At 36.0% G+C, this 72,089-nt stretch overlaps 2 protein-coding genes and 1 pseudogene across 3 annotated transcripts; 1 reads left to right on the forward strand and 2 right to left on the reverse strand.

The window, feature by feature from the left end:
- Window positions 1-21,767: 21,767 nt before the first annotated feature.
- On the forward strand, window positions 21,768-23,879 carry LOC143576877 (cytochrome P450 76T24-like). Its single transcript, XM_077060874.1, has 2 exons — window positions 21,768-22,704; window positions 23,111-23,879. The coding sequence occupies exons 1-2, from the start codon at window positions 21,802-21,804 to the stop codon at window positions 23,711-23,713; spliced, it is 1,506 nt and encodes a 501-aa protein (XP_076916989.1). The 5' UTR covers window positions 21,768-21,801; the 3' UTR covers window positions 23,714-23,879.
- A 31,080-nt stretch (window positions 23,880-54,959) lies between these two features.
- On the reverse strand, window positions 54,960-59,610 carry LOC143576878 (equilibrative nucleotide transporter 3-like). Its single transcript, XM_077060875.1, has 10 exons — window positions 59,541-59,610; window positions 58,809-58,904; window positions 58,541-58,645; window positions 58,271-58,426; window positions 58,035-58,178; window positions 57,847-57,952; window positions 57,581-57,762; window positions 57,342-57,502; window positions 57,005-57,263; window positions 54,960-55,129 (listed from the first exon to the last, which is right to left on the reverse strand). Exons 2-10 carry the CDS (start codon window positions 58,866-58,868, stop codon window positions 55,019-55,021), a joined length of 1,284 nt encoding a protein of 427 aa, XP_076916990.1. The 5' UTR covers window positions 58,869-58,904; window positions 59,541-59,610; the 3' UTR covers window positions 54,960-55,018.
- Window positions 59,611-63,791: 4,181 nt separating this feature from the next.
- Window positions 63,792-67,942, reverse strand: LOC143576879 (uncharacterized; annotated as a pseudogene). Its single transcript, XR_013143013.1, has 3 exons — window positions 67,875-67,942; window positions 65,212-65,559; window positions 63,792-64,673 (listed from the first exon to the last, which is right to left on the reverse strand). The product of XR_013143013.1 is annotated as an uncharacterized LOC143576879 (transcript).
- Window positions 67,943-72,089: the final 4,147 nt, after the last annotated feature.

The raw sequence follows: 72,089 nt of genomic DNA on the forward strand, positions 1-72,089 counted from the left end.
TGGTCAGATCTTTTGTCCATACCTCGTCAGGTACAGTACAAAAGATCCTCCAGTATCGTACGGACTGGCTCATTTGGGCGGGAGTTTTCCCGGCTTTGTGCGGGAGTGTTCCCGGCTTGCTCACTCCTTCTTCAGGTGACATTACTGAATTATTTGAGTTAAGTGCCTTGTGCGTGTAGCCTTGCTGCGCGGGTAGCCTTCCCTGATGGCTTGTATCCGCAGCTGCGGGAACAGGCGGGGTACTTCACCATTGGGAGGCTTTTCCTGCGGGAACAGCTTGCGTACTGCGCGTAAGGACGTCACGTCTCTGAGCATGGTGGGTCCTGCGGATCCAGTTGGTTTCTGCGCAGACGTCCCTTTTCAAGGTGAGTTCTGCGAGTTTAGCCTTTGCGCAGACGTCCCTGTTGAAGGTGAGTCTTGCGGGTTCAACTACGCATGCTTCCCTCTTTGAGGTGAGTCTTGCGGGTCCAACTGGGCTCTGCTGGGACCTACTTATTCAAATGGAATATAGTTATGTTTTACTTTTATATTCCTGATTGAGTTTATTGAAAACAAAACATATAGGCTATGTTATTGAATGAATATATTTACAGTATTGGCAATAATATCATATTGCAAGCTGTTCTTATAGTTCAAAATACATGAGATAATCCCCTAAAGCTTTTTTTGTGGTGGCAAATCCTTTCAGCTGTCTGTGAGCTTATGCAACGTTTTCATAAAAAAAACTTTTTTGTAGTGGCAAATCCTTCAGCTGTCTGTGAGCGTATGCAAAGTTTTCATAAAAAAACACATGTACTGTTAGATACAAAATGATTAGAAATTTGAAGGTTAATGCACATTCTACTGGGAATGAAATATTATAATTGTAAGTTTGTTGTTTTGGTATTTCATAAATTTTCTTTTTTTCAATTTATTATAAGTTGGCTTTTAGGTACATGCTTCACTCGTCAATAACTAAAGAATCTTAAGACTTTAGCCAACATGTTTTGAGAGCTCCACTGTACTCCAAACAGAAACAACCAAATCAGCAACTGTGGACGTCCTCTCAACTAGATGCATCTTTATGGAGAGCGAGTTTAGATTTCAATCGAAGCCACAAACATATGGAAGAAAGTAGATCAAAATCTTATAGGATGAAACACTACTTAATAAAAAATCTGGCACATTCAAGTACGATTTTACAACTAAGAGGGAATTCAAACCCTTGGGTGATATAATAGTTCTTAGTAGGTGATGTTGTACATCCATATTTTACTCTCAACTTCTCGCTAATTTGGAACTTTGTAATGGTTCGTTGGTTATGAAAGTTCGTTTTTGCTAGTAAAAAATTTATTATTTATATTTATGATAATTATCATTATTATTACTGTTACGATTATCACTATAATGAGCATTTTATATACATTCGTTGTCAATCAAAAACTAAGGATTCTTTCGTGGAATTCACTACCAGAAATGATGAGGCTTTGATCAGTCCTTACGCAAGTAATTTTAGGTTCGTGAAGATTGGTTTGAAAAAGAAAGACATTAAAGTTACCAAGGTTTGTTTTTTATTATTGCAATGTTGTGACGAGAGCAATGAGTTTTCTAAAATTCAAGGGGGTGAATGTGATGGTCAGCTCGTTCATGACATAGAAAGGGTAAAATAGTCATTCTGTATAATCATTCAGAGGTCCAACCAAACAGCACTTACTGGCTCAACACTTACCAATTCAGAGTCTCTTAACCATTCAGACATCTTACTGGTTCAGCACTTAATGGTTCAACACTTACCAAACAGCCCCTAACTTGATCTGTTTTGTGCAGATACGGTGGTTATTGCTGGTGCTGGAGGAGCAGATGGAGACGGAGGTGATGATCACAAGAGGTTCGTCAATGCACACAACATGGTCCTCCTCCGAACAAGGTCAGCATGTGGGTTGGCCCTTTCATGAAGTTGGTTTGGGTTGCCCTCTCGGCTTGGTTCCGGTTAAAATAAGCGAACTCGACTATTAGCCACTCGAGGTTGTCTTCCAGCTTCTCCATCCTTCGGTCCACATGATAATGCTCGAAACGTAGTGTTTCAACCTTATCGTGCAGCTCTTGGTTTCTTTGCTCCTCCGCCACGTTAATGCTCACCAACTCATCAACTCTCTCGCCTAAGCACATTAACTCCCAAACTACATCTATAGGCCCCTCTCCTTGTCTTCCATAACTTGGTCTCCATCATCTCCTCGCCATGGTAATCTCTTGGTGGAAATGTGTGAAAAGGGGCATGTCAAAAGAATGGGAAGTAATAGACATTTATAGACACATAGGAGGGCAAAACATGGCCATGGTGACATAAACACGGCCATGTTAGGTGAGTGTCATAAATGCAGTTCTGAATTTTGCATTTATTGAATAGATGATGAATTTTAACTGGGCACGACCCATGCTTAGGGAATACATGGTTGTGCCTTGGCATTTTTAACGATTTTTCATTTTTTCTCTCATATCTCAGTCGTGGTTCGGACGGTCGGTTTAATGTGTGCAAATCTTATCCCTAAAACATAATTAAACTTCATTCCATAAAAAATCCTAAGATTACATTACTTGTCCTAAAAATACATAAAATAACATCACATAGAAATAAAAATAAATAAAACAACAAATAATTGAATTAAGCCCAATAAATCCTAACAACTTGTTTTTTGCACAATCCCTTGAACCATTAACGAGCATATCAGAAAAGATTGGTGAAAGGGTCTCCAGATCTCCTACATAGAGGTTTCCGCCAAAACCACCATCTCCACTGAAAGGTGGTGGTGGTGGTAGCGGGGGAAAGAACCCCAACCAAATTATCTGAATTTGAATTTTTCTGTTAATATCACGAAGCTCGGCTATCATTTCCTTCATTGTTTTTGTTAAATCTAGAACTCATCGTTCATTGAGAATGAGCAGGTCGGTGAGCTCTTTTGCCATTTCCTAGAGTTGAAGGATCATCTCAAGGTTCATGTCCGTTTTCTTAGGTGGAGTGGTAGCAGGGTTTCTAGCATTAGGATGTTCCATATGCATCTTGGGAGGTTGTTTGGTTTAGAGAAGACTGACTAGAAGGTGTGCAAAATTCTTATGGAGGTGATGCAAATTTATAATCTGCCAGATTTTCTCAGCATGGCCGTGTGTCGTAAGGCACGGGCCATGTTGAAAAGTTTTCTTTGAAACTGGACAATTTGAGTCAGTAACAATGCCAGAAACTATCACTGCAAGAAAATTGTATCGGGCACAACCGTGTTTCGTGCCTGTCTAATTTATATTTTTTACTTAACCCTACAAAGTCATAAAATCTAACCTAAATATGCTAAAGTTTTTGTCGGAGTCGATAGCTTGACTCCCAATTTTGCCAATTTAGTTCACAGAACGGAGGTGAAGTACCACCATGGTGGTTTCTATAGGTTCCCTAAGTAAAGTTAAAGTCTATGACCGTTTACCTTAAAGCTATGCCCATCCTTTCAATGGCCCCATAATAAAAAACTTCCTTAACCATAAAATGACTAGACCATCTAGACTTTAACTTTCTAGGAAATAAGCGAAGGAGAGAGTTGTAAAGGAGTGCATGCTCGCCTGCTTAAAAATGTTTTTCACCTTTTAGTCATGCATCATGAAGTCTTTTCATCCTCCCTTTGGAAATCCGTGAGTTTTCGTTCGCTTGCATCCTTAATTCTTCTCGCTCGTGAAGCTCATTGGCTCAATATTCTCCTACGAATTTTAGATCAAGATTGATAGTTTTAAGTGCCCAGTATGCTTTATGCTCGATTTTGATAGGAAGATGAAACGTCTATTCGTACACCAATTTGAATGGGGTTGTGCGTGCCTATAGAAGTTTGGTATGCAGTACGGAAGGCCCACAGAGTGTCGTCCAACTTCTCCGACCAATCTCTTCGATTATAACTCATACTTTTCTCCAAGATTCGTTTGATACCCCGATTTGTAACTTCCACTTGACCACTTGTTTGTGGGTGGTAAGGTGTAGCGATTCGATGATAAACCCCGTATCTAGCCAGTATTTTCTCCGTTTGCGCATTACAGAAGTGTGCTCCTCGATCGTTTATAAGTGCTTTGGGTATACCAAAATGAGAGAATGGTTTTTTTTCAAAAACTTAACAACCATCCTAGCATCATTGGTGGGTACAGCTTGGGCTTTGACCCATTTTTATACGTAGTCTACTGTATCTAGGATGCGGTGATGACCAAATGATGTTGGAAATGGTCCCATAAAATCAATGCCCTAAACGTCAAATATTTCACCGACCTAAATTGGCCTTTGTAACATTTCATCTCGGGATGAGATGTTTCTGGCACGTTGGCATGCATCGCATGTGCAAACCATTTTGTTTGATTCTCGTTAGATTGTAGGCCAATAGAAGCCGGCGTCAAATACTTTCTTTACAGTTGCCGATGATCCATGATGGTCTCCTATTGGTCCTACATGACGTTGTTTCAGGATCTTGTGTGCTTCATCTCCATATACGCATCTTCAAATAATATTATCAGCTCCTATGAGGAATAAGTATGGTCTTCCCAAAAGTAATATTTGATATCCGAAAAGAATTTATTCATTTGTTGATACGTCATGGCATTGATAACAATTCCACTAGTTTTGTAGTTTGCGATGTCAGCGAACTAAGGATGTTTTCTTTCATGGGTCTCGATATGCATAAGAAATTCATGGGGAAAATTTTCGTTTATCTTGCTCCCCATTTTTTCTTGTGAAGCTGGGCATTCCAAACGAGACAAATGATCGGCTACAACATTTTCAACACCCTTCTTGGCCTTGATTTCGATGTTAAATTCTTGTAGAAGTAGAATCCATCAGATCAGAAGGGGTTTTAGCATCTTGTTTTGTGAACAAATACTTAATCACTGCATGATCAGTGTAAACGATGGTTTTTGAAATGACTATATAAGAACGGAATTTGTCGAAAGTAAAGACTACAACAAATGCTCCTTCTCGGTAGTTGTGTTGTTTTCTAGAGCATTATTGAGGATCTTTTTGGTGTAGTAGATCGGATGAAAATGATTATCCTTCATTTAACCTAAGACTGCTCCAACTACGAAATCACTTGCATTTCACATAAGTTCGAATAGTAGTGTCTAGTTTGGGGCTACCATGATTGGAGCCTCAACGAGCTTGTCCTTCAGAATTTGAAATGCATCAAAACATTCTTCGGAGAAAATGAATGGGGCATCTTTTTCAAGAAGTTGTGCCATTGGCCGGCTATCTTTGAAAATTCTTTGATGAAACGGCGATAGAAACCCGCATGGCCAAGGAAACTTCGAATGGCATTGACAGATATGGGTGGTGGAAGTTTAGAAATGGTTCCTCCTTTGGCTCTATCCACTTCTAATCTAGCTTGAGATATCTTGTGTCCGAGAACGATGCTTTCTTGAACCATAAAGTGACATTTTTCTCTATTTAACACAAGATTGGCTGCCTCACATCTTGTTAACGTCTTTTTCAGGTTTTCAAGAGATACATTGAAGGGGTCGCCAAAAAGGGGGAAATCTTTCATGAAGACTTCCATTGAATCTTCAATCATGTCATGAAAGATAGATACCATACAACGTTGAAAGGTAGCTAGAGCATTACACAGTCCGAAGGGCATTCTTTGGTATGCAAATGTGCCATACGTACATGTGAAGTTTTCTTCTCCTAATCTTCGGGAGATATTGGAATTTGAAAATAACTAGAGATTCCATCAAGAAAACAATAGTACATCTTTCCTGATAGACGCGCGAGCATCTGATCAATGAACTGTAGAGGAAAGTGACCTTTTTGGTGGCATCGTTGAGTTTGTAATAATTGATGCAAACTCACCATCCCGTAACGGTTCTCATAGAAATCAGCTCATTCTTGTCATTGGTGACTACCGTCATTCCTCCTTTCTTCAGGACTACCTGAATAGGACTTACCCAAGGATAATCGGATATGGGGTAAATCAATCCCACATCAAGTAGTTTGAGTACTTCCTTTTTGTATTTGGATTTAGTCATCTCTATTGTTTCGCTACGGATATGGGGTAAATCAATCCTACATCAAGTCTTCTTCCATCAGAATCTTGTGAGTTCAAAATGACGGGCTGGTGGCTTTGATGTCCATGATTTTCCAAATGATAGCTTTCTTGTGAGATTTAAGAACTTCTAGAATCTTTCTATCTCATTGCTTAAGAGATTGGAGGAAATGATAGTAGGCACTTGAGATGTGTTTTCGATGGAAGCATACTAAAGGTGTTTGGGTAATTCTTTAAGACCTAAAGTAGGTGGATCTTCAACAAAAGGTTTGGCTTTAGGTTCCAGATCTCTATCTACTTCTTCAAATGTTCCTTTTGAGTTGCTTACTTCTTCCTCCACAGCTTGATTTTTTGAATTGACAGCATGCGATTTCTCTATAATCAATTATGTGCTATGGATATTTCATAGATTTCCTAATACGAAGGTTACCTCCTCATCCTCTACTCTATGAATGATTTTGTCGGTGAAATAATCTATGAGTGCTCTAGCGGTAGCTAAGAATGAACTTCCTAAAATAAGGGGTATAGAAATGTCTTTTTTCATGTATAGAATAACGAAGTTGACTGGAAAGACAAATTTTTCAATTTTGACTAACATGTTTTCAAGTATGCCTCTTAGGTATTTCACCAATCTATCGGCTAGCTGAATGCTCATACGTAGTTGGTTCTCCTAGTCCTAACTTGGAGAAAACCATATAATACATGAGGTTGATGTTGGCTCCTAGGTCGGCTAAAGTATTATTGACAAACAAGTTTCCTATCAAGCAGGGGATAGTGAAACTTCGTGGTTCAGTCATCCTTTTTGGAAGCTTGTTTGGAGAATGGCAGAGCATTCTTCATTGAGTATCACGTGGGATAACTCTTCTAGCTTCATTTTGTTGGATAGAACTTCTTTTAAGAACTTTGCATAGTTTGGCATTTGTGAAATGGTTTCTATGAATGGAAAGTTAATATGCAATTGCTTAAAGGGTTCTAGGAATTTGCCATATTGTGCCTACATCTTTTTCTGCTTTAGGCAAGTTGGATAAGGAATTGGTGGGACATATGGTTTTACAGGTTCTTTGACTGGTTTAGGAATAGTTATTGGAATAGGCTGAGTGTTGAGTGTGTCTAGAACCTCAGTCTCACCTTCATATTGATTAGGTGTGACTGGTGAATTATTTATGGCAGTTCTGACACTTTTTAGGGTTATGGCATTGGCTTGAGAGTTGGATTGGTAATGGTGTTACTAGGGAGTCCTCCGGATGGTCGCTCAGACAGTAGCTGGGCTAACTGACCTACTTGGTTTTCGATGTTTTGCAAAGAAGCCTCCTGGTTCCTTGGCTCCACTTCACTCTTAAGGACTCGGTCTTCGGTCAATTTGTTTGAAACGTCAGTACTTGCTATGAGTTGTGTTAGCAGAGTCTCCACTTTAGATCCACTAATTAATTGTTGGCCGATATTTGTACCTTGCCTCTAGTATGGAGGTTTAGGTTGAGAGGACTGCTTTTGATTGAAGAGTCTTCTATCAAAGCCATATGGGGCTTTATTGTAAGCTCTGTCTCTCCCGCTGAAGTTCGGATGGTTTCTCCAACCAGGGTTGTAATTGTTGCCATAAGTGTTACTTTGTCGGCTTACAAAGTCACACTCTTCGATGGTCATACTTTGGGAGTATTTAACCTTGTGATCTCTCCCACACCTATCACATTTCACCTTTTCTTTGACCAGCTCAGACGGAAGTTGTTCAAGTTTCTTCGAGAACGACTCTAATTGTGTAGAGATAAAGGTGATATTATCGACATGGTGTACGCCTTTGTGTTATGGGGTTGATCGTGGTGGATTATAGGGAAAGCTTTTCTTGGCATATTTTTCAAAGATCTCGAATGCCTCATTCGGTGATTTGATTCCAAGATCTCCCCCTGCGACTTGATCGATTGTTTGTTTGTTTTGGCTGGTTTGAGCGTCAAATAAAGTTTATACTTGAAGCCATTTGTTCAATCCATGGTGTGGACATCATTGAAGAAAGTTCTTGTATCTCTCCCATGCTAGGTGTAGTGACTCGTCTTCATCTGTTCGGAATCCGGTGATGCTGGCGCGATACTTGGCAGTTTTATCGGGTAAAAGTATTTTAGAAGGAATTGCTCCACCATCTGTCCTCAATCAGTGATGGTGCAAATGGCAAGGATTTAAGCCATTCCAAGGCATTGCCTCATAGAGAAATGGAAAGAGTTTGAGCCTAACTTGATCTTTAGAGCAATATTGAATTTTTAAAGTTCAACATGTTCTAAGGAATCGAGAAATATGATACAAAGGATCTCCGTCGAGAAGTCCATGAAATTGGATAGAATTTTCAATCATATGAATAATACTAGATTTTTGATTTCAAAGTTTTGAAGTACTTCGTGTGGTGCAAAGCAATTGCCAAAGCCGTCGAGTGTTGCTTGCCATATTTGCTCATGTTTAGCTCGTTATTTAGTTCTGCCACCAAGGAGCTTCATGGTTCTCCTCAGTTGATGTACCATCCTCCGATTCGTCCTTAACTCCTTTGTTTGCTTTACACGTCTGAGTGCGTTATTTTTGTGAAAGTGGCATTCACAAAAATTAAACTAAGGTCGGGAGTAGATGTAGATGTGAAATGAGATCGAGAGTAGATGTAGAGGTCATAAACTAACAAAGAAAGTAAAGATCTAAAGGCACAACTAAAATTAAACTAGCGTAAGCAACTTATTAACTAGAAAGATAAAAATTAAAAAATAAAACTACACTAAAAATTCAAAATAAAGAAGATAGAAAAATATTGTTGGTCTTTTTGATAGGTTTAATATATACACTATAAACAAGGTTTAATAAATACTCGGATTGTTTGTAAAAATTCACTGTGTTTCCCCTGCAGTGACACCAAAAACTTGATGAGTGGTGGTAGTATGAAAATGTGTTAATTTTTTCAAAGGTTTGTTCACACAATGTAGAGTTTTAAGTATATAAAAATGATTATTATCTTAATTAAACCACACACAAATAAGCAAGTGTACATATCGTATATGTACTAAAGTATAGGTTAGAACCAAGTATCGATTTATGGACGCACTTATAGAGTTTTACTACTAAATCGTCATATTTATTTAACCGGAAGTGAAAATCATTTTGGTTTTGGTTTTGGTTTTGGTTTTGCTAAAAGAGTTTGAAGAAATATAAACTAAAAGACAATATTTTGGGTTTTTATATTGAGAAAAGTGAATACAGTGTTTTTAGGCGTGTAACCTTATACATAAAATCAGTCATAAGTACGTAGTTTTGATTAAAATACTCACTTATTTAATTAAATACCTTCCATTTTTATGAAAATCTCAATTTATTAATGAGTGTGGAACTTTATTTTAACTACCACTTTCACACAAATTCCACAACAAAACATAACCTAGTTAGCCTTTATCATGCTCGTACATAGTGGCTACTATCTTAACCTAGTTAGCCTTTATCATGCCCGTACATAGTGGCTACTATCTTAGTTTATTTCTTTATTTTCTTTAAAATTGTATTACATTCGCACTTCAGTGAAGTTATATATATAATACTTGAAAAGCCAAATTTTCCAATAAAATCACAAAACAAATCCAGTTTTGAAAAGCCTGTAATGCTTACGATTTATTTTACTATCTTTTTTTTTAATTTTTAGTTATGTATTAAACTTAACTAGCTGGTTTATCCGCGCTTCGAGGCATGGCCGTGTCTTGGGAAGGCATGGTCGTGTTTTGCTTCAGAATCTTCTATTTTGTCTTTTTTTCTTGCTCTTGATAACATGGGGTGTGTCTTGTTTAACATGGTCATGTCTTGACTTCCTGATTTTTTTATCTTTACTTCATATGCTCTAGGCATGGCCATGTCTTGATTCACCACAGGGTGTGTTGAGTCACTTGTCACCGTTTATCTCCGTTTTTCTTCATATTTCAGTTTGTTTTATTCTTTAGGACTATATTTTCATATAGATAGAAATTATAAACATTAGTGGTTATTTATTTTAATATAGTTTCCGAAACTACACTTATTCAGAGATATTTTAGTGTTGAAAAGATGTATAATTTCTTATACATAAACTTACGGGATGATTACTACTGATATTGTGGGGTTTTATATACAAGGTTTGCCTAATAGGTTATTACATGTTACTTATTTAACAAGTGTTAGCCAAGAAATAATATGACCACAGTCACAGATACGATCAAGTGACAAGGGCATTTTGGTAATTTGTAAGCAGGTAAATGTAAAAACATCTTAATGTTGTAACTGTAAAATGTGTCATTTATAAATGAATGTACTCGCCAGTATTTCTTGTTGATCAAATATTTTTAAACATGTTTCAAGTGACTTAGTAGAGACACGTGAATGATGTATGCGGGCTTTCACCTTAATTAAGTGGTTTGTCACCAGAATAAAGAATGTGTTTTGTAATTAAGGGTTTATCCCTATAAAACTTATGTTTGTATAAAAATGTGTTTTATTCCCAGTTTATGAAATAAGAATCATGATGAATTTTCGGCTGCTAAATATTTTTATAATAAACACCAATACCACTGCTCGATGTTCATGGCTCCCCTCATAGGATATAGGGTTTGGGCTGTGACAACTGGTACCGGTACGGTTCGATATGGTACCGATACCGGTATGGTTCAGTACGGTACCAGTATTTCTTGCGTTTTGCACGAAATACTGGTACCAAATGTTGCAGATTTTCGAAATCGGTACGTTATCATCCCGAGCTCATCCCTAAAGAGACCGACAATAGTTTCAACAAGAGAATGTTGTCGGAAGACAACAACTACTACTCGAGTCTGAGAACTAAGTAGGACCTCAACAAAGACACCGAACTAATAAGGCCATGCCGAAATGAAAAGAGGCCCATCTCGTCAACGTCGAGCAAAATGTATATGGCCGACCCTTGGCGAATACACAAGGAAATAATTGACATTTAGGCCGGTAGTTTGTCGAATTTAACAAAAAAAAAAGAGAACCAATGCGAGGCTACCATATCATTGTTGGAGTATCAAAAAAAGGCAGTGAGACAAATGATGTATGGCCAGTACTTGGAGACGTTTAATCGTACCCACAACAGTTTGATGGGTCAGATGTTGAAAGTAACTATAGACCGAAACATGAAATAGGGGAGAAATACGATTGGCTTTGTGATTTTAAACTTTTCATACGTGTTAGTATATTTTTTTTAACTTATCGTATTTTAATGTAGGGTAAAGTTAAAATACAAAGTGAGACAAAAATGAGAAGTGTGAGAAGAATTTGTGACCACACAAAAAACCCCTTAAATATAAATTCAAAAGCAATAATAAAAAAATCATAACTCAAAATATAAATAAAAAATTAAAAAATTAAAAACTAAAATGTTTTCGTCATCATTCCCGTTAAAAAAATGACGAAAAGACACAATGCCGAGATCTAAGACACAATGACGAAAATGAACAAAAGACACAATTATAACTAAAAAAGACACAATAGATCACAAAATATAACACAATGCCGAACAAAATACAGCGCAATGTTGAGTAATATTACACAACTAGCTTTAGAGCCTGTGTAACACACGGGATAATCTCAATAATTAAGTTGCAAATAAAGTAATGCATAATGTATATAGAAAAATGTATTACATCTATGCTTGCATCATTATACATAAATTGATTTTATTTATATCACTTAATGATTTTTTTCAAAAAAAAAAAACTTAATAAAAACAATAATGCACGTGCAAAAACATACCTTAGAACACTTCATCTATTGAAAATTTATTCTCGGCATCATATATGTATAACTGAAAGAAATTTGGGTATGAACCAATTTCGAAGAATATTTCTCATATAATAATAGTTTTGAGCTACACTATAAAAAGATTTTGATAAGTTTGAGGGGTTTCTCGACTTTGCCAATTGACAAAAAAATAGCAGGTTAACTCGTTTAATTTTGTGAATGTTTTGCTTCACTTGAGCATAATTTTGTATCACATGCTTTACATGCAACATTTAGATCACTGTTCAAGGAAAAGTCAATGCTGATCTGAAGGTGGCATGTTAGATGTGTTTGTCATTTTTTCTTAAATTTTAATAGTCATGCGAAAAATATTAAATGTGCAAAATCCAAAATCTTTTGACTATTTCCAAAAATGTCCTTAAATATATATTCGAAACCCAATCACATTTAAAATTCTAGCTTTCATTTGTTTTACATTTTCAAGTTAAAACTTTGAACCAGTATAAGTTTGACGATAAATCTATTTGCATTTTGAAAATTTTAAAATATTCAGATTACCCATTTTTTACCCCTGACAAATTTGAGGAAAATCTATTTAATTTGTACCAAACGATCTATTTACCAACGTTTAACCCGTATCAATCAAATTTAAGTTCCACAAAAAACCCGAAGCAATCATTGATTAAAAAGAGAACCCAAGAAACTAAATATGATAAACTGTATTATATTTAAAAGTGATTGGTATATACTATATCCTTAAAATTTAAAGCATATATGTATAGTTTACTAAATTAACCGAAAAATAAATAGACAGATTTAAATCATATATTTAAAAATTTATAAATTTATATGACAATGTACAAAAATAAAACAATAGATAAATGGATCTATTTTTAAAATTGGATCAACTTTTAATCACATATTTATGATTTAATGATTAAAAAAATTACTTCGTAAATTGAAAGCATATTAGAGTTTTATTTTGTTTTTTTTTATTTACAATCTTCAATAATATACATATTATAATATATTAATAATAGCATTTAAAATTATATTCTTTTCAATATTTAAAAAACACAGTTTATCGTTGATTTTTGGATTTCATCAAGTATGTTGTGAAATATATTTTAACAATTTATAGTAGTATAATATGTAAATAATTATATTTATAAAAGTATATACATATAATATAAATATAAATAGAGTTTAAATAAAAGTGAATAATTTAATCATGTTATAGATATAATAGCAATGTATTGTAAAAGTAAAGTGAATAATTATCGATCTATGCCATATATTAGTTTTAGAGGAAAAAATGTTGTCAGGATTAACCACAAACTGACATGTGTCTACAATTATTTTACTTTATTAGAATAGGTAGATATAAAGAAAAAAAAGACACAATATCAAGGAAAAAAGATACAATCAATGACGAAAATAAATGCAAAATACAATGATAAACAAAAAGACTTCTTTCACTTACGATTGTGTTTTTTATGAGAACGAGAAAGACGGTGGAAACATTTGTGTGTTTAAACTTTTTTGTTATTTTATTAAATTTTAAGTTATGATTTATTTATTTATTTACAATTTTTTAAAGATTTTTTTTATGTGATTACAAATCATTCTTATTCTTCTCATTTTTTTCCATATTTATATAGCAACTTGACATTTTAATATAATATTTATTTATATTTTAATTGAATAGCAACTATAGACCGAAAACGTACGTGAAATAGGGGAGAATACAGGCCCCTGTTACTCTCTTCCTTTATGGACCCACCCAAAGGAAAATAGTGATGCATGGGATTGTTTTTTTTAAGTACGCTACTTGTCTTTATCTAACAGCATAAACCAAAAGTGATGCTTAATAAAAGAATATATATATTCTACAACGGTTAAAGTAGCCTTAAAAGCTAAGAGATAAGTGACGCATAATCATACATACATTCAAGAACGTTAAATAGGTTTAAGGTTATAATCTTTTACTTCACTTTTCCCAAGCTAAATTATAAAATAGTAATAGATACAATGAATACAACTCCAATTGTTCTACTAAAATGCAGACCCTGAATATGACGAATATGATTCTTTTAATGTAGCAATTGGGTTTCGTTTAATGTATAATATAACTAGCTTTAAAACTCGTGTAATACACAAGAATTATCAAATGATAAAAGTTAATAAAGTCTATTATTTAAAATTAAGACACAAAATTAAAGCGAAAAAGAAATGAAACACGTATTACAAACAATAATAAGTCTAAAGTCTCAAATTTACAAATTAAGAAAATCTCTTTATATAGAACATTTATATGTGTAAACATGTTTCATTCCACATAAGCTTATATGGATTGTCACAAAACTTCACAAAAGTTTCATTCCAAACTAGTGAAGCTTTGGAAATTTGTAAGGTGATTCCCTCTTTAAGATATTTTTTTCAAGTCATTTCAAATATTGTTTCTCAATAGAAACTTGGATCTTAAAACCTTGTAAAAATTTAAAAATATCATAATCAAATCAAATATGATTCGGGTATGAAAAGTATATTATTATACATAACAAAAGTTTATGATTCATCTTTGTCCATAAGGCTATCAGGCAACGTGCAGTAGGTGAGCTATAAAATGGGACGACTTACTGATCTTTAATATCTTTAAGAAAAATACAAGAAAAGCTTCAATGATGTGCGTGACATGGGAATCTGTCATATATATGTTATATTTGATTTGATTCCATAACGTCCAGATGTCATAATAAACTTAAAGGACATATTTAGAAGAAATCGTAATAAGTATATATGAATGAATCTCTTTAAGACCATAGACCATAGAAGACATATTAGATACAAGTAAATAGCCTTTCAAATTATAAAAAAAAATTATGTCTGAATATTCCGTTTAAATAAGTTCCACGAATGTAAGTGAAATATAACTTCTGGTGGACCCATACTTATTTGTTAAGCCAAGTAATGTTTATAGTATCTAACACATGATTTGAAATCACTAAGAATGAGATTATATGAAAAATCACCCTCGTCAACCATATCATAATTTCTCATGAAATTTGGTTTTAATGGATGAATTTTATAGGTCTCATTTGTCTTTTGTTAAATTTTTATTTGCATGATAACAAAAGTTGTGAAATGGTATTATCTAGTTCTGTTTTATAAATGTTTCAATCCATATATTAATAACAAATAATATGAGATTTTAAGGTAAGAGTGACTTTATGTTTTCTGTGCAAACCTTATAACTATCATAATGTAGCTTAAGTATTGATAATAAATTCTAATTAATCTCCAGAATATTTAAGGTATCGTAAAGCGTAATTAAAAGACAATTTAACATGGTTCTAATTACCTTAACATTTAAATTTGTCACTAACACTCATGTTAGTTATTTGTTGATTTCGGGTAAACATATAGAACTAGACTCAACCAATCATATGTTAATGAAAATATTAGGATTAACAGACTTAAATATCATTAATATACAACTATCAATTTTTTCCCATTGTTCTTTTGAATTATGGATAGTCTTGTAATGCCTATGCCTAATCTAATGACATATTTTTGCATGAGACTTCTCCTTAAAGAACTTAAAACTGAAAATAATACTTGTATTTTGTCTATGAACCTTAGAATTATTCTCTTTTAGGTTTTAGTGGTAGTGAGTTGAATAACATCTTATTTCCAGTACCAGACATTTCTTTTCGTGTACATATGTTGCTGATCAACACACTCATTTTCCTTTGGTACTTCTAAGTGTTATAGTTGATTCGTAAGACACCAAATTGTACTATTGAAAATTTTAGTATGTGATGTACTATGAAATTGTGCTTATTTTCATGTGTGAACCCTTAATATTGTGGGTCATGGTATTGTACATATGATGTATTCAGGGATCCCATTTAACCTTATAGTTAAAATTTAGAAAGAATGCATGCATCTTAGGAGTTATTTTAATTAGTCTTAGGAAATACTAAATATAGAATAACTCTACTGATAGCATTTATTTAAATGAGTTTTTGGTTACCATAAGAAACATTATGTTTGACTTATCCATTTGTTATTCTCTAGTTGTCACTATAATGATTATTATTAGAAATAGCGGGAGGATTGTCATATCATGTCTTAAGGAATAATCAAAACAAGAAGTGTTAAATGTTACTGAAACTCTTTATGAGTCAAAACTCAATAGTGTTTTTAGATTAAAGTGGATGATTTGGTTGAGATAGTTATTTATAGAAGAAAGTTACAGTGAGTAATATTATGGGATATTATAATGCAGATTAAAATTTATGATCGTTAGATTAATGAGGGATCATTAACGTGGGGATTATTATATTTTATTGAAGATGTGATATATCTATTATTAACATCAAACTAATAGACTATAATTAAAAGTTCTACTTAAACAAAAAATAAATCACCTTTGAGTAGAATTAAAATTTATTTAAGTATGTGTGCAAAATATTGTAACACGTCACCTTTGGGCGGAAGTGAGACAATTATTTTAATTATGCACGGGCTAGTTTTGCTAGATAAAAATGTAACACATCACCTTTGGGCAGAAGTGAGACATTCGTATCATGATAGGCAAAAACTTGTAGTTAAGACTTGAATGATATGGTGAATGTAACACATCACCTTTGGGCAGAAGTGATACACCAAAATTCATTCAAGTTAAGCTATTTATGTTTTGTAAAACATTTATAAGATTTAAATGTTTACAAAACATTTAATTAGTTAATAGCAAAATGGGATTGAAATATGGAAAAAAAATAGTTTCCAAGATTTAGGAGGTTTTGCATATTAATATTACGGAATAGAATGCATGGCAACAATGAAACTTTTGTAAACTTATAGACAAAATAATTTTGCGTAAGGGATAATTAGGGGATAATAAACGATGAGTTGGTTTGACTAGCATCATAACTTATAAGTTTATTAAATCATAATCCACTTTAACCAAAACATCTAAAATTATCCATTCACAAACGAGCTACAAAAGTTATTATATATATATATATATATATATATATATATATATATTAGTCATGCACTTATTGTATGAGGTTTACGTAACATAACCCCCTAGTGATTATGATTTGTCTATAATACCGTGCTCATGTAAACTGTTACATTCATATAGAATACATTATGTATTTTAAATGCATCCAAGTATTTTATTCGTTTTTAGAAAATAAAATAAGTATTTTAAATAAAACTGGAGATAAAGATACACAATTTAAGGAAACATAATAAAATATTAGTATATCCCAAACTTTAAGGAAACATAATTAAAACATAATCAATCACTAAATTATGTGATTTTTTAATCAAAATTAGGATGGAAACTATGAACAATTTTATGAACACGAAGAACTTTGCTCATGATTAATATCATATTTCAGTCTAGAATCGAAACCTTGAACATGATTTTAACAGATTTCGAAAATATTAGGTTTTACTAAATATGGATCTTAACAATTTTAAACAGTTTCATATGTTATATTCTTAATATAACATGAAAAAAGAAACCGAAAAAATTAGGGTTTATCAAGTTTTAGTCCATGTCTTCTGATTCAACTCTGGATTTAATTTAGGGAAAATATGAATAACTGATTAATCAACATCACTCTGATATCACATGTTGATCAGTTTTTCATGTAAGCAATTGAAAACATGATAAATATTGAATATATGAACCTGTTATAACAGAGAGAGTAGTAATCGCAACAGAGTATGATGTAGTCGATATGTTTGTCATCTTGTTTAAGTTCCCCTTTAGGATATATAGTTAAGGACGGTGTTAGGGTTGTTGAGAGAAACACGGTTTTAGGAGAGAGGAGACACATGAATTTTTTATTTGTGTAAGATTAGGTTATGATGTTAATTTATTCTCTCTATATATACATTTAAGGGGAAACCCTTTATTAGCTAGTAATGGTAATATGACCTATCAACAATTACCAAGCTAATATATAATAAGGTATATTAACAATTTTGATATGTTATAATATAAATGATTATAATAACCATATATAAATATATATTACTATATATTTATTCTTACAGGGCTCATAAGACTCTCATTAAGCTATATTAGTTTAAGTAAAAATTATCCTTTTTCTCTACACAATAACAATTTAGATAATTAAAAAAAACATATGAAGAGTTATTACTAGTAGATTAGTTATTACCCGTATATTATTTTGCATCTTAGATTATCATTTTGTTGAAATATAGGAGAAAACATGTTCATATTAGTTACTAAAATGCTAGTTTTTTATAGCCAGATTAACACCATTGATCAACATGGATTGGTCCAAAACATCAAAGGAAATGGGATTTGGGCAATGATAGTTAAGTCAATCAGTAAACTCAACGATGAAAACAGAATTCCGATTTCGGTTATTAGAAAAAAAAGTTGGGAACGGGAATAATACTTTGTTTTGGAAAGATGTGTGAATTGGAAATAGTCCGTTGTGTTCTCAGTTCCCTAGATTATTCAATCTAGAGATAAACAAAGATTGCTTCCTTAATAAGAAGTTGGTTGACAAGGATTGGGTGTGGAATTGGAGAAGGCAATTGAGGGGTGGGGTGGAGGATGCTCAACGTATCGAGATGTTATCCATTCTCTCTTCTTTTTCCTTGTCTAATTATGATGATAAGTGGACGTGGAAGCTGGAATAAGAGGATATTTTCTCTGTAAAAGGAATTAGATCGTATCTTGATCGGTGGGAGCTCCGAGTGGTTATTCTTCAACGAGATGGAACAAGTGTACTCCTAGAAAGGTCAATATTTTGGTTTGGAGATTGCTTTTGGATCGTTTGCCAACGAGGTATAATTAAGCTTGAAAGGTTTAGATATCCCTTCTATTTATTGCCCGATGTGTTCGAATTCGGTGGAAGTGATGGATCATGTCTTTGGAGGTTGTGCTATAGCTTCTAAAATTTGGAATTCTATTGCTCGATGGTTGGATTTGGATTTTCCGATTAATAAAGGCCCCAAAAGTATTATTGATTGGTTAGATTCTAATACTTGGGTGAAAAGAAGTAAAGAGGTCATCGAGACGATTATTTTTACACCTAGGTGGATTATTTGGAGTGCCCGGAATGAAATGATTTTTGGTTCAAGTATCAAGTTTAGAGGAAGTCTCTTTGATTCCATTGTTTCAGTTTCTATTTTGTGGTTTTCGTCTCGTAATTTTAAACATCGTATAAACTGGGTGACGTGGTTGAAAAACCCGTTATTTAGTATGTAATTTTGTCTGTTTCTGGTTATTTAACCAGAGTGGTTTTTTATAAAAGTTTGCCTTTCAAAAAAAATAAATAAATAAATCGATACCATGAATGTATGATTTAATTAATACATACCTGGACAAAGGGGAAAAAATATGCGCAGTAGATACTAAAATCAACCGAAAACCTAGATTCAATCAATATAAGAAAGTGGATGACATCGATGAATTACATAATACGAATCGTTACCCAATGAATCACCAACCATTAAACGTGGTGTTGTACCACTGAATTTAATTATTTATAAGTTAAACTAGGATTTGTACACGGGCGTTGCGGCACGGGCTGATTATTGTACGCTTAAGGATATTCATTGCATAGTCTTTTGACTCTGTATGCATGTTAAAGCTCTAGAAGTGACACCCAAAGTCACTTGTACCAATAACCATAAACACTTGACGGGTAAAGTATCCAACAACAAAAGACAACAAAAAATCTTAGCCTACAACAAAGTTGAAATGCTAATTAATCAGTCGTGCTCCATTAAAACCTGGTAAAACTAAATTTATCTTCTTAATCTGCTTCCATAATATTTTGCAAACCAACACACGGCTGTTTAATTATCAATGAAACCTGCAAAAAAAAAATATTAATATCATCAATTAATAATAATTACCATCAAAGCCAACTTCATATTATAATCAAACTTCCACAACTGACAATCCTATATATCCAACAATTTTATTTATAAATAAAAGTAATAAACAGCTAACCTTTAATCACTAATTCTTTTTTTGTGATTTTGTTAAGCAATTTTAACTTTTTTTTTACTACACACATTATAACGCAGATCCCTTTAGACAGAATTGTACCGCTATTACTATCTGCCTCCTAAAAGCGTAAATAAACCAGAGTACTGTCCAGTGTTGTACATACTATGACTATACCGACTATGACAAAGACGAGAAGGACAAATCATCTAATAAGCATAAAGAGCGGATATATGACAGAGTGAAGTTGTCAATACCTGCTCTCAACTTAGCAACTCCAACTGAAAATAACAAAAGAAAATAACCACATAATACTGAATACTGATATCATCCAATCCAACTTTTATTTTCTCCAATTCCATAAACGACTGTTATTAAATTATCTGAAATACCACCGGCCAAAATAAAAGATTATAAATATTAGTGAGATCGTCAAAAGCAAGAAGACACACATACCACCGTCGATCGTTGCAAATACATGCTGGACGATTGAAATACTTCCCATTTCTTCCTTGTTGCCTTTGGTTGCACGGAGAAAAAGAAAGGTAGTAAATAACAGAAGAAAATAATGAAGGCACACGTGTTAAGTTACAAACAGATACGTGTCATTAATCTGCTGCAACAAAGACTTATACCATGTGCTGTAAAATTTGTCTGTCTAGCACAGTAGCCAAATGTGAGAGCAAAGAAAGTCAACAGTTAATATATATATATATATATATATATATATATATATATATAATATTTATAAAACCCAATACTATTGCATTTATTGTTCTTTTTTTTATTTTTGTGAACGGTGACTTTTCTAGTGGTTGAATAATCAGTCATAGTTTTTGGAGAGCCCCAACCGTCCCACTCGGACTAAAACTATGTTGTCTTAACCGGGCACACGCTTGGCATCCGAGTTTGGCTAAGCGTTCCAAGAGAAAATTTCAAGCCTCCTGCCACTTGACAGGAGTTGTCCACACACAAGAGCAAGCTCTCTAAGAAATGACACTCTAACAGAAAACTCGTGTTACCATCAAGATTCGAACTTGAGAGGTCAACCGGCATTAAGCTCTTACCCATCATTTGGCTAGCCACTTGAGCTAGCCCAAGTGATTAATTTATCGTTCTTTTAAGTGTGGTGTAGTGATAGGAAGTATAGGTTTTCAATGAATACCTAAGTTTAAACCTAACTTACAACACTAGGGGGATATTGATATGGGTGGTTCAATGAAGGAAGACTAAGATCTTTGTGATCTCCAGTTTGATCCTGAGAGCGTCTTGATTTTACCATCAGTCGACCTTCGGGCGGGTGGGCTTTCCCCAAAGCTGTAGATAACTTAGAGGTTCTTAAGGGTTTCGTACGACTAAGTTTGGCTAGATGGCGGTGGTCTTTTACCATTAGATCACCCTATATATACAAAGTAACTATGCATTCTATATATTTGTTGGCAGTTAAAAAAAAACTATTGCATCTTCTGTGGAAAACTCTTAAAATTTTAGTTGATTAAGTATACATAAAAACAAAACGTTACATCCAAATATTAATCAAGGTGTTACTCATCAAGTCATTGAAGTCTGTTTTATGATGAACGTTAGGTAAGACAAAATTTTCACTCAATTTAAATATATTTTATACGTCTGCCTCTACCTATATATATATATATTAATAAATAAAAATAATAATACTGATATGTCATAGCCACAGGGGTTCTTAGCTATACCTGTATTTTAATCTTCACTCTTCTTAGTTTATATTATCCTTCGGTTTTGGGTCTAATTTGTATGACACAAATTGTAACCAGATATATTATTGGTTTTTCTTTTTTTTTTTTTTTTTTTTCAACTTTAATATATTTTTATATAATTTACTATAAAACGATTACAATAAAGTGGCAGGCAAACGGGCAACAAGTTGCGCCGCAACCCCCTTTTGAAATATAACTAGTTAGGTCTTTAGGTATCTTGCCTTTCTCTAACACCATGCATGACCACATACACTTTAATTAATTACTCTTGACAACTAAAGAAATGGACTACACAACCATCTTCATCTTTCTCTCCATTGTTATATCTTTTTATACATTCATCACCAAATTCGGCCACCGAAAGTTAGCGGTCGCCACCGGATCCCCGCCCCCACCCGGCCCATACCCGTTCCCACTAATCGGAAACATCTTTGAACTCGGAGACCAACCACACCACTCGCTAGCGGCCCTAAGCAAAACTTATGGGCCGCTTATGTCCCTTAAGCTCGGTAGCACCACCATGACCGTTGTCTCGTCTCATATAACCGCTCAAGAATTATTTTCAAAGCATGACATGTCTTTCTCGAGTAGATCAGTCCCACAAGCAGCCACCACGCACAACCGTGATAATATCTCCATGATCTGGTTGCCAGTTGGTGATCAATGGCGACGGCTAAGAAGAATATCCAAAGAACACTTGTTTTCCATACGCCAACTTGATGCTAGCCAACACCTCCGCAAGAACAATGTTCAGGAGCTTCTTGATTACGTGCATGGGTGTTCCAAAACCCGCAAACCGGTCAACGTAGGTCAAACAGCAGCCACTACAACTCTCAACATTCTTTCAAACTTCATCTTCTCGATTGATCTAGCTCAGTATGATGCGGTTTCTTCACAAGATTTTAAGGATCTTGTTTGGCGTTTGATGGAGGTTGGTGGGACACCTAATCTAGCCGATTTCTTTCCGGTTCTTCGTTCGTTTGATCCACAAGGATTGCGGAAACGGTCTGGACTTTATGTGACGAAGCTAATGGCGATATTCGAGCAGCATATAAGTGCGCGAATTGAAGCAAGAAGAAGTGGTGGATGTTTATCATCAAGCAAGGATCTTACGGATTTGTTATTGGATATTAACCAAAATGAAGAATTATCACTTAGCATGGATGACATACGGCATTTGCTATTTGTAAGTAATAAATTTTTATCTGTTTAATAAATATTTTGGAACTAGGTTCTTTTGTTTTTTGTTTTTTGGGTAATCTTGGGAAAAAAAACTGCTTCTTTTGTTTTCTGAATAATCTTCATTTATAAAAAAAAAATTATTCTTGTTTTCTTTTATCTTTATTTATTTTTTTTGCAGTTTATTAGGTAAATCTCGAAAAAAAAACACTAGGACGTTATTAATTCAGAGGAAAGATAAAAAGAGACTTCTTTAAAAAAAATTGTTCTTGGGTAATCTTGAAAAAATAAAGACACTAGTTAATCGTACCATTTTTCCTAAACAAAATCGTTTGATGATGAATAGTTGGATTTCATATAACAATTAACAATACTGCAAACTGATTAAAAATTCCCACGTGATATTCGGACAGGATTTGTTTCTTGCCGGAACAGACACGACATCAAGCACATTGGAATGGGCAATGGCTGAGCTAATTCACAACCCCAAAAAAATGTCAAAAGCGCGATCTGAGCTCAAGGAAATAATAGGAAACGAAAACGAAAGTGTTGACGAATCAGACATCAAGGCTCCCTTACAAGCGGTTATTAAAGAAACCTTTCGTTTGCATCCTGTGGTTCCTTTTCTGGTCCCTCACAAAGCCATAACCGACATGGAGATCCAAGGCTACATGGTCCCAAAAGATTCACATGTCTTGTTTAACTTGTGGGTCATGGGGCAAGATCCTGACGTATGGTCGAACCCTCAACGATTCGAGCCAGAGAGGTTTCTTGAAAATGGAATCGACTATAAAGGTCAAGATTTTGAGCTGATTCCATTTGGTGCTGGAAGAAGGATGTGTCCAGGATTACCACTTGCTCATAGATTGTTGCATGTGATTTTGGGGTCTTTGATTTACAAGTTTGAATGGAAGATTGAAGGGGGACTAAGTCCACAAGATTTGGACATGACTGATAAGTTTGGTTTTACTTTACAAAAGAATTTTCCTCTCGTAGCAATCCCAGTCAAAGTTTGATATTTCAGTTTAGTTTAGAAAATAATGTGTCTGTATCATTCTGAAGTTGGATGAGTACTTTATACTTATATGATATTAAATGTGACCATGTGGAAGTTATAAATGAAGTGAAAGTCCCATGTGGGTTTGATAGATGTATTTAAAAATGCTTAATTGTATGATTGGTCCATGTGGTTTATGGTTGTTACTTGTTTGATTTTCAGAGTTAAGTAATTATAAAATTGATCCTAAAAGTTCAAAACTTATTACAAAGGTCTAGAGGTATGCATTTTGTAATTATACTGATCCTTACTAACTAGCACAACTAAAATTTTCAGTTAAGTCGGTGTAAATTAACCAAACTACCCTCACTATTGAAAAAACAAAATATATGATTAGTTATCATCATCTTAGTATGTTTTTATGCATGTATTTCGTTATCATCAAATCGATCAATTCAAATCTTGTGTGTACTAGTCAAATCAATCAAAAGTCCTCTTGTTGACGAACTTGTATAAGATAATAAAATCCCCAAAATAAATGGATTCTAACCTATGAACGCTTCTTGATTCGGACAATGGCGATTGACTGCGCGTTAAAGATCTAATATTTCAAGAGATAGAAAGCCATGCATTTATGTGAGAAGCTTATGGAATTGCAAAGATGTGAAATTTGAGGTGTGAATAATAACAATGAGATGCATTTGTTTGAAAGCTATGTTAATTAATGTCCTCTTTAGTTTCATCAGTGAAGATTAATGCTGCAACAGAGGCGGCATGGCTTATCTTAAGTGTTGATGAAACAGTGAAGAACCCAAAGGTAATACCATTTTTATTATTTGCATTTATATTTAAACATATAATATAATACGTTATTTTACTAATCCATGAAAATAACGTTAAAAGTGGCGAAAGGTTAATCAGGCATCATGTGGTGCCGTTGATAGCCGAAAGACAAGGGTAAATACACCAATCAGCCGGTGTCCCGATGGTTAAGTGTTATGTGTCTTATGTCCAAGGCTTGATGCAAAACTACTGTCGAGTTGGGGGTCTCACTGGAAGCAGCCTCTCTATTCCTATGGGTAGAGATAAGGTTGTCTACATCTTACCATCTTCAGACCCTACCATAGCTTTGCTATTGTTGGGATTTACTGAGTACGATGATGATAACGATGATGATTTAGTGCGATGATGAAAACGATGATGATTTAGTTCCTTTAGCCTTATGGTTAATTATGGTTGTTGAAGAAGATAATCATGGTGACTGTTGGTTTCCGGCGATGATTGCAGGGGATGGACATGGTGGTGGTTGTGTTACGACGGTGGTAGAAAGGGTGGTGATGAAGTGCGATGTGGTTGCGATTGTTGGTTGCAAAACGCATACCTCTAGGCCACCTTAGTAATAATTTTAAAACTTTAGGATCAAATTTGTAATTACTTAAGTTTGATAATCAAGCATGCAATATTCACAAACCAAAGGGGCTAACTATACAGTTAAGTCATTTAAAAAGGAAAATTATAACTTAAGTTTATTGAGTGATTAAAGTATGAAATTAGTTCTGTTAGAAAATAAAATAAATGAAATGCCAACCATGACATTACTACAACCGATTACAGCAAGGATATAGCCTTTGCTCTCCATCAATCAAGGATTCATATTCTTTTTATATTTTAGCCTTCTATTATTAAGCCAAGAGCCTCATATATTTATTATATTGTTCTTCCTTGTAACATAATACTCCTTCCGTCCCATTATAAGTGTCCCAAATTGACTTTTCAAGTCTTTCTTTTGCAACCTTGACCGTAAATAGTTTTGTTTGTGTCATATAATACTTGATGAAAATTATATCAATGTAAAATACATTTAAAACTCAATCCATTCATATATTTTACATCAAGTATTATTAAACACAAACAAAAATATTGTCGGTCAAAGTTAAGCAAGAGAGACTTGATGTCACACCCCGGTCGTAATTGGCGGAAAAACCGAGGCGTGGCGACGGGGTCGTGATTGATTGAGCACAATAGATTTAAATGTCTAAATGCATAAACTTAAAACATGTCAACATTTCAACAATTCAACAGGTAGCAAATTCATTCCATTACAACGGATAATGCTAACATCAATCCTAAATGTCTTCCATCTAAGGCCTCTATCAGCTATTTGCTACTTCCTGCTTCACTTCCTGAAAACATGTAACAAAAACGTCAACTACATAAAGTAGATGAGTGAATTCATAGGTTTAAGGAAAAAGGGATTATACACAAGCATACTAGACTAAGTTGTAGGGGTTTATGTATAGGGTGTACCATCGGCTAACCCACCACTCCTACAACTTATCCTACCATGCTTGGGTATAAAGCCCGGTTTTGAAAAGGTTTGTAAGACAAGACAAGCGTACCAGACTAGGTTGTAGGGGTTTATACATAGGGTGTACCATCGGCTAACCCTCCACTCCTACAACCTACTCTGCTAAGCTTATTTATATTTGTAAATCCAAGGTATAAGGATAGGTCAACTAATAATGTAGTGATAAGCCCTACACAAGCATACTAGGCTAAGTTGTAGGGGTTTATGTATAGGGTGTACCATCGGCTAACCCACCACTCCTACAACATATCCTACTATGCGTGGGTATGCTTATCAACTCAACCAAGACTGCAAGAGTTATGTATAATGATCCCATGTATTGTTCCCATGCATACAGGTGTAATGATATCAAGGATATATGTATAAAGATACCAAAGAATCATATGTAACCATGTCTTGATGATAATGATGATAATGCATAATGATCACACGAGACCTGACATCAACCCACACAAGACCAAACGATGCTACTTGATTTCCATGATGGTAACCCAAATCGATCACTTTGGATACCATGAGAGAATTCTAAAGCGTCCACTTTAGTATCTCTTGGATTCCTAATCGATCACTTAGGAAATCCTTCGGATTCTTAATCGAACACTTTAAGAACCCCATAGGTCACGTGTATTCTAAATCGAACACTTTAGAATCCCACATCTAGTGACGGCCTGTCTACCAATCGACCACTTGGAGACCAAACATATGCACTAGTGTGACCTATACTGCCTATGTTCACACGACCACTAGACTGTCCAATGAATGATGTGTTTTCATGATAATGTATAACGGGCATATGACTTCGATTTCCAAAGTCCAATGTTCCCTAAGCGACCAATGATTCCCATGTTTACTCCTGAATAACTGATTAGACATACACAACTTCCGAGAAAGTTAAGGTATGAGTAACCTACCATGATTACTTGTTTTCCCCAATATTCATTGTTTGCAAAAGATTTGCCAAGAATGTCTATGATAAAGAATGTTTGAATAAATGAGTTTTGTCAAAACGTGTACAGTTACCATGTTTCCATCCCCATTGATTTGAAAAGCTTAAAAGAAAAGGGGGCTATGAACTCACCTTGTTGGCTAAGTATGGTTGCTAGGGTGGTCGAGTGCTGCCAAACGTCGATCCTCTAAGTCTAGACAAGGACATAATAGGTTAACAACACGCTTTAAGTCTAAGAGTATAAGCCTACGCGACCTCAAGCAAAAACCAAGTTTTAAAGTTGAAAACAAGCTGATTCTGGCACATTCGGTCGAATAAGGGCAGGTTCGATCGAATCAGCTACTTGTTCGGTCGAATATGGTACTGGTTCGGTCAAAAGGGGCTGGGAAGAACACGTTTAGTCGATTGAGGACTCGTTCGGTCGAGTAGGATGTACATTCGGTCGAATACAATCGTATTCGGTCGAATGTATATTCTGATTCGGTAAGTCTGTTCGTTTGCCCACTGGTTCGACCGAATGGTCTCTTGTTCGACCGAATAGGAGATGGTTCGACCGAATGGTCAGGTTCGATTGGTCTATTCGACCGAATAGACCTATTCGACTCCTTCAAGCCGGATGACGGAGAAACCTACGGGATTTTGACGATTTTCATGATTTTTCGCCCAAAATCAATGTTTTATACATGGAAATGCTCGGAATCCATAGGGCTATTGATTCCTAACGTTTATAACAACAAAAGTATGCTTTTTGACACCAAAAATGATGATTTTTGACCAAGAACACACTTGAAACAAAAGTTGGGGTTTTTGCTCGATTCTGGGCCGGATTTGATGATAAAAACGTATGATTTTCAAGAAGATCTTACCAAAAACAACAATAAACAGATTGGTGAACTCGAATTTTGGATTGAATAACTTTCTCTCACTACTCTCTCTCTAGAATTGGGGTGCTTGGGTGTGGGTGTGGAAGAGATGAAAGAAAAATGGTGGAGTTTGTTCTTGTACTACGCTTATATACTTGGTTCTATCGGGTTCGGGTTTCGGTTACCTACGGGTCAAGGCTAGCTGAGTTCATAAGTTTTAACGAGCTAGAACTTTCCAGTAAAAATTTTATAAAAATCATTTTTCAAGTAATCGCTTGGAATCTTTTTAAATAAAAACCTTTTATTTTTCGAAAACACAAAATTAATATTTTTCAAACATAAAAGTTCTTTTTATGAAATAACATTTTTAGCTGAAATAAACAGATTTTCCAATGATATGGATTCCGAACTTATCGTCCAGAACCCAAAGTGTATAGTTTCCGATGATTTCTTGATTTTAGTTTACCAGCCAAATTCCAGGGCGTTACATCCTCCCCAACTTAGAGGAATTTCGCCCCGAAATTTAGATTTTTAGTATACTTGATGCAACGATGATTAAGATTACATGATCCCATGATGACCACTATGCGCCACTATTTCCAATATTCGTCTCAGATACCACCCAAATCAAGCTGAAGGGGCTTATATATAGGGTGTACCGGCGGCTAACCCACCACTCCTTCAACCTTACTTGAGTGTTTCCTTCGACAACTATTAGGTCAATGACACATAGGACGACACACTATTTTCCACTACAAGGCATCACCCTCAAGCTTTACATCAGACATATTCATTTCGGATTGAAGGGGTTTATATATATGGTGTACCAGCGGCTAACCCACCACTCCTTCAATCTTCTGTGAATAATTCCCTCAATAATTCTTGAATTTAATGTCTCACAGCTGCCACGCTAACTATAAGTCCCTAATTCCAAGTTTCGCTTCAGACATATTCAACTCGTGCTGAAGGGGTTTATATATAGGGTGTACCAGCGGCTAACCCACCACTCCTTCAACCTTTGTCGAATAATTCCCTACACGAACCTTGAGTTCACGACTCCTAGTTGCACAATAGTATATTGCTTATACACATATACACCTGTGACCTTGATGCAATTATATTCCGGACTATAATTACGAGCTCACCTTGTATCAATGTATAAACTCTATTGCGTGCGGCTAGAAAATTTGACACGACACCACACACATACACACAACCATGCTCCATGAATGCTAGAATGATGACAAATTTTGTCTTAAATGATGTATAAATTTCCCCAAGGTTTATATGATTGAGTAGATATGACTTGTGCTTTCCAGCATGAGCCCTGAGTAGCCAAAATTTGTGGATGCAAATAAAAGAATACTTATAGGCATAACAAGGCAACATGATATTCATTGAATAACACATTTATTTGATACATGCTGCAAATTTATATTGACTTCAAGACAATTAGATTACAAGAATATAGACTAAGAGAACAGATGAGGGTATTTCTCCTTCATCTGATCTTCGCGTTCCCATGTAAACTCGGGTCCGCGTTTGTTATTCCATCGAACTTTCACAAGCGGTATGCGGCTACGCTTGGTCTTCTTGACCTCGCGATCCATGATCTCGACGGGTTCTTCAACGAAAAGCAGATTGTCGCTAAATCGAACCTCGTCGACGGGAATGTGAAGGGCCTCGTCAACAAGACACTTCTTTAATTGCGAAACATGAAAAACGTTGTGAACTCTACTGAGTTCCGGTGGCAGCTCAAGACGATAGGCAACTGGTCCGATCCTTTCAAGGATTTTGAATGGTCCAACATACCTAGGAGCGAACTTTCCCTTCTTCCCGAAACGGACTATGCCCTTCCAGGGGGAAACTTTCAGCATGACACGGTCACCAACTTGAAACTCGAGTGGCTTGCGTCGTTTGTCGGCGTAGTACTTATGCCGGCAACGAGCGTCTTTGAGTCGCTGTTGAATGAAAGCAATTTGATCGGTTGTCTCCTGTATTAGTTCGGGGCCGATGATCTGTGAATCCCCGGTCTCGGACCAACACAAGGGAGAGCGACACTTGCGGCCGTAAAGAGCTTCAAACGGCGCGCATTTAATGGTAGCGTGGTAACTATTGTTGTAAGAAAATTCTGCCAGTGGCAGATGAGCTTCCCAACTACTACCGAAATCGAGGATACAAGCTCTCAACAAGTCTTCTAGGGTTTGTATGGTCTTCTCGCTCTGCCCATCAGTTTCTGGATGATAGGAAGAGCTAAGCTTCACACTTGTCCCAAAGGCCTTTTGCAAAGATTTCCAGAACCTGGAAGAAAAACTGCTGTCACGATCAGACGTGATGCCCTTAGGCACACCGTGACGGGAAACGATCTCACGAATGTAAACCCGCGCCAACTTTTCCGTAGTGTAGTCTTCACGAACCGGGATAAAGTGGGCGGATTTTGTTAGAATGTCCACAATAACCCAAATTGAGTCATGACCGCTAGGCGTCCGTGGTAGCTTGGTGATGAAATCCATAGCTAACTCTTCCCACTTCCACTGAGGAATAATAGGTTGTTGAAGTAGCCCAGACGGCCTTTGATGCTCTGTCTTGACTCGCGAACAAGTCAATCATCTCATCACGTACGAAGCGATATCTTTCTTCATCCCGGGCCACCAATAATGGGGTTTAAGATCTTGATACATCTTGTTGCTGCCTGGATGAATCGAGTATCTGGACTTGTGGGCTTCATTTAGAATAAGCGTCCGAAGAGGCTCAGAGTTCGGGATCCACGCTCGGTCAAGAAAATAGAGGATGCCGTCTGACTTGGTTTTGAATTTCTGCTCGGCTCCACAAGACAAAACGCCCTTGAGATCACCATTCACAAGCGCTTGATTCTGAGCTTCACGAATTAAGGAAGGAAGGTTGGATTGAATCCGAATAGAGTACAGCTGGGTCCTTTCTTTACGACTCAATGCGTCAGCCACCACATTAGCCTTTCCCGGGTGGTAGCGAATTTCACAATCGTAATCGCTGAGAAGTTCGACCCAGCGTCGCTGCCTCATGTTCAACTCTTTCTGATTGAGGATGTGTTGTAAGCTCTTGTGATCGGTAAAAATGATACACTTCGTACCGTACAGGTAATGTCTCCAGATTTTTAGGGCAAACACCACTGCACCCAGCTCCAGGTCATGTGTGGCGTAGTTCTTCTCGTGCACCTTGAGTTGTCGAGAAGCGTAAGCGATGACCTTCCCTCGTTGCATTAAAACGCAACCGAGGCCCTGATTCGAAGCATCGCAATAAACGGTAAAGTCATCGTCACCTTCCGGAAGTGATAGAATCGGTGCTTGGCAAAGCTTATTCTTCAGAGTTTGGAAAGCTTCCTCTTGATCTTGTCCCCACACGAAAGGTTCCCCTTTCTGGGTCAAAGTGGTTAAAGGCAAGGCAATCCTGGAGAAGTTTGAGATAAATCGGCGGTAGTAACCGGCCAGACCAAGAAATGAACGGATTTCGGTAGGTGTTTTAGGCGCTACCCAATTTCTGATGGCTTCTATCTTGGAAGGGTCGACGTGAATGCCGTCGACATTGATGACATGTCCCAAGAATTGAACTTCCCTTAGCCAAAATTCACACTTGGAGAACTTGGCATATAGTTGCTCTTTCCTGAGAAGCTCCAAAATAAGCCTGAGATGAAGCTCATGATCGGTCCTCGAACGAGAATAAATGAGAATATCGTCTATGAAAACAATGACAAACTGATCAAGATATTGACGGCAGACGCGATTCATCAGATCCATGAAGATGGCGGGAGCATTGGTCATTCCAAAAGGCATAACCATGAACTCGTAATGACCATAACGAGTTCGGAACGCAGTTTTTGGGATATCCTCTTCCAGAACACGCAACTGATGGTAACCAGAACGCAGATCAATCTTAGAGAAAAACGTAGCACCCTGGAGCTGATCAAAGAGATCATCAATTCTCGGTAACGGGTACCGATTTTTGATGGTGAGTTTATTAAGCTCCCGGTAGTCAATGCACATACGGAAAGTCCCGTCCTTCTTTTTGACGAAGAGTACTGGGGCTCCCCATGGAGACGAGCTAGGGCGAATGAATCCCTTGCTAAGAAGTTCTTGAAGCTGATTTGATAGTTCTAGAAGTTCCGACGGAGCTAGACGATACGGTGCCTTAGCAATAGGGAGAGCACCAGGAATAAGATCGATACGAAATTCCACCTGCCTGCTAGGAGGAAGTCCAGGCAGATCTTCGGGAAAAACATCAAAAAATTCACGCACAACAGGAATGTCCTGCAGTCTCTTGTCTTCGGATTCCTTGAGAGTAACATGAGCTAGAAATGCGGGATACTTCTTTCGAAGGTACCGACTGGCCTTTAAGCAAGAGACGATCCTTAGGCATCCACCCGATTTTTCACCTTGAATAGTTAGAATTTCGCCAGAAGGTAAAGGGATACGAATAAGTTTCTCGGCGCAGATTACTTCCGCGTGATTGCTGGACAGCCAGTCCATTCCCACAACTAGATCGAAGCTTCCAAGACGAAAAGGTATAAGGTCAATACAGAACGATGTGGTGACAAGAGTAAGGGTGCAATTTCGGATGACAGACTTCACTTGTTTGGACTCCCCACTAGCAAGTTCAACAGAAAAGGCAGGGTCCAACTCGGAAATTTTTAATTTCAGCAAAGGAACCAATTTGCAAGATACAAAGCTCCTATCAGCTCCTGTATCAAATAGGACAGACACCCAGTTGTTGTTAAGAATAAACGTACCAGTAATAACATCGGGGTTTTGGCGTGCTTCGGCAGCTCCAATGGTAAAAGCCCTCCCGCGAGCCGGAGGGATGTTGGTGACGCGGGGGCATCGATTTCTGTAATGGTCCATAGCGCCACACTCGAAGCAGCCTCGAGCAGGGTTAGGCTGAGGGTTAGCATTCCCAACAGCCAGCTGGTTGCCAGGACTCCTGCATCGCTCCACCAGGTGCCCGAATCGTCCACAATTCATGCACTTGCGGCACGACTCTCTAGTTGGGTGATGATAAGAACATAAGTTGCACTTGGGATGAGGCCCAGTATATTCCTTTCTTGGTCTTCCCTGAGCTGTTGTGGCTGGAGCGGGGGCTATGGAGTTGATAGGCGTAGCATCAGTGATTGCAGCTAAGTTGGTCGCCTTCCGCTTCCTATTGCTCCCCTTTTTCGCTTTCCCCTCGGAGGATTTGCCCTTAACCTGTTGCAGAGCACCAGACTTGAGCTGTTCCCTGGTCAGACGGGCAGTGAGATCGATCGCTGCCTTAAGTGTAGTGGGGTCAACTCCAACCGCAATGCCCCTCATGGAGTCCGGAAGACCGCTGATGTATTGCTCGACAGCGCGAGAAGCTGGGGTAACCATATCGGGCACCAATAAGGAGAGTTCATGAAATCTCTCCGTGTACTTCATGTGATCCGCGCCCTTCATCGCGTGCGCCCTAAACTCAGCCTCCAATTTCTGGATCTCGGTTCTCGGAACGAACTCCTGCGTGACTAGCTCAACAAACTCAGCCCAGGGCAGGGCTAGGGCCGCGTCTCGTCCCCTGGTTCTTATCTCGTTATTCCACCACGTGAGAGCCCGTTTGTGGAACATACTCGTTGCGAATTTTACCCTGAGTTCATCCGGGCAGGAGCACATGTTGAATGAAGCTTCGACTTTCTCGAACCACTGGAGAAGACCAGCGGCTCCCTCGGTTCCACTAAAACTTGTAGGCCTAGTGTTGGTAAAAGCCTTATAGAGCTTATCGGCCTGAAGAGTGGGATTCGGTTCTGGGGCTTGTGGTGCACCCGAGGTTCCTTCTTGCCTCATGTTGTTTACCAGACCCGGGAGAACTGCCGCAATTTGCTGCGCTATGAGGGCAGCGAGGTCAGCGGGGTCAACATTGACGGATGAGCGACGAGGAGGCATTCTATTAAAAGAATAAGAATGCGCATTAGTTAAAATTGAGAATAAAGAATAACTGGATAAGGAATTGCCAAAGAGTACATTGCTACTAGATTCACAGTTAATGATGCAACACATAAGCACATAGCAAGCATATAAGTGTGGGCATGTGATAGTGATGCATGAATTATCTAGAGTCAAGGGTCCTAGGTTATAGTCTAGGTCGGTTTCCTAATTCCCTATAACCATTGGCTCTGATACCAATCTGTCACACCCAGGTCGTAATTGGCGGAAAAACCGAGGCGTGGCGACGGGGTCGTGATTGATTGAGCACAATAGATTTAAATGTCTAAATGCATAAACTTAAAACATGTCAACATTTCAACAATTCAACAGGTAGCAAATTCATTCCATTACAACGGATAATGCTAACATCAATCCTAAATGTCTTCCATCTAAGGCCTCTATCAGCTATTTGCTACTTCCTGCTTCACTTCCTGAAAACATGTAACAAAAACGTCAACTACATAAAGTAGATGAGTGAATTCATAGGTTTAAGGAAAAAGGGATTATACACAAGCATACTAGACTAAGTTGTAGGGGTTTATGTATAGGGTGTACCATCGGCTAACCCACCACTCCTACAACTTATCCTACCATGCTTGGGTATAAAGCCCGGTTTTGAAAAGGTTTGTAAGACAAGACAAGCGTACCAGACTAGGTTGTAGGGGTTTATACATAGGGTGTACCATCGGCTAACCCTCCACTCCTACAACCTACTCTGCTAAGCTTATTTATATTTGTAAATCCAAGGTATAAGGATAGGTCAACTAATAATGTAGTGATAAGCCCTACACAAGCATACTAGGCTAAGTTGTAGGGGTTTATGTATAGGGTGTACCATCGGCTAACCCACCACTCCTACAACATATCCTACTATGCGTGGGTATGCTTATCAACTCAACCAAGACTGCAAGAGTTATGTATAATGATCCCATGTATTGTTCCCATGCATACAGGTGTAATGATATCAAGGATATATGTATAAAGATACCAAAGAATCATATGTAACCATGTCTTGATGATAATGATGATAATGCATAATGATCACACGAGACCTGACATCAACCCACACAAGACCAAACGATGCTACTTGATTTCCATGATGGTAACCCAAATCGATCACTTTGGATACCATGAGAGAATTCTAAAGCGTCCACTTTAGTATCTCTTGGATTCCTAATCGATCACTTAGGAAATCCTTCGGATTCTTAATCGAACACTTTAAGAACCCCATAGGTCACGTGTATTCTAAATCGAACACTTTAGAATCCCACATCTAGTGACGGCCAGTTTACCAATCGACCACTTGGAGACCAAACATATGCACTAGTGTGACCTATACTGCCTATGTTCACACGACCACTAGACTGTCCAATGAATGATGTGTTTTCATGATAATGTATAACGGGCATATGACTTCGATTTCCAAAGTCCAATGTTCCCTAAGCGACCAATGATTCCCATGTTTACTCCTGAATAACTGATTAGACATACACAACTTCCGAGAAAGTTAAGGTATGAGTAACCTACCATGATTACTTGTTTTCCCCAATATTCATTGTTTGCAAAAGATTTGCCAAGAATGTCTATGATAAAGAATGTTTGAATAAATGAGTTTTGTCAAAAACGTGTACAGTTACCATGTTTCCATCCCCATTGATTTGAAAAGCTTAAAAGAAAAGGGGGCTATGAACTCACCTTGTTGGCTAAGTATGGTTGCTAGGGTGGTCGAGTGCTGCCAAACGTCGATCCTCTAAGTCTAGACAAGGACATAATAGGTTAACAACACGCTTTAAGTCTAAGAGTATAAGCCTACGCGACCTCAAGCAAAAACCAAGTTTTAAAGTTGAAAACAAGCTGATTCTGGCACATTCGGTCGAATAAGGGCAGGTTCGATCGAATCAGCTACTTGTTCGGTCGAATATGGTACTGGTTCGGTCAAAAGGGGCTGGGAAGAACACGTTTAGTCGATTGAGGACTCGTTCGGTCGAGTAGGATGTACATTCGGTCGAATACAATCGTATTCGGTCGAATGTATATTCTGATTCGGTAAGTCTGTTCGTTTGCCCACTGGTTCGACCGAATGGTCTCTTGTTCGACCGAATAGGAGATGGTTCGACCGAATGGTCAGGTTCGATTGGTCTATTCGACCGAATAGACCTATTCGACTCCTTCAAGCCGGATGACGGAGAAACCTACGGGATTTTGACGATTTTCATGATTTTTCGCCCAAAATCAATGTTTTATACATGGAAATGCTCGGAATCCATAGGGCTATTGATTCCTAACGTTTATAACAACAAAAGTATGCTTTTTGACACCAAAAATGATGATTTTTGACCAAGAACACACTTGAAACAAAAGTTGGGGTTTTTGCTCGATTCTGGGCCGGATTTGATGATAAAAACGTATGATTTTCAAGAAGATCTTACCAAAAACAACAATAAACAGATTGGTGAACTCGAATTTTGGATTGAATAACTTTCTCTCACTACTCTCTCTCTAGAATTGGGGTGCTTGGGTGTGGGTGTGGAAGAGATGAAAGAAAAATGGTGGAGTTTGTTCTTGTACTACGCTTATATACTTGGTTCTATCGGGTTCGGGTTTCGGTTACCTACGGGTCAAGGCTAGCTGAGTTCATAAGTTTTAACGAGCTAGAACTTTCCAGTAAAAATTTTATAAAAATCATTTTTCAAGTAATCGCTTGGAATCTTTTTAAATAAAAACCTTTTATTTTTCGAAAACACAAAATTAATATTTTTCAAACATAAAAGTTCTTTTTATGAAATAACATTTTTAGCTGAAATAAACAGATTTTCCAATGATATGGATTCCGAACTTATCGTCCAGAACCCAAAGTGTATAGTTTCCGATGATTTCTTGATTTTAGTTTACCAGCCAAATTCCAGGGCGTTACACTTGAAAAATCAAACTAGGACACTTATAATGGGACAGAGGAAGTACAATACATCTCAATCAATACAAAACATGTTCTTAGAGCATCCACAACGGGCAACTCATCCCGAGGTCCGGATGATGTGGCCAAGCAGCGGACATGGGAAGCACGAACTTCACCATTGTGGCCATCAAGTCCGGTGAAGTAGTCCGGGACTGCAAACGGCTCTGCAGACGAAGATATGGGGCCCATGCTATATCCTATAAAAGAGGAAGGATGAATCGAACATGGCAGCAACATGAGGTGTTTACTGGTATAACCCAATTACGAACCCTATATTTTCTACCGGAAAGAACAAAATCTTTTGGGCAAATTGGAGAATGAAATTCGAAGGGATTCAATTAAGGACATTTGTTGCAAGAATTCAAAGATGGTGTTGGTGAGCTGCAAAAAATGGAGGAGATTTGATTGAAGAGATGATGAACAAAATGGATAAACATATGCCCTTTATCTAATTTTCTTTTTAAGTTTATTATATTATATTATACCTCTTCATTGTCGGCCAAGTAAAAATAAAGCCATTTCCATTTTTTTTTTGGTTTTTTAAGTTAAACTTCATTTAATCAAAATATAAAACCATTTTCATTAAACATAAATAATTACTTTGTAATATATATAATATTATAAAAGGTAATTTGTTTTATATAAATTAATTGGAGAGTTAGGTGATGATGTGGCGGTTTGTAAAGGTTTGTTGTTGTGGAATAAATGAAAGGTTTTTATAAAAATTTTGGAATCTGATGTGGAGCTGATGTGGCGGTTTTTAAGTGTTTATTGTTGTAGGTGCTCTTATTTTATTTTTCACAATACGTTAATTTCTATTTTACAATATGGTATCAGAGTAGTGAACGATCCTACAGTTTTGTTCATTGTTTGCGTTCCGCATCATCTATGGACATCCTACAGAAACCGAAACCTCCATCAGCAAACTGAAACCGCCATGTCTAACGACGGTGATTCAAGTGAAAATTATCATCTTCCGATCCAGGTTACAAATATTTTAAAAGGTGGGCTCAAACCAACTCAAAACCAAAAACAAACCTCATGCCATAAATTAATATCGCAGACTGTGGCCGCCGGATTTGTAGCAACTGACACAAAGTACAAAGCAAAGGCGGCAGCGGCTGTGGGTATATCGGAAGCCAACACTATCGTTGTTGAACCGAAAACGGTAATAAAAGATGGCGGAAAAAGCGAGATCGAAAAAGAAGACTATTACAAAGAAGAAGATGTAATCGCTTCAGGGATTGAATATGTCGATGAAGACGAAGCTGAACATCTTAATGGCATAGGTGAAACTGATCGCAAAGGGAATGGGATGACTGAAGAACCTGAAGAAGATTATGATTCAGCTAATGAAGACGTCGGCGAGAATGAACCCAACCGTGATGACGATCAATCTGAAGATCCGTTAACAGAGGCTGATTTCAATAATAGAGGTAATGGGTTTGAAGGTTTATCCTCAAAACCTTGTGTGTGCAATAATTATTTTATTGATCCTATAGTTCGAAAATTGCTAGATTTACCCCTTGAAGAAACTATTAATTTCACTAAAGAATATAAGAAACCTTTTAGTTTTATTAACCCTCTTAAAGAACCGACTAAATCAAATATAAACCCGGAAGAGTATTGTTCTTCCGATACGGGCCAAAAGTTTAAAAATTTTACCTCAAAAGTCCCTTAGGATTATGGTTTATATGAAAATAACCTAAATAAAAATATTGGAGAAATTAATATGGTGCCAAAACATGTGAAAATTTAAATAAATCATGAATTTTTTATTGTGGTGCTACCGACACCATGACAGTCGAATTATCCGACATAATTTCGAATTCTAAATCTAAAATTAACCACTCAAAGACCGCCAATGGGGGAATAGTTCCCGTAAGAGGAGGAGGAACTATTAAATATCGTCCACGTTAAAACTGTTAAATTGTCTTTATGTTCCTTCATTGTCACATAAACTATTATCCATTAGTCATGTGACAAAGGAATTAAACTGCACAGTTTTAATGCATCCGAATTTCTGTATCTTACAAAATATCAGGACATGATCGATTATTAGGTGTGGCACTGAACGCCAAGGGTTGTATTAAGTGGAAGAAGTGACTCATCATGGTACTGTGATGTTAGCCCATGGAACAATAAATAGGGAAGCTTGGTTGTGGCATAGGAGATTGGAACATCCAACTATCGGTTATTTGAATATTTTATTTCCAAAATTATTTCCTAGTAATGAAACATTAAGTTGTGAAACCTGTGTCATGGCGAAAAGTCATAGACATACCTTTAAACCAAACAACACAAAATTTGATTTACCTTTCTCACTTATTCTTTAAGATGTTTGGGGACCATCAAAAACTATTGGGGGGCAACACTTTCGTTTTTTTGTTTCATTTGTTGATGATTGCACTCGTAGGACATGGATATATTTACTAAAAAATAAATTTGAAGTATTTGATAAGTTTACTATGTTTTACACCATGATACAAACACAATTCAAAACTAATATCCAAGTTCTTCGATCCGATAATGGGGGGGGGGAGTTCGTTAATGATTCTATGAAACAATTTTTCCAAACAAAAGGAATCATTCACCAAACATCGTGCTCCCACACTCCCGAACAAAATGGCACCATTGAATGGAAAAGTCGTATTTTACTAGAAATAACCCGGGCTCTTCTGATTGAATCTCAAGTTCCAAAATATTTCTGGCCCGAAGCTCTTGCCACCGCTAAATATCTTATCAATAGACTACTAACAAAGGCCCTTGACCTAAAAACCCCTCTTCAAGCCCTTTCATAATTCACCAAATTACCCCCACCCCTTACACTTCAACCACGAATATTTGGATGTTCGGTTTTTGTTCACATACCCAAAATCAATCGAAGCAAACTTGACCCAAGTGCTAAAAAAGGTGTTTTTGTGGGCTATGGGGTCAACCAAAATGGGTACCGATGTTATAGCCCAACAAAACGTCACATATACACTACTATGAATTGTGATTTTCTTGAAATAGAGCTCTTTTATACCTCCCAACATAATAGTGGGGAGGAGAAAGAGCAAGACACATTGAGTTGGTTAAAATGGGTTCCAAAATGGGCCTCATCATCTGAAGAAATTAATCATGATACCCACCATAATACCCAAGATGAGTCAATGACCATAAATCAACCTGGTGGGCCTTCAATCAGTGTTCCAGACCCAAATGTTCCCAACCTTACATCCGGAGTAAGTAATTTTCAAATACCTGAAAATATAACTCATGAAAATGTTGATATATCTAACGATCATGAAGTAGAAGAAGAACAAAAAGTGCAAGAGGAACAAGAACCTATGCATGAAGAAACAATCGAGAAATATGTCCTCCCTCCAAGAGTCAATAGGGGACTACCTACAAAAAGATACTCCCCTGAGAAACAATCTAAATCCTCCAGATACCCCATGGCAAACATAGCCGAAGCAAACTTATCCAAAGAAGCCAAAGCCTTTAACGCTTCCTTATACGCTGAACAAATTCCAAACTCTGTAGAACAAGCCTTAAAATCCAAGAACTGGAAGGATGCTATAGAAACAAAGATGAAAGCATCAATAAAAATTGATACATGGGAGAAATGTAATCGCCCACTAGGAAATAAACCGGTAGGATATCGATGGGTCTTCACGATCAAACACAAACCAAACGGAACCATTGAAAGATACAAAGCACGGTTGGTGGCAAAAGGTTATACCCAAACATATGGGAGTCACTACTAAGAAACATTCTCTCAGTAGCCAAGATTAACACAATTAGAGTCCTTTTTTCTATCGTTGCCAATAAAGGATGGCCTCTTCATCAATTTGATGTTAAGAATGCCTTCCTTCATGGGGAATTAAAAGAAGAAGTCTACATTGAAGCTCCACCTGGGTTCACAGAAAATTTTAAAGCAAAGGAAGTGTCGCTTAAAAAGAACTATCTATGGTCTTAAACAATCTCCTAGAGCTTGGTTCGGCATATTCACGTTAGCAATGAAGGGATACGGTTTTCGACAAAGCAATTCCGACCATACACTCTTCCTTAAGAACAAAGGTAACCTTGTAACTTGTTTAATTATATATGTTAATGGCATGATTATTACAGGAAACGATGAAAAAGAAATGAGAAAGTTGAAAGCGAACTTGTTCATAGAACTTGATATGAAGGACTTGGGAAGACTTAAGTACTTCCTTGGAATTGAGGTACTAAGATCCAAACAAGGGATCTTTATATGCCAGAAGAAATACATTCTTGACCTTCTAGCCGAGACCGGAATGATTGATTGCAAACCGGTTGACACCCCAATAAGGGTCAACCATAAACTCCATATGGAAAAGGAAGCAGAATTGACAAACAAAGAAGGATATCAGCGCCTCGTAGGTAAACTGATATATCTCGCCCATACGCGTCCAAATATTGCCTATGCAGTTGGAGTTGTTAGCAAATTTATGCATTAACCTCAAGTTTCCCATATGGAGGCAGTAATGCGGATTATGAGTTATCTCAAAGGAACAGTCGGCCATGGAGTTCTCTTTCGACCAAATAAACACCTGAAGGTCCAACTATATACAGATGCAGATTGGACAGGAGATAAAGATGATGGAAGATCAACTTCAGGATATTTCACTCTGGTTGGTGGAAACCTGGTTACATGGAAAAGCAAAAAAGCAGAAAGTGGTCGCACTATCTAGTGCCGAAGCCAAATTCCGAGAAATTGCACGAGGCGTGACGGAAGTTTTATGGATACGAAGACTGTTGATATAAATCGGGTTTCCCTAAACCGAAGCTAGTAGGATCATGTGTGATAATAAAGCTGCAATACAAATCTCTAAAAATCCAGTTCAGCACGATCGTACAAAACATGTGGAGGTTGATAGGAACATCATCAAAGAAAAACTTGAAGCCAAGATTATAGAGCTACCTTTCGTTCAATCAGAAGACCAATTAGCAGGTATATTAACAAAGGCCGTCAACGAAATAATATTCAGCAATTTTCTTGACAAGTTGAGCATCGAAAACCCCACTACTCAACCTGAGGGGGAGTGTTAGAAAATAAAATAAATGAAATACCAACCATGACATTACTACAACCAATTACAGCAAGTACATAGCCGTTGCTCTCCATCAATCAAAGATTCATATTCTTTTTGTTGGGTTTCTATGGAATTTATAAATTTAGTTAACCATTTAACTAGTCACAATAAAGGCGGAAGCGTGATATTTACAAACTAAACATATATATCCATGTGTTTATATATGTATATATTACAAGTTTATATAAGATATGTTCATGAACAACCTAGTTTATTCATGTCATAAGATTACCAATAATCTATTTATTAGAAACCCGAAGCAAGGATCAAATGATACGGAAAAACTAAACTATCAAAACTATAAACACTTACATTCTTAACCTTTTAAGAGTGTAGTTGATGTTGAAGAAGATGATGATGTTGATGCTAGACTTTCAAAAGGAAAATCCTCAAACGGAATATACCCCGAGCCTCCAACACACACCGAGCTATGTTAGGGAGCTTGAACACGAATAACCGAGACCAGAGCCTCTTCTTTTGTTCTTGGCCGAAAACAAAAACAAAGAAAGGAAAGAGTTGTGTAGTTTTTTTGTTACTTGAAAGTATCTTGATCTTGATCTTTATAAAATCTTTCAATCAAATCATTTTTGGTGTTAGGTCTTTTAGTCAAGTAACCAATACTCAACCTCTACCAAATCCATGACAAAATATTGACCAAAATCTTGGGGTGTGGGGCCCACCCAAAACCGGCCCCAAAAATATATATTTATTTATTTATTTTTTTTTTTTTTATACTTTATAAAATATATAAACACCCCATCTTTCATAAACCATTTTATAAAAGAACACATAGTTAAATAATCATTCCAATAATAATTATTTGAATAAATAAATTAACCAATTAATTTATTTAACACTTTCATGTAGGTATTCAGAAACCCGATTTTCTGAATGTATCGTGTTCTGTATTTGTCTCATAGATCTTATCTTAACAAATATATTATTGGTGTGTGTCTAACTCGTTATTGGGTATGACCCGACTTGGATCAAACACAACTAGCCACATTAACCTAATTATGTGTCTCGGGCATACGGTATTCCAACACTTTTTATATTTTAGCCTTCCTTTATTAAGCCAAGAGCCTCATATATTTATTATATTGTTCTTCCTTGTAACATAATACAATACATCTCAATCAATACATAACATGTTCTTATTTTAGTTTTCACAATACGTTAATTTCTATTTTACAATAAGTTAATCCCAAAGAGCTATTGGTCTTCTAGTCTACTAGGATGTGGGTGATGTTTAAGACTTATGTTTAATGCTTGAGATCTTTATGATTTCAAGATTGAAACCTGACTCAATGGATTATTCTATATTGGTGAGTTTCCTTCTTGATGATGTTCCTATGAAAGTGGGGCCTGAAACGATAAAATTAGTATGAATGATTGATATCTCGTCAAATCAAAATTCACTCTGAGTATAGAGGATAGTTCTTTATAGAACACCTTGAACCAAACGTCTCGGAAGGTAGGTAGACAGATGGATGTCATCAAAAGACACGTCTTTTTGGACTTTTATTTGTGTGTGTTCGACTATTCAAATGGAGCCAGATATTTGGAGATTTATTTTGTATGTATCGGTGGTTTAGGAAAACGGAAAAGTCTTTGTTGGTAGCTTTTTATTTTTGTCCTTAATAAATTTATATATATATATATATAGATAGATAAGATAAAAGATCCAATACAATAATCCCTAATCGTACATTACGTACGCGACTCGTATCCCCATTGATTTCAAATAACACGCGGTGGCAATACGTAATTTTCATCAAATCTGATTCGCTACTCCCATCGATTCCGTCCACCTTCACCATGACCGTTCAGCAATCCGTCACCATCTAACGATTCCGTCCACCGTCCACCATCCAATGATTTCGTCCCCCGTACACCATCTTCCTCTGTCAAGACTTGTTCACAAGTCATTTGATAAAATTGACCAATTGAAATTGAAATTGAAATTGTCGAACTAATTGATCAATTAAACTTTGAAATTGGTCCAATTAATCATCACTTTGAAGTTTCAATTGATCAATTTTGAGTTTTGAGTGATAGGTTTTAACTGAACGTTTAAAGATTTAAGCGCCACTTGCATATCCCAGTTGCATACGTTCCATATTTTGTTCATATGATCGAATCGATGATCAAATTGACAGTCGATTGATTATTGTTTGATTATTACGAGATTATATGAAGTGATTTCAGTGTTCAATTTTATGTTACATGTGTTTAATTTATTTTGTTAGTTTAGAAGTTCTGTTTAGAAGTTCAGAACTTCTAAACTTTTTTGAACACTCAGAACTTCTTAGAACGTTTAAAGATGCTCATTTTTTTTAACACCCAGAACTTCATTAAACGTATAGGAACGTTTAAAGATGTTCATTTATTTTAACACCCAGAACTTCATTAAACGTATTAGAACTTTTAAAGGTCTTCAGTTTTGTTTCAGAACGTTTAAACATAATATTTTGAACCCTAATCAGAGCTTGATCGAGTGCATTATTTCTACAATTCCATAATCGGTTGATGAATCTAAATACTTCTACACATCAATTCAATTGACTAAATCATCATTTTTTATCAATTTTGAAGATTTCTTGATGTTCAACGCCATTCGATTTTGATTTGGTTTTTGACTTTAGAGATTTCATACTTTAAGCTGTGATTAGATTTTAGAAATTGAATTAGATTGAGCGACGAGTTCCGAATTTGGATCAGAGTCGATTTGTAATCGACGAATTTTGATCGCGAACTACAGCTGGGTTATTTAAAAAATTGCCACCGCGTGTTTTTTAATCTAACGCTCTAGAAGGTCGCGTATGTTATATATGATAAGCCATTATTGTACGTTAACCCACCCCTATATATATATATATATATATATATATATATATTATAGTTTAAGATTCAAAACTGTGATGATATGATTAAAGCTAAAGAGTCTTTTTATATTTAATAATATATTTCTTACACATATAAACACAAACCGAACTACATCTGGATAATGGGTAAGCGAGCAACAAGCTGCGCCGCTATCCTATTTTGAATCACAAAGCCTATTCTACTAAATATCAATCATTGGTTCCTCGGGCTCTGTGAGTCATTGTGGACCACCTTCTGCACCCTCTCCAAAAAGCGAACCGCCTCGGGAGCCAGGGATCCAAATGTGTCGAAGCCAAAAGGAATGAACACGTGCTGATTCTCCAAACACGCTGCCTCATGATTAGCAACCTTCCTAGTATATATTAAATAAAATGATTAACTATAATAAAGAGGTGGGTAAACGAACAATAAGTTGCGTCGCCACCCCTTTTAAAAAGCAAACCCGATCCTACTAAAAATAAAGTTATAGTTCTTTGGTGTCGATAAGTTACTGTGCAAGACCCGTTGAACTCTTTTAAGAAACGTAATAGCTTCCGGGGCAAGGAGCCCAAATGTATCAAAAGCAAAATGAATGAAGATGTGTTGATTCTCAGCACATGCTTTCTCATGCTCAGCATTTTTTCTGATTCCACCTTCAACACAGCCTGCCTAATAGCAAACCCGATATCCCTAAGCCCATCAAAGGGGATACTCCAGAAGGTCTATACAAGCGTGTTTTCCCCTGCTCATCCAAACACAAGAACGTCTACTGGACGAAGAGTAGACCTCCCTCCAAGGGGATCCGATAGGAAATTCACAAGAGCTTTTTTTTTTGCCGAGATCCTCGCTCGTTTTAAAACATCACAAATGACATCTTTGACAAAATCATGTCTATATTTAAAATCCGGAAGCTCCTTGCAATGAACGGCATGTTCACCAAAATTATTCAAACAAACTTTACGGCACACCGGACATGACTCATCAACTAGAAACAGTGGGATAGGCCCATATCACTTTTAACGCTTCGATGTGGATCCCCCTTGTATGGATTATGAGGGTGGACTAGAAGCGGACTTGGAAGATGGGCCCATTTCACTTTTAACCCTTTGTTTACTAAAAAAAGAGTTTAAAATCTCAACGATTACTTCATATTTAAAAATAAAATAAGAAATAAAAATAAAACCTATAAATACACACATCGGCATACTTCAAACTCGCACCCAAAATGTTTCATTATGAACCACTCATACATCTTTAAAAAATGAGCGACGACGACGACGATGATGATGATGACGACGACGTCGACGACAACTTCTCACATATAGTTTACTTCGTTAAGAGTAATTTCCAAGAAATGGTGTCCAATGACATTGAGAAAATGTGCTTGATGTTTAAGCAGCAGCAACAGTCAAGTTCTCAACATGCATCAGGGAACACACAAAGAAATAAAAAGGGGTCATGAAGATGACGACAGTTGTCTATGGAACGACTAATTTTTCTCGAATCCGATGTACTCTGGTGACTACTCTAGATTTAGGTCCCGCATACATTGTGCATTATTCCTTGTAATTGATAATGCTTTGTGAGCAAATTATCCATACTTTCAACAAGGTCTAAAAGTTATTGGTAGAAAGGGTCTTTCCCTATTTAGAATTCACATACGCCATCCATCAATGCGTGTACGACACGACAACGGACCAAACAGATAAATACATACGAATCGATGAAAGTACAGCTGTCAACTTGTCGATTGTGTACAGATTTTATGTCATCAAACTACATTCTATAGAATATCTCACTACTAGAAAACTGGGGTGTTTCCTACGCCACTTTCCGTCGGAAACGCGTAGGAAAGAGTGATTACCTACGTATTTCCGACGAAACCATGCAGTAGGAATTGACCTCGTCGGAAAACCTTTTGTTACGCTTTTCCTACCAATTTTCCTACGTGTTTCCTGCAAAAAAATTCCGTCACAAATTTCCTACGCATTTCCAACAAAATTTTGTTTTATAATTTTTAGGCTTCTTACATAATTCCGACGGATCCTCTTTTTTTGTTTTTTATTTACCTACGCATATCCAACGAAATCAGTTTTCTTCATTACTTTTTTCCTACTCATTTCCAACAAAACTCTATTTTTTTCCAACATATTTATAATATATTTTTGAAAAAGGTTATAAAAAATCAATTTTCAACCTGCTAAAAATTCACAATATAAATATTTTAAAACATAACTTTATAAATGTAACCAAAAACATTAACATAAATTCAAAACGGGTTTACATTAGACGTGCACAAATCGGGTTCAACTGGAAAACCCGAACCGGTTCGAAACCGGTTTTTTCACACCGGGTTGTAAAATGGAACCGGTTCCAATCAAGAACCGGTTCGGTTCCCGACCCGAACCGATGCCCAGATATGCTAACTTTTAAGAACCGGGCAGGGTATGAACCAGAACCGGTTTTTACATAAAAACCGGTTCCACCGGTTTTTTTTTAAATTTAAATATTGTAGCCGTTAGGAACCGGTTCCAACGGCTATATAGCCATTTTTGACCGTTGGAACCGGTTTTTTAACTACAAATAAGTTATTTTCTTACTATAAATAGCAAGGTTTGTTTGTGTACTTGTTAAACCAATTCCAAAACTATAAAACACACTCCAAACCACAATTAACCTTAAACCGACAACAAATGATAACGTTGTTATGGTGATCGAAACAACAAGATGCCCCGATGTTTGGGTTCATTACGATTTGTGTCTCATGACCGACTCACATGAGTTGGCACGTTGCAAATATTGCTCGAAGTTTCTTAAAGCAGGGTCCAACTCGACATTACGAAAACATACGAATAAGTATTGTCGAGAGAAAAGAAAGTTGGAAGCTAAAAAAACAGAAGTAGGAGAGTCGTCCGGCTCTACAACCCAAAAATAAGTATTCCCGGATTAAAACGACGGACTTTGTTTTTTATGTTTTAGTTGTTATGTTTAGTATCGTTTATGTTTTAATAATATTTAGTTGGATGGTCGGGTAAAGGAACGGGTTTGCTAAAGGAGTAGTATTTTAGTTTGTTTTTGAGTTTGGTGGTAAAACAAGTGACGGAAACAAGTTATATATAGGTTTGGGCATCAAAAACCGGTTCCAACGGCTATATTACCGTTGGAACCGGTTCCAACGGCTAATTGGTGTCTAAAAAACCGGTTCCAACGGCTATATTACCATTGGAACCGGTTCCAACGGCTAGTTTGACTTTTGTTTGACCCTTCAAAAAAAACCCGTCAGAACCGGTTTTTTCAGGTACGAACCGAACCGGTTCCAATTAAGAACCGGGTAGGAACCGGGTTGGAACTGATACTGACATACAAATAGAAGAACCGGGTACGATTTTCGGGTACAAAAATAACCAAACCGGGTATTGTACCAACCGGGTTGGAACTGGAACCGGTTCCGGTTCGGTTCCACCAGTTAGGTTCCGGAACCGGTTTTTTTGTGCACGTCTAGTTTACATTACCAAACATGCACTAGTAAGTTATAAATTCAAAATATTGCAAACTACAACTAATTACTACCGACGTTAAACTTTCTCGTAAACTCATCAAATTGTTTTTGCCTCCTTTCTTATTTTTCCTTAAGTTCTTTTTCCATTTGTTCCATTCGTTGCTCTCGTTGTTGTACTCGTTCTTCCAGCTCGTTTCTTGACTTCCTTTCATTTTCTAGTTCTTTTTCCATTTCAGCTCTAACTTTTTGAACCTAAAATTGTTAAAAATATTAGTATCATAACTAGTAAAGGTAGGTAACATGTGAATAAATCAAACCCAAAAACATTTGTTTATCTTGGTTAATTGGAGTGTTCATGTTCCGGTTTGTCATTTTTCAGATCAAACATATGGTAACATTTTTTTCTTAATAACTGATATCCAACCATTGAAACCTTAATGCCAAACTAAACCGAACATGTTGTATCCATAGTGCAATACTTTGATTACTGAAGTAAATATCATTGTTTTTAAAACCGGACTGGACCGGCCAGTCCCGCGGTTCAACCGGGAATCGGCACCTTAGCTGGTCCGAGTTGTGAAAAAGAACCGGTACACAAATTAATTATGAGAATATTAATTAAAAATAACCAATGCAACTTCCTTGAATTGAACTAGAGACCTGATTGTTGAAAACAAGTGATCAAGCCATGTACACTAGCAACATTTTTGGTTCACATGTAACTATTTATATATTATTAGAGATATATACTCATATAGTCATATGTAAACTAATGATAAATACATATAATATATATAAACAAGAAAAACTTAATGTGAAAAAATGTAATTTAGTAATACTGAACTATTAATAAGTTTATAATTTGATTATAGTATTTTTGTTTTCTTATTTTCCCTAAACATGATGATTTTTTTATTATATTTTACATGTATATTTCTAAATAATTAATAGTGTTATCCGGTTCTTAATCCGAGCCAACCGGTCCGACCAGTGAACCAGTAGCGTGTCCGGTTTGATGTCCGATCCAGTTATGAAAACATTAGTAAATATGATGTATCCATAGTGCAATACTTTGATTAAAGAAGCAAATAATACCTCCTCTTGAGACGTTAGGGCACCAACATATGATGCAGATATGGAAGTTGTAGACGGTGTCCCAGTTACCAAGAAATGAGGATCCGTTGATCCTATACCTAATATCCGACCCTTGCTACCTCTTGCCGCTCTCGCCCACACATCATAATCATCCGGATGCTCATTGAGATCTGGTCTGTGCAACTTGATCATTTCAGTCTTGTATGTTATCTACATTTTAACAAAACAAAGTGATTGTTGTTGTACAAGTTGATAGTAGGCTAAACATGATGGACCTAAACCCGAACAGACCAGATTATATATTACACCTATAAAATAAGTATGCAGTTTTCATTCAGATTTTCAGTTATAAACTGAACCGATTATGTGTATACCACATGTACCAAAAATTATAGTGTTGGCAGATTTTATGTTTACCAGATCAAGCAAAATGAAATTCGAAACAGTCTTTTTTATTTGCTCTCCCCTAGTTGATATGTTATACCTAATTATAAAAAAAAAACGAAAAATGTTAAAGATAACTTACAAATGCACGTTCTGACTTTTCGGTACAAAACTCAAATCCCACAGAGCTATTAATGTCGAGCTCTCCCACCCGATACTTTTTTTTGCTTTCTTTGCTGAGGTGGGTATCTAAGAATACTTCAATCCACTTAACCTTTCGACCATGTTGTTTTTCCTAATAAGAAGTAATGTAACAAAAGTTAAAGCACAACAATTATAATTTTTGACCTAATAATTTAAAATTAAATTTACAAATATAACTAGCTTACCAAGCAGATGCGATGTTCATCAAACCCTATAGAACCGCCCGTATGCCAAGATATATTGCCATCACTACCCTATTTTGTGCGATTGTCTCTCCCACTCGCGGACTTCTTTAGCAATTTTTCCGTGTTCCAACCCTATAAAGAGAAAAAATATATATATGATACATATATAGGGTAAAAAATTAAAAATAAACAATAATGTATGAACTCCCTTACCAAACACAGTTTCTTCCATATTCCCCGAGCCACATAATCAGGAGGAAATTTGCAAATAATGTCGAATTTATGTTCTTTGTCCCCAATAATATGCCTAGCTGCCTTGGCTTTTTCTTTAAAAATTAATCTCCAATCACTCATGATGTCCCTAAACCGACCCTTAATCACATTACAGAATCCGTTATATATAAGTTGTTCATTGTCTGGATCCCAACAATAGAGCATCTGTATAAAATAAAAAGTAAAAGTCAAATATGTAAAACTAAAACTACCAAGCAGATATAAAATAATTAACTAATATATTACCCCAAAACGAGCAAAGATACGACGAGCGGTCACATTCTTTGGGACCATTCTGAATCTGGCCCAAGGTTCATCATAGTGCTCGATTAGTATTTTTATGATTTGGCTATGAATCTCATGACTCGCAAACCTACAATATTGAAATAACCAAGTATATATGTAACATAAATAAACAACACAAATGAAAATGTTAAAACTAAAAACATACTTATCCCCAATCTTTACAATAAATTTCTTCCCAGAGGTGTCCCAAGGCACGTCTCTATCACACGAGCTTTGTTGACAGGGACACGTCCACGGATAGGACGACGACTACCACGCACAATCACATCAGACATAATGTATACACCCTGCACCCTGCATTCTTTCGTTAATGTTTTGTGTTCTTGTATGTAAAAAATAAAAATGGCATTCATTTTAGATTACTAGTGCTAAATGGAACACAAAAGTCAAAAAGACCAAACAAACCCACAGTAATTCTACCCTTGAATAATTTTTATAGACTGAAACCAAACCGTAGAACCTTTAAACCTTTCACAGTTTGAGGTTTGGTTCTAATCCTAATGCTACCAATTTAAGTATATACTATTAAACAATGAACTCAACTATGAAATGAAACAAGAAACAGCCTAATGAGTAAAGCCAGCAGAAAGAAGAGAAAGGAGCCTTCTAACCGTGTAAAGACCACTTCATTTTTTAAACTTAAATATATAAGTAAAATACCAGGTTCTAATTTAACAATATGGCCATTGTATAATATGAATGACCACAAGAAAATGTCTTAACACAAACATTTAAAGTAAAGTCAACATACCATATAATAAATTTGGATGAATTTATAGGAAACATAAATACGAACACAAATATACACATACATGCCAATTCATATTAAAAGGCTTTAACAAAATAAGCAAATCAAAGTGTATATGCAAAAAGATGCTACAATTCCATTGCTCAAAATTGGCACAGTATGTGTGTGCCATAACAGTTTTAATATTAATTAGCATTCAAAATTAATGAATCAATAGCACATCAAGACAATAATTTGTGCTGCTACACATTTGTCATTAAATTGAATCTGATACAGTTTTAATATTAACTGACTCTCAGTAACCAGGTTTTGAGAATCTGATACATATTTGTCTTTAAATTTCCATAGAAACTTCTGCATATATAGTAACTTTGCAAAACTAGCTAGAAATATTATTTCTATCTGTTATACCAAAAATATAACTTCAAAAGGCTAACCTTTAAGATCGGTTTATATTACAAACGGGGTACAAAACAAAAACAAACTGCTAATTGTATTTCATACAAGGGAAGTAGGACAAAATAAAAATTTGGAAAATACACGAACCACAAAATAATAATCTATAAATGAACACAATCAATTTCAATACACATAGACAATTAACTAAACCCCGTAAATCAAAAGTTATCACAAGTTGCAATTTAAAATATAAAGATAACAAAAATTAAGCCCTGGATCTGATATTCAAACCTGTTTGAGGTGGGTGGCACGTTGCTAACAAGTGAAGATGGAAGGAATCTGCAGAGACAAACCATATATCAAACCACAAAACAAATTAGCAGTCAAAACCCCATAAAGAAACTCTCAAAACAAAGCAGGTTTTGCACATACCCGGAACTTGGGAACGACGACGTTAGGCAAGTGGGGGTGGTTGACGCTTAGGGAGCCCAATGGGGCTGTAACCACCGATGGTTCGGCTTTAGAGACCAATTAAGGCTGTAATTAAGACTTTGAGCAGACGAGAAACCGATTTTCACAGCAGGGGATAAAGTGTCTGGCGGGAACTCTTGGAGGAGATGTGGTTTTATGTGAGTGGAACTCTTTGAGCGGGACTTTTTTAACTTTTTTTTTTTTTGTTTGAGCGGGAAGTGAATATGATAAATGGAAGAACAAAATGGTTTTATGTGAGAGGGAACTCATTTTTTCACTTATTTTGTAACTAGGTTAGGAACCCGCGTATTACACATGTTGGATAATGAAAATGGTATAATTGATATATCTTTAAATACGTTATATGATTAATAATGTTTTATATACATATTTAGTTGGAATAGGTTCGGGTTTGTTTATCAAATTTCGGGTTTTTTTGGTAGGGTTCTTCGGGTTTCAAAGTTTTAATTTTAGACCCAAAACCCAATCCAAATCTCTCACGGGTTATTTGAGTTCGGGTTGGGTTAATCGGGTATCCAAGAAAACAAAAAAAGTAAATAAAAGCTACAATGCGAAAACTAAAGCAACATATTATTCTTTACTCGTCTTATAATAACCAAATTATAAATAAACATAACCCAGATGTATAAATTTAGACATGGTGACCATAGTATCACGCCAAAGAACAATTTGTTAGGTATCTTGTGGAAATGAGATGGTTGGGTTGTTGTGAGACGCTCTTACTTCTTAGGGGTCACAATGGGAAAGTCAAGTGGAGGTAACGAGTCCTGGTGGTGGCATAAGGTTGTCCAAGACATGATAAGGAACAAGCAAAGAAGCGTTAGGGAGCTTATGAAGTGCACAACCAAGGAGGAGCGAGTTAGATTGATGGAGACTTACAAAAATGCCAAAAGAGAAGCGAAGAGGACAGTGCGAGAAGCAAATGAGAGGGACCATGATATTTTTAAGATTGCCAAGGCTAGGGAGCGTAGAAAGCAATATCTAGAGGCCGTGAATTTTATATAGGATGAGGATGGACAAGTTTTAGTAAAGAAGTATGAAATTAAGTTGATATGACAAGCAGAATTCCACAACCTTTGCAACAAATGGGTTTACCAAGAAGCAAATAAAGGGGAACGTTATATCAGTTAGTCTAAGACTGAGTATATTTACTGTGACTGTGGTTGGGTAAACAACGATGAGGATGCCCAAATCACAATCGAAGGCCAAGTAATCTCGCAATCAACCAAGTTCATATACTTAGGATCATTTGATCATAGTGATGTGTATATAGATAGTGACGTAGACCATTATATCAAAGCATGATGGCTTAGATGGAAAGTAGTGGCAAAATGTTCCCTACAAGATTAAATGGGAAATATTACAGTGTTGCAATTAGACCTACGACGTTATACAAAACAAATTGATGGACATGCGCGTAGGATTGAGGTAACATAGACATGGATGTGTGGGCATCCGAGATTTGATAAAATAAGAAACATGGTCTTTTGGGAAAGACTATGTGTGGCTAGCAATTCCAACGAAACTGTAAATATAATGATTTTTATAATTGTTTAATAACAAAATACAAATTCGTAGGAAATGCATCGGAAATTCCTACGAAATTCCGACGGAACCGTAAATGGTTACCTATAAAAAGGTCGCTAATAATAATTATAAAGATTTTTTGTATCTTTTTGTAGGAAATGTGTAGGAATTTTTGACAAAATTCTGAAGGAACTACAAATTGGTATTTATAAAAACGTTATTCAATAAGACTCGTAGGAAATGTGTAGGAAAGTCTGACAGAACATCTATTTTGTCGGAAAACCGTTGGGGATTTCCTACACATTTCCTACGCATATTTTTCTGTCAATAAACTGTAGCAAATTTGTAGGAAAATTTTGGGGTATTTTTTCCGTAGGAACTTTGTTAGAAATATGTCGGAAACGGTGTTCGTAGGAAATCCGTAGGACGTTCACGTAGGAAAATTGGCACTTTTCTAGTAGTGTCTTAGATGGCCTAACGAAAGTACCATACAACGGTTACCGGACACCTCACGCATTTCCCGAGATGTTGGAAGCATTGATTGTATACATTGGGCATGGAACTGTCTGCTTGTTGCATGGCAATGGTAATATACACGAGGTGACCATTGTCATCCCACTATAAGGAGATCAATGGCATCAATTAGTCACCAAGTTCATCGAAGTGTTAAAAATGTAAAGGCAGTCATACACATTTAACATGTGGCCGAAATTTCTATAAGTAAACTAATTCTCAATTTTTTTGGTAAATCAAAGGGTTGAATACTTAAATTGACTAGTTATGTCACGAGACAAATGCTAAAATCTAACCCAAAGTTCATGCAACTTTTAACACATGATCCACAAAAGCGAGAAAAGTGCAAAACACATCAAGTAAAAGACCTTAACAGATATTATTAATTTAAGCGGACATAAACAACATTCTAGTTTTAGTAGATTATATAAAATTAAAAATAAGAATAAATAATTCAGAAGTGATTTTGTGATGGTTATTTTCTTGGAGCGATTGAGTCGCTTTCTTCATTGTTTTTCACATTGTCACTTATCCATATATACAAGTCGACCATTTGAGTAATCAGCCCCTAATCACTTTGGTTGATCTAAAGGGCATTAACGTTGATCAATATCTTTGTGGTGGTTTTGCTCAAAAGCTTCCATTGCCAATAAGCCATAACCAGTCAAGAGCGGCACCCAAAAATATGCCCCCCAATGAGAAGAGCACAAGTATATTTCCTAACGCGTTTTGCTCTGGACCCTGCAATGCTCGAAATGTTAGTTATATGTTCAATTTGAAGGTGGCGTAAATGAGTTGAGTCCGAGCTCGTCCTAGCTAGAGCTCGACTTGTAAGTTATTTCTCAAGCTCGGATTGACTCTTTTATTACTTGATAATTATTGTATTAGTTATTAAATAAAATTATATATATATGGTCAAGTTATTCTACAAAGGTAAACAAAAATGAGAATAATGAAAATGATTTATAGCTTTACCAAAAAAGACCCTTAAAAAATTGAAAAGAATAAAAAAAAATCATAACTCAAAATTTAATAAAAAACCAAAAAAAGTAAAAACACAAAATGTTTTCACCGTTTTTCTTGTTCTCATAAAACAAAACAATGATAAGTGAGAAAAACTTTGTGTCCTTTTTTTATCATGGTGTTTTGTGTAATTTTCGTCATTGATTGTGTCTTTTTTTCTTAACATTGTGTCTTTTTTTCTTTATATTGTCTTATAATTATCAACATTGTGCTATATTTTGTTCGATGTTGTGTTATATTTTGCGACCTGTTTTGTCTTTTTTAGTTATAATTGTGCATTTTGTTCATTTTCATCATTGTGTCATTGATCTTGGCATTTTGTTTATTTTCTTTTTTTGCGATCTATTTTGTCTTTTTTTTCTTTTCGTCAAAATTTTTTATTTTTTTGTATCTTTTTTTATATTTTTTTTCGAACGGGAATAATGGCGGAAACACTTTAGTTTTTTGATTTTTTTTCGCTTTTTATCTATATTTTGAGTTATGATTTATTATTATTATTTTTGAATTTATTTTCAATGAGTTTTTTACGTGATCACAAATCCTTCTCACACTTCTCATTTTTGTCTCCATTTATATTTTAACTTTACCCTATATATATTCAACTTTATCATAATTGTATATATAAATTACCATTGGGAATATATATTTAATAAATTATATAAATTGTATATAATAAAAGGTTCATTTAGACTCGCAAGCTTATTAATCGAGCTCAATAAATAAATCTTGGGTTCAAGCTCATTTATTAAAGCAAATATATATTTTGGGCTAGAGCAAGGTCTTATGCTGGTTTAAGCCAGGGCCGACTCTCAAGGAGGGCAACTTGAGGGCAAGAAGGAAGGGTGAGCAAATTCGGTACCGGTATCGAAATCGATACCGATTTGGTACCGTCGGTACTGAATCGGTACCAAAGTTTTGTGTTTCGGGATCGGTGCTGTACCGTATTTCCCGAATTTTTACCTTCGGTACCGGTATTATCCCGGTACTGTACCGGTACCGAACCGAAAATTTTGGTATCGTTACTGATACCAAGAATTCGCGATTTTCGGGATCGGTATTTTTGGTACTGAGCTCATCCCTAGCAGGAAGCTCGACGAACCCTGGCCGACACCCCCACAAGACCCGATTTTTTTTTAATTTATATATATTTATATGAAAACCATATGTGTATTTAATGGTTAAACTCAATTACACAACCAATAGTTTGGTCTAGTGGTTAAGGGATATGAGTCGCTACCAATAGGTAATTGATTTTAGTCTCACTTGAGACATGTTTAAGCTTATTTTTATATAAAAAAGTTTTTTTTTACACAATCTAAACACAACCAATTAAACTCATTTAAAAAATTAAATTGTTTAAATGCAAAAAAGAATTCCATTTACTTAAAAGGCCAATTTTTTTTTATATTCGGCCCAAAATTTTTAACAATTTTCAGAAACGGCTCTGTTTAAGCTCAACTCGATTCAAACTTTTAACAAGCCTAGCTTGAGTTAGTTTTGAGGGGGCTTAGCTCATATACACCCGTAAGCGCGAAGAGGCGGAACCCAAATGTAATATGATTTTTTGCAATAAAATATGTGAAGTAAAGCTACCTTATAACCCTTGGGTGCCTCCATGAGAACGCATACCATAAGGTAACCATTAGTTAGTCCCAATATAGAAACGAGCATAATCATCCACCCTTGATCGCCATATTTTGCAGTAATATAAAAGGCTGGAACAAGCAAAAAACGCGACACTACCAAGATCAGAAGCCCGCTTCGTGATCTCAACTTGAGGCATGGTATTAGCGGAATATAGCGTGATATTAAGTCCCCGACATTGTATGTAGCTACTAAAACAAGCGGATACCTACACAACAATATGTTTTAAACAATAAAGTTAAGCTTGAATCATTCACATGAAAGAAGGATTAAAGTTTGCTTGTACCATGAACCCAACTGGTGTGTTCCAGTATTTTCGTATAGGAAACCGGGGAATATTGACAAAGTCAAGACAAGTATCAAGAACAAATCTAACGCGTAATCGAAGTTCTGAAACAACAGCTCTTTGTTACTAAGCCTGTCTGGATTACTAGGATGGCCATCAACCTGAAAAAATTCAAGATTTCATATCTTCATTAAAAACTATAAATAATGAAGTCTAGTTTAAATTTCTAGGATACATACTAATAGTTTTTGGGTCAGGTCTGTTTGAATTCCTGCTGCGGATAGATCTGATGAAACGGTTGTTGAACCTTCGAGGGCTGCTTTCCTACGGTAGTGCTTCACGATTGGTAACTTAGTGAACACAAACGCGTAAAGAAAGATGCATAAAAGCGCAAAGAATGTGGATATTGAGAGGAATAACACTGAAAAAGACCATAAAAATCTTGAGAAATTCATGTTAATTAGTTAGATAGATTCAAATAGATTACTGTCACAAGAAAGTTTACATGCCCCTTTCCGAAGACCTTCGTCAATATTACTGAAAACCGCTTCCGTAAGAAGTCTCAACGCGGAAGTTAGAGCTCCAGATGCAGCCATTCCAGCTAGGTAGGACTAAATAAAAAGGTTTAAAATAGACTCTTAAGGTAACAAGAAAACCAGAAACACAAACAAGAATGTAAGTTGAATGCTTTACTTGGATAAACTCGGGGCACATGAGAGCCAAATCGCCAACCATTCCGCCTTGAACAAGAGCATCTGCTGCCCCAAAAGCAGCAACAATAAGACATATACCCAAATAAGATCCAATGCTACCATTTCCATGTGTAAGTAAATCCAACTGGTCAAATTATATAGATATATATATCATATCGAATGTCGATCCTAATCATACATACTTAAAAGCATCTAAAAAATGTTTATGATACATACTGAAAGGAGGGCCAGGGTCCCGAGGAAGAACATGGTGTATCCACTAATGTTACGTTTCCTAGTATCGATCTTTGATTCGTTATATGCAAGGTATGCCATTGTTCCAAATGCAAAAGGTTGGTAGACAAGGGTAAGTACCCTAGAAGGATGGTAGTCCTTGGAAATAGAAGAAAAGTTGATGTTATGTCAAGTAAATTAGATTGAAATTAAAAAAAAAATGTTAATATAAGATAATGTAGACTTATGACTTTCAAGGCCTTGAAAACTCACTGGGAATACATCATAGTAGTAATCTTCTATGGAAGTAAGACTATTCCAAGAGACGAGGGATCCAAGTCCAAGAATCCAGCATATGATGATCGCGCTATACTTTCCCTGCGTATATAATTCTGTTAAGATGTTGCAAAACACACTCTAGTCGTATATAATTCTGGTAAGGGTGTCCATTGACCCTCTAGTCACTAGAATTTTATTTTTACAAATGTAAGTTTTTTATTTTCATGAAATGAATGGGACCATAGTTATAGTAACAATATACCTCAAGCTTGGTAGGAGTTTGACTTGAATCATCAACAGCCACGGCATTTCCAGAATTCATATCTATTTGCAGAATTTCAAAGTGATCCTGGTTGATCTTTAAGACCGAGTCCAACATTGCAAAATGATATAATTCATATTTATTTTATTTACAATGGTGCATTTAACTATTGCTATTGAAAACCTGCAGATAATGATCAGTTTTTCCCCCAATAGATGAAAACAAAAAAGTTGACTCCTTACTTATGACCCACTTTAAGGTTTGTTCATCCATCAACATGGAACAACTTTCTACCCGATTTCTTCTTTCGATGTCATTCCAAACATCTACTTTGACCATCGATGTCTAATGAACCTTCGCTCTATTTGGACACATTTTAACTGGTTGCAAAATTCTATTTGGACACATTTTCAGATCAATATAATTTTTTTAATTATTGCTGTAAAATCCATGTTACTTTTTAGTGAAACACAAAATCTCTTTCAGGAATACATGGTGAGGGTATCATAGCTGACTTCTATAAGAATTGAAGATCAGAAACATACATAAAGTTAATATAACACTCATTTTTTAAGGTAATGTGTCATAATGAAAATCATACATAAACTAGATATAAGCTTTTGGTACCTGGAAACATAAAAAGTCAACACAATTTTCTAAAAGTGATTCCAAGATGCTTAATTAAAACCTGTCATTTTAACCCCAATTGAAACATCAAGAGCCTGAACTTACATGTGTCTAGGATGCCAGTATATCTGCTGCAAAAATTCTCCAAATTAAAGCTTCAAATATATGATAAAATGCAAATATGTTATGGACGAAAATTTATATAATACAAAAGAATTTGATGTATGTATGCCTAGAAGGGAATTTGGTGTAATTGGACATACTAGGGGGCCTTTTCCATTTTGCAAGCGACTTTTAATAAATTTAAATAAACCAACTCGCAGTTGTTGATATAAACCAACTTGTAGTTGTTATATTTATTTGTTTTTTGGAAATAATAAATCATCTATCTTTGGGGTGGCCTCTACGCTAGAGGTGCACAAACCGGTTTTTTTAAAAAAACCGGTTCGGTTATTAACCGGACCGGTTTTTTTTGGCCCGGAAAAAAACCGGTTGGTTAATAACCGGACCGGTTAATAACCGGTTTTTTTTGTCAAAACCCTAACCGGTCTAACCGGTTAGGACCGGTTTAGAAACCGGTTAGAACCGGTTAATAAACCGGTTTTTTTATTAACCGGTTTTTTTTATTAACCGGTTTTTTTTTTTTTTTTTTTTTTTTTTTTAAATTTCGCGGTTTCAAATACGAATATTTGTTTTTTATATTTTGTACTTAATGAAGACCATTATTTTTTCACAGTATAAACAAACCGGTAACTACAAGGCAAACCGGTAACTACAAGGCAAAACGGACTGACTGAAGCCATTCTTTGCTTTCGTTGTTAGGGTTCTTTGCTTGGAAGATGAGTATGAGTGTGTGTTGGTGAATGTGTTTTCAACAAACCAAAGATTAAAAACACATAACTTTCATTTATAGTTTTTACATTAAAAATACAAACATTAAATCGTTATCGCATATTCGTAACTCAAAAATACAAACATTAAATCATTAACACTGAAGAAATCTCTGCCAAGAACTGTTGTTCATGATTTAACTCAAAAATACAAACATTAAATCGTGAACTAGCAGATGCTCCTGTTGTTCCCAATCGCAGTTTGTTCATGATTTGCCTCCATGTTTGCTGTTTCTTTAACTAAATTAGAAAAATCCAAATCAACAAGTAAATAAGAGCACATATTAGGAAAAAGAATGCTTAGACACGATTACATGAACAACTTGCTGTTTCTTACTCATGATTTGCCTCCATGTTTGCTGTTTCTTTAACTAATTTTCTTCGCTACCCGATCCCGAGCTATTTCTTAGGTAATCGTCGTACGCGGCTTCTTCCCAAATCATGTAGTACATCCCCATTTCAAGGTCGGTTTGGGATTGGGATTGGGCAACAGCTCTTAACGAGTCATGAATTTGGGAAGACGACCCGTATTTTGTAAGGTAGACATCATACATGTTTGACAAGGTGGTGTTGAAAGCATTCTTTAAAGTTTGGCTATAATAGGGGTTTTGATCGTCGTTTAACCCAAGCTCATCACAAATTTTTTCTATTAAAGCTTCAACACCACCAACATTGATGCAAGGGTTTAACGCAGCAGCACATGTCAAAACAGCGGGTAGTTGTTGAAAATATTTTCTAAATTTTTCTTTCATTTTTACACCCATATCAAAATAAGGTGCACCCCTACAATCAAGTTCACTCAACTTTGTGCACATGACAGCAATTTTTGGTAAAGCAATGGGGCTTGTTGGATAGTAAACCCCGGATAAACTAGTTGTGCAAGATTTAAAAATTTGAAGGACCTCCGTAACGATCTCAATCAATAACCAGTTTCTAGGATCATATGGTGCACATTTACCCCTACTTGACAAAATTTGATGAAACGCAATTAATGATTCTTTTTGTTGGATGGCTTTCTCAAACATATTACAATTCGAGTTCCATCTTGTTGGACAATCCCAATTTGGCCCCAACCATTGACAATTAGCTTCTACACAAAATTTTTTTTATCTTGAAAATGTTTTATTGTTGCTAAAAACATCTCGTAACATTCTTTTAAAACTGTTTCTTTGCGTTTCGATCACGTTTAACCCATCTTGCACGGTATCTTGAAAATGTTTCTTTGCGTATAATCGAGTATGAAATAAACGAGTACGAGTATGAAATAAACGACTACGAAATAAGAGCATATGGAGTGGTAATGTGGTATAATTGAGTGTGAGATAACAAAATAATCGCGTATGAAATAAACGTTTAGAGCTAGTAGAGTTGTATAATCGAGTGTGAGCTAACCTGCCCAACCTAAACTATATATAGTTGTTTGTGGGGGTAAAATGTTAAAAAAAACGGCTAGAAATAAAAAAAAACGGGCAAAAAAGGACCCAAACGGTCATATGGCCGTTTTATAACGGTCAAAAACCGGTTAACCTGGTTTTTAGGTTAACCGGTTTTTGACCGTTAACCGGTTAACCGGTTTTTAGGTTAACCGGTTTTTTAATAACCGGTTTTTAAATTTAACCGGTTATTTTACTAACCGGTTCAATAACCGGTTTTTGTCCACGAATGAGTAACCGAAGTACTAACCGGCGGTTCAATAACCGGTCTAACCGGTTTTTCTATTAACCGGTTTTCGGTTAAACCGACCAAACCGGTTCTATAACCGGTTTTTTTGAACACCTCTACTCTACGCTATGTTCCAGAGATTCATTTAAAGAAAGAAAAGAAAGAAAGAAAGGGTAATGAGGATAGAAAAGAAAGGAAAGAAAAGAAAAACATATGATTTTTATTCGTGTTCCCGAGTTAAATGAAAAGAAAAGGAAAAGAAAGAAAAATTAAACATTCTATGTGTTCTCGAGTGGAAAGGAAAGGAAAGAATGTTACACTTTTACTATTATACCCTTTATCTACAAGTTATATAATAACATAATTGATTAAGCTATATTATTTCAATTATAATAGATTAACTCGAGAACGAAGTACCTTAATTCGGTCATCACTGCTGGAACCATCCAACTGATTTAGTAGTCCAACATAGTTCTTTGGACCTCCTTATCACCACTGACTTCACTGCAAATAAACGCAAAATCTTGTCTCATAACCAAGTGGACAAATACAATAGCTTTATGATAATTTTCTGATCATTTCAAATGAAAAGATACACGTTTTAATACCTATCAAACCGCTTTGTATCGATGCTAATTTCATCAATGAAAGTGATGCAAGGTGATTTCTCTTTTGCAAGTTGAAACGCATCACGAACAAATTTTGGACCATCACCAATAAACATATGCACACATGCCCACAATTAATATTGATTAGTACACTATTAGTAATAATATTTGCTAAAAAAACAAGAAAAAAAGATACATGAACAAGGTGGGGGCCGGCTAGCTTGTGGTCAACAAGACCAACCACATGCAAGAAATTGTCTGCAAATGTTATTGAAATGTTAGCATGTTGGTAATCGCATATGTTGCAGTTGTGACCTGTTTGCTAATGAGTAGAATTATAAACAACTCACATAGATCAAATCAAAGATTTTAGTTAAAAAGAATAATAAGTCAAAATGGGTTGATTAATAAGCATGTTTAATAAACGAGGCCGAGCTTCACTTATCGAGCTTGAACTAGGGCTGTTCAAAAAGCCCGTGGCTCGCGGCCTGCTCGAAACTTGTTCAAAAATAGCTCGAAAAAAGCTCGGCTCGAAAAAACTCGATTCTAAATGAGCTCGGCTCGGCTCGATTTCTAAACGAACCGAACTCGAGCTAGGGTCAGCTCGGCTCGTGGCTCGGTTTTGGCTCGACTCGTTAGCTCGGCTCGTTGGCTCGTTTAGATTACTCTCGAAGGTCGGCATAATAAATGATCCGTAGGCAACGAGTAAACACATGACACCTTTGACCCGTTATCAAAAGTGTAAAAAAATCACTTCATTAAATGAAATATTTTTGGTATTTTAACGACAAATACCACCCTGATAAAAATTTTGACCAGCACGTAATGCACCTTTGAAGCTGCCAAGGTTCCAAAAATACCCTTGGTAAAAAATGTGAAAATTTGAACCTATAACTGACTTGTATACGCGTTTTTCAGCCACTAAATTGACCCGTTAACAATAGCTATTTGTCCTGACAATGAAACCGTGAATACAACCTAATTCAAAACAGTTTGACTCGTTTTGACAAAACAAATACGTCCTGAATTACCCAATCATAGCAGCATACGCTGCTGTAATATGCAGTAACTTAATCAGTAAATCAGATTTTGATTATGCAGTAACTTAATCAGATATTGGTAGTTTACCAAAATATGATTATGCAGATTTTTATTAGTTAAACACAATATGATTATGCAGATTTTTATTAGCTAAACACAATATGATTATGCAGTAAGTTAATCAGATTTTGGTAGTTTACCAAAATACCCCTTTTGTAATATTTAAACTCATCCTGTTTTCTGCAGTTAGACGAAATTCTCTATGTAAAAAGGATTGCAACAGAATCATAACAAAACCCAAAACCAAATATAATTACCATAAACAAACAATCCCAAGATCCATACACAAAATTGTTAAATACCCAACAAAGAAATAAAAGTCATTAACGTACGAAGATACTAAAAAACAAAAACTTCAACTAGTAAATTGCATCCTAAACCCGCTTAGTTACCGGAACCCATCATATCTCTTAGTAAACCCAACCGAATCTGAGGAGGACAACTAAATAATGCCCTTGCGTCTGCTTGGTTGGCCACCAAGTACCTTAAAGCCCTCCGTATTTCATGGGATTCCAAACCTATCGGCTCCAATGCATTGTAAATTTCTTCACCCGTGTACTCGGGATGATAAACTCTTTCTAGTACTTTATTGCCTTGTAAAATAGCATTCTCCACACAGCCAACGCTATTCATAATCATAGTCGCTAAATCTTCATTGTCTTGTTCAACTTCCCTCTTTCTGTTCTTATTTTTTTTGCACTTGAAGACTGCTCAGGTAGAGAATGCGTACGGTTAATCACTTGAATATCATCATCAATATTGTATTCGCTTTCCAGTATTACATCATTTGCAGCACAAAAATCATCCACTTCTTGAACTGTTTCTAAGTTAATGCTGCCATTCATTTGGAATCGAGCATTTCTCTCTTTAGCAGTTTCGGCTTGTGCACCGGATGCCCTGTCCTTTGCAAAAAGTTCTAGCATTTCATTAAAGTTTGATACTTTCTTCGTCTTCAATGCTTCAGCTTCAGGCTTCGACTATATAACAAAATCAAGATAATTAGTTTTATTAACGATACTCTAAATATTCATTCATGTATATAATTAAAGTAAGGGTGGGTTTTTTTAACTTCACCCGAACACCGAACCGAGGTGAGCCGAGACCCGATATAACCTAGCCCAAAAACAACCAACCCGAAAAAACGATAAGCACGGACCCGAGTTAGCAATACTATACACAAACGATTACACTACTTTTTATGGTTTTTTTTGTTTGTGGAATTCTACACCTAAACTCTACTGGTGCAATTATTAAATGATTGCTTTATTCTGGAAAAAAAAACAGAAATGATTACGAGCCAAATTCACCCATTTATCTTTACAAAAATAGCTAAAATGACCAATACTTTTGTTTGTTATTTAACACATTATACAGATCTTATTTAAATTAAAAATATATAAGTACTCATCTTCATGCTCATTTAATAACCTATTGCGCCCCAACCCGAGAAACCCACCCAAATAACCCAGGAACCGAATAAAGAACCTGAATAACACCCCCAAAGTTAAAGTTTACCTCTATTAATCTACCCCAGACTTCATCCTCTGCTTCAATTAATTGAGTAGTTGAATTCCATGAGAATCCACTCAATGACGTTCCACGAAACAAATCGTACCATTGAGAAAAATGGTCTTTCAACGTTTTTAATCGATTTTTCATGTTTTTTTTGGAGATCTTCATTTGAAACTTTGTGCTCAACTCGTCGGCCATATTGTCGTAAGCGTTTGAGGTAAAAGTTCCATTAACCCTATTGTCGTTATCCTTTTGCGTTATCATAGCTTGTATGAATGCGTTATCCATATCTTCCGTCCACTTTAGTGTTTCCTTCTTTCCAGTTGGTTCGTGTTTGCTCATCATAGCTATCTGCATGGTAACATAAATATAATTCGAGTATTTATATATGTAAATAGTTGCTTATGCTAAATAAAATTAATATATGCACACACAAGTAGTTAAAAAAGAACCAAATTACCAAATAATTGAAACCATAATAGTCAATTCAAAATCAATACAAAATACTATAATGTACTATTGTTAAACTACTTTGACATATCTATTTCATCATTTGGATTCATCATATAGTTAGTCCACATGTTACTTGCAATTGCGTTCCTTAGTTGTTCGTATTCGGTATTTCCCTCACGTATGATTCTTGTATTTTGACGATCTTCCTCTTGCGGTCCATCTAACACCTCTTGCATGACCTCATCTTAAAGATCTTTGTCACAGTCTTTCTCAAGTAAAAATTTGTGTAGAATATAACATGCCAAAAAGATGTCAGACTGTGTTTCGCAAGAGTAAAATGGTTCTGTTGTACTTCTAATAATAGGAAACCTCTTTTTTAGGACACCAAATGCTCGTTCAATTGTGTTGCGTAACGACGCATGACGAAGGTTAAACAACTCCTTTGCATTTTGAGGGGCACGAGCAGAGTACTCTTTCAAATGATACCTAACACCTCTATATGGTGTCATCAGGGTACTCGTATGAGGTAAAACCGCGTCTACTAAACAATATCTACCTATAAAAATGTTGTAATTAGAATTATAATAAACTATTACACATATAATTAAATTCAACTTTAGAAATTACCCCTGGGAATTACTAGTTTGTCATCTCTAGTAAATGCATTCTTTATAATTCTAGAATCTGATGCTGTACCCTCCCATCCAGTTAGCACGTATGTAAACTTCAAATCAAATGTACAAGCAACCAATACATTTATAGTTGGGTATCCCTTGCGACCACGATATATAGGGGCATCATTAGTAGGCACTCTGACGCGGACGTGTTTTCCATCAATTGCACCGATACAATCCTTAAAAAAAGGATAAAATCTCTTTTTTTCTTGAATTTCTTTTGGGACAATATCACCTTTAGGTTGTTGAATATATCGACCTTCTAATGATATTATCGCTTGCAAAACTCTATGGAGGCACCGACTGGTAGTTGATGCAGAACGACGGTATAGCCAAGAAGTAAACCGATTTCTCAAATCGTTACCTACAATATGCAAAAAACTTGCAACTTGCTCTTCAACAGACATACGTTGAGTAGGCCGAAGTCCACCATCACGCTTTAAGATGCTACACAATGTCATAAAAGCTCTCTCACTCATGCAGATAAGGTCACGACATTTGCCACTGTTTAAAAGGTTGTGTAACATCTCTTCTCGTACATATCGCCGATGTACAATTTCATCTCTAGTAGGTAAATTAACGCGCTTTCTAGTTGGAAGTCTAAGTAGTGCAACCAATGCCACCAATATGCAAATAAGATGAGCAGCTTGCAATTGTCGGGCTCGCACAAATTCAACTAACGTGTGTATCTGATTATCCATCTATAATAAATCAACATATATGCGTGGACTATTAAATATGTGTCGGCTACCATGTTCAAAGTATAAGTATATGTAACTGGTAGTATGCATATTTTAGGCTCTTTAAACACTGTACTTGACTAATTGGTGCTAGTATGTTGGTCTAAAATCTAAATGGACACTTAAGAACATATGTTTCATAAAGTGTAAATTTTAAGTCCACCATTAAAACCCGACCCTTTCTGCTCGTTTTGTAAATAATAAATACAAATTCTATAATTATTAATTTTAGTTGTTTGAGTTTCAACCCGAACTTATTTTAATAACTACATATTTTCACCCAAACTGAAATGGTACTTATTTAACAAATTGTTTAAACTCAAACTCATCTTGACCCCGCCCAACCTAACCTGACCTGTTCATTTTTCTGGTTGTAAAATTGATCTTGAACTGGTCTCATAAATAAAACTTATCTATGCTAAATGGCTTCAAATAGAGTATTATGCAACAAAATCATTTATGATTTTAGTATAATTGAATGCACATACAATCAGATTTAAACAAATCCTATTAATACACAATAGCCAAAATATAATCATTCTAACCTAGCTTTTATCTTCTTCATTGTTTACCAATTTAAGCGTCTAATATAACAAATAACAAACAAAATTCTAACGAATATACATCAAATGATGAAGAAAATAATAATTGTGTCTCTATATGTATAACTACTGATATCCAAGAAATTTTTACAATGACATACCCGGTGTGAATTGACTTAGGGTTAAAAAACCCCAATATTAACATCAAACTACAGCTATTATTGTAGAAATTAAAACGAAATTGATGCTGGTTTTACCTTAATCTCTGATGAGAAATTAACACAAGTGTCTTCAGTTCTCTGTTTCTTCTTCTGGATGCTTGTAGAATTGTGAAAGTTATGATTGAAGTGGTTGAAGATATGGCGGGTAGTGGGAGAAATTGTTTATATAACGAGGGTTAAGGGTGTTCATCTGTTCGGTTTATATATTTGTTTTGAAGAGTTTTCGGCTGAACTGAATTTCTTAAAAGATTATTTTTTACCATGACTTGTTATTCACCTATTATGCGGTGCTAAATGAAATTGGGATAAAATATTTTTATTACATCATGGCAAGTGCTAAAACTTAACTTTTATTCGTTAGTTTCTTTATTCATATTTAACTTACTTTGTTTTTTTTATTTAAACAAAATAACCAATTCGTTTTTAGTAAAAACAAACAAAACCCGAATAACAATTCAATTTGTGTAACGGTTTAAAATGGAATAATGAATATTGGTACGGGGTGTTTTTCCTTTGGATATAAGATTCGAACTCAATAGATGGGAGAGAAAGGGGTCATCATTAATTTCCACATGTTTTTGAATAGGGGTTTTTTAGGAGCACTATGGTCTATACGGGGCATATTTAAGGTAAAAACCCCCACCAACTTGTCTTATTATGTTTTTTTTTTATATTTATTATGTTTTTTTTCTTTTTGTTTTTATGTTTTAGTTTTATGTTTAACTAGTATCTAGACCCCGCCGCAACGGTATAAAGTTGGAAAAAAGATATACAGCTTTATGTTACGGGAAGACAAAGTGAACCCTTTAAAACTTGTAGCTCTATCTAAATTGTCTGGTGTGTATTAATATTTCCTAATGATACTTTAGAAAGGCTAGTAAGATTGTCTCGCCTAAAACTTGTAAACAAACTCCAAAATGGTCTAAGCTTTGCCAAACAAAAAACCCTATACCATACTTCTAGCATCATAAGGCTCTAGTCTACATGCCAATGAATGAAATGTCAGACTACATGATTAAAATGTAAAGCTGTTTACATCGGTTCCAAATACAAACACAAACAGACAGGTTCCTCCTACTACGACTCATACAAAAGGTTACTGAACTTTTAAAAGAGAAACAATTACAACAAATTATGTTAAAATTACAAAGCCCAAAAAACAATACACCATTCAAGCCATTAACATTCAAAAATCGCCACTATAATGAAAATAATCTCATCACTCAGCCCGTAATTAAACACCACCATTACCTAGTGTTTCCAAAATGAACCGTTCGGCAACAGGTTAGTCATGACAACCACACACAAATTAGTACTTGTTACTTTTGTATCATGCTGACTATCCAATATCCATTAAAACATACCTCAGGGACACCTCTGTAGCCAAGCAAATCTTATTCTTTCATATGGAATTGAACCCCAAAAGTAAACTAAGATGTCTCCTTGTCACCTAACCCGCGCAACTGTCAACAATACAGATGAGGCCATGAGGGTATAGTAAATTATAAATACCGTAAATGGTCGTGTAGACCACCTCTCAGATTCAACTTGAGAGAACAGTTCAAGACAACTGCAGAAAAGAATGGCACGTTCAAAGAATCAATAAGCATTTCTTTTTACATATTAAATATAGTATAAGTATAACCATCAAAATACTATCCGCCTCATTCCAATAAACTCACCATTCTGTTTTCTCTGGTTCGATCTGAACTACTTCTGCAAACCCCTAAGCGCACCCTCTGAATCAGTCCCACCGAAACCTGTTAACAACAAAAAGTGAGATACCAATCAGCTGACCTATATACCATTCAGTGAGCTAAATTCTATAATCAATTGAAAGATTAACTGCACTCTAGATTTCACATATTGCTACACGAATAACCACTTTATAAATTTAATTATTTTCTTTAAAGCTGCAAAGATTGGTTGTATAGTTTCATGATGTACCAACTTCAACCAAAGCATTAAACTAAATATTTAATATGAAGTTGAACTTACATGTTAATTAGTTTTTGCAAATTAAATAATGTAATTTAGTTTTTGTAAATTCTTTTAACTATAAATTGATGTCTGAATACTTTGTTCAGCCCTCATATCCCATAAACATTAATTGATTACCCACACAAAACATAAACAATGATCACTCGAAAAAGTTTTGGCTTTCTCGTTAAATGTTTTTATAAGCTCAAACTGTGAACCCAAACCAAAACCAAAACCAAAGTTTTAGGAACGTAAATTTGCTGCCAATCACACAGCGCATCATAGTCATTGTCGAGTGCTTTAGTAGTTGCGCAAACAAAAGGTAATAAATACTTGGTAGTTTAAATCGTGTCTACATGTGTTTTATAGCTCACATCCAGTATCAAATTGAAGTTGACATGTGATTTCTTTCCACTATAACTACCATCAGAACAAAAATTAGATAGTGGATATCAATAATAAATAATATATTAGTCGACATCCACCGTCGTCGCCACCATAACCGGCCGGAAATCCTCCGGCAACAGCAGGGCAGCAACTACGTTTCTCTAACTGTCAAAAAAATTTCATACCATTATGTGCCCTACGATCGCCATCTAAACAGTACCCGACAACAGTCGAATCGGAACTGGCAGCACCACATCGCTGTCGCCTAGGGTTTCCAAAATATAACCCGGCAACAGTCTCCTTGAAGCCACAACACCATGTTACCATATGAAATAGAGGCTGATTTGTTGTAGCTCTGCACTTTGAACAGGTAGTGATTTTGAATCACACGTGTAAAGCCTCATGAACAGGTGGAGCACGCACTATTCAATAGAAAATGTACAATATTATAAGCAAGAAATACAACAGCTTATGCACAAAGAAGTTGTTAATTAATATATATATATATTAATTTTTTTTCCTTTTTTTTATTGTTTTTATATAATAGTTTTGTTTAAAAAGATGTGTTTTATAGCAAAAAATCTTTAACAAAACAATAAACACGTATATACACCAAACCAAAACATTATTATATACAAAACATAGAGTTTGTACAAAATAAAAGAAAATATATACAAACTATAAAAACGGCGTGTCGTCGATGCCGGAGGCTGTAAACGTTGCATCGTGAACATCAACGTGGCCGTTCACGTCGTCGCCCCGACCGCGTCTAAAGCCCGACGTGCTCTCCTTGTGGTCAAAAGTTGGTGGAGGTGGTACGTTGTACCTCTCACCACATTGAGCAGCACCGAGATAACTGACGACCCAGCCAATCTGACGTTGGGTCTGTAGTGTCGACCACTGCATCTCCAGCTGCACCCGCTGCATCTCCAGCATCCCCCGCTCCATGTGTTGTTAGTGCCGGCATCCAAATGCACTGCCCGATAAGTACGGGGGACGTGCTGCGGCGGTGGCTAATATCAAAAAAATAACTAATTAATAAACGAGATGAATTAAAAAGTAAACTTTAAACGATAATATAATAAACATACTTCATGTGCGTTGACATCAGCATCTGTTTCCCCACCTGCATCCTCTCCTCGTCGACAGGCTGATCGACAACTTGGACCTCCGCTGCTGCTATCGAGGCAGGTTCGACTAAAGGCACATGGACGTAAGGGGCGCGTGCTGACATCCCAGTCATGAGACGGTATATCTGGGCACCGTCAGGTCCAATAAACGACTGCACGATACACATGCTCGTGTAGCGAACCTGGTTCAGTGGGCGCGGGTGGTCGATTGTGGGGATACGTAAAACAGCTACCCGCTCTCCGTACCCTAATGAAATCGCAAGCTGGGTGACGTACGGGCCACCCATCAACGACCCACACATTTTTCGGTGGTAGTAACCTGACATGAGGTCGAAGACTCACTAAAAAATAAGCCAAAAACAACTAATTAGATAGTGGTAAGTGGGTGTCAAACACAGAGAATTTGTGGAAAATGTGTTACTAAGTAGCTTTGTAATTTAGCTATATCAAACTAAATGCAGAAAATAAATTCAAGTATTTGGTTGGTTGGTTTGATTAACAAAGAAACTGAAAACAATTTAACGAGTTTTAAATCAATACGATAAAATATGTCTTCCCTCGGTTTCAGGTTTCTACGAATGCCAAAATAAATGTTTAACTGAGATGAACGATAAAGATATAGTTCGTGCTTATGCAACGATTGTGATAGTTGAAGACTAAGTACTTGGATTATAAATGCAAGGTAATCACTCAAATATCAATTAGTTTGTCCAACCCCGAATCCCTCCCGATTAATCTCGATTGCTTATAGCAC

This window comes from Bidens hawaiensis, unplaced genomic scaffold (assembly GCF_021521415.1).
Source record: "Bidens hawaiensis isolate Kalapana, Puna unplaced genomic scaffold, B.hawaiensis_p1.1 tig00028327_1, whole genome shotgun sequence".
In the NCBI taxonomy this organism is placed as follows: Eukaryota; Viridiplantae; Streptophyta; class Magnoliopsida; order Asterales; family Asteraceae; genus Bidens; species Bidens hawaiensis.

What these genes read in the sequence shown, in the direction of transcription:
- LOC143576878 (XM_077060875.1), bottom strand. Translation starts at nt 58,868, where the DNA reads ATGAATTCTGGAAATGCCGTGGCTGTTGATGATTCAAGTCAAACTCCT. An exon ending in AAACTCCTACCAAGCTTGAG is followed by an intron (nt 58,646 to 58,808) that starts GTATATTGTTAC and finishes TTATATACGCAG; the next exon opens with GGAAAGTATAGCGCGATCAT. An exon ending in ACTACTATGATGTATTCCCA is followed by an intron (nt 58,427 to 58,540) that starts GTGAGTTTTCAA and finishes TCTATTTCCAAG; the next exon opens with GACTACCATCCTTCTAGGGT.
- LOC143576877 (XM_077060874.1), top strand. Translation starts at nt 21,802, where the DNA reads ATGGACTACACAACCATCTTCATCTTTCTCTCCATTGTTATATCTTTT. An exon ending in ACATACGGCATTTGCTATTT is followed by an intron (nt 22,705 to 23,110) that starts GTAAGTAATAAA and finishes ATATTCGGACAG; the next exon opens with GATTTGTTTCTTGCCGGAAC.